This window comes from Brienomyrus brachyistius, unplaced genomic scaffold (assembly GCF_023856365.1).
Source record: "Brienomyrus brachyistius isolate T26 unplaced genomic scaffold, BBRACH_0.4 scaffold202, whole genome shotgun sequence".
Lineage (NCBI taxonomy): Eukaryota > Metazoa > Chordata > Actinopteri > Osteoglossiformes > Mormyridae > Brienomyrus > Brienomyrus brachyistius.
In genome coordinates, this window is record NW_026042477.1 from 70,804 (window position 1) to 131,751 (window position 60,948).

A 60,948-nucleotide genomic window follows, 5' to 3' on the forward strand; every position below is an offset into this window, starting at 1 on the left:
GACAAACCAGCAGCAGCCTGACCCTGACAAACCAGCAGCAGCCTGACCCTGACAAACCAGCAGCAGCCTGACAAACCAGCAGCAGCCTGACAAACCAGCAGCAGCCTGACAAACCAGCAGCAGCCTGACAAACCAGCAGCAGCCTGACACTGACAAAGCAGCCTGACACTGACAAAGCAGCCTGACACTGACAAACCAGCCTGACACTGACAAACCAGCCTGACACTGACAAACCAGCCTGACACTGACAAACCAGCAGCAGCCTGACACTGACAAACCAGCAGCAGCCTGACACTGACAAACCAGCAGCAGCCTGACCCTGACAAACCAGCAGCAGCCTGACAAACCACCAGCAGCAGCCTGACAAACCACCAGCAGCAGCCTGACAAACCACCAGCAGCAGCCTGACAAACCACCAGCAGCAGCCTGACAAACCACCAGCAGCAGCCTGACAAACCACCAGCAGCAGCCTGACAAACCACCAGCAGCAGCCTGACAAACCACCAGCAGCAGCCTGACAAACCACCAGCAGCAGCCTGACAAACCACCAGCAGCACCCTGACAAACCACCAGCAGCACCCTGACAAACCACCAGCAGCACCCTGACAAACAAGCAGCACCCTGACAAACAAGCAGCACCCTGACAAACAAGCAGCACCCTGACAAACAAGCAGCAGCCTGACAAACAAGCAGCAGCCTGACAAACAAGCAGCAGCCTGACAAACAAGCAGCAGCCTGACAAACAAGCAGCAGCCTGACAAACAAGCAGCAGCCTGACAAACCAGCAGCAGCCTGACAAACCAGCAGCAGCCTGACAAACCAGCAGCAGCCTGACAAACCAGCAGCAGCCTGACAAACCAGCAGCAGCCTGACAAACCAGCAGCAGCCTGACACTGACAAACCAGCAGCAGCCTGACACTGACAAACCAGCAGCAGCCTGACAAACCAGCAGCAGCCTGACAAACCAGCAGCACCCTGACAAACCAGCAGCACCCTGACAAACCAGCAGCACCCTGACAAACCAGCAGCACCCTGACAAACCAGCAGCACCCTGACAAACAAGCAGCACCCTGACAAACAAGCAGCAGCCTGACAAACAAGCAGCAGCCTGACAAACAAGCAGCACCCTGACAAACAAGCAGCACCCTGACAAACAAGCAGCACCCTGACAAACAAGCAGCACCCTGACAAACAAGCAGCACCCTGACAAACAAGCAGCAGCCTGACAAACCAGCAGCAGCCTGACAAACCAGCAGCAGCCTGACAAACCAGCAGCACCCTGACAAACCAGCAGCACCCTGACAAACCAGCAGCACCCTGACAAACCAGCAGCACCCTGACAAACAAGCAGCACCCTGACAAACAAGCAGCACCCTGACACTGACAAACCAGCAGCAGCCTGACACTGACAAACCAGCAGCAGCCTGACACTGACAAACCAGCAGCAGCCTGACACTGACAAACCAGCAGCAGCCTGACAAACCAGCAGCAGCCTGACAAACCAGCAGCAGCCTGACAAACCAGCAGCAGCCTGACAAACCAGCAGCAGCCTGACAAACCAGCAGCAGCCTGACAAACCAGCAGCAGCCTGACAAACCAGCAGCAGCCTGACACTGACAAAGCACCCTGACAAAGCACCCTGACAAAGCAGCAGCACCCTGACAAAGCAGCAGCACCCTGACAAAGCAGCAGCAGCCTGACAAACCAGCAGCACCCTGACAAACAAGCAGCAGCCTGACAAACAAGCAGCAGCCTGACAAACAAGCAGCAGCCTGACAAACCAGCAGCAGCCTGACAAACCAGCAGCAGCCTGACCCTGACAAACCAGCAGCAGCCTGACAAACCAGCAGCAGCCTGACAAACCAGCAGCAGCCTGACAAACCAGCAGCAGCCTGACAAACCAGCAGCAGCCTGACAAACCAGCACCCTGACACTGACAAACCAGCACCCTGACACTGACAAACCAGCACCCTGACACTGACAAACCAGCACCCTGACACTGACAAAGCAGCACCCTGACACTGACAAAGCAGCACCCTGACACTGACAAACCAGCAGCCTGACAAACCAGCAGCCTGACAAACCAGCAGCCTGACAAACCAGCAGCCTGACAAACCAGCAGCCTGACAAACCAGCAGCAGCCTGACAAACCAGCAGCAGCCTGACAAACCAGCAGCAGCCTGACAAACCAGCAGCAGCCTGACAAACCAGCAGCAGCCTGACACTGACAAACCAGCAGCAGCCTGACACTGACAAACCAGCAGCACCCTGACAAAGCAGCAGCCTGACCCTGACAAAGCAGCAGCCTGACACTGACAAAGCAGCAGCCTGACCCTGACAAAGCAGCAGCCTGACACTGACAAAGCAGCAGCCTGACACTGACAAAGCAGCAGCCTGACACTGACAAAGCAGCAGCCTGACACTGACAAAGCAGCAGCCTGACCCTGACAAAGCAGCACCCTGACAAAGCAGCACCCTGACAAAGCAGCACCCTGACAAAGCAGCACCCTGACAAAGCAGCACCCTGACAAAGCAGCAGCAGCCTGACACTGACAAAGCAGCAGCAGCCTGACACTGACAAAGCAGCAGCAGCCTGACACTGACAAACCAGCAGCAGCCTGACACTGACAAACCAGCAGCAGCCTGACACTGACAAACCAGCAGCCTGACCCTGACAAAGCAGCAGCCTGACACTGACAAAGCAGCAGCCTGACACTGACAAAGCAGCAGCCTGACACTGACAAAGCAGCAGCCTGACCCTGACAAACCAGCACCCTGACAAAGCAGCAGCCTGACCCTGACAAACCAGCACCCTGACAAAGCAGCACCCTGACAAACCAGCACCCTGACAAAGCAGCACCCTGACACTGACAAAGCAGCAGCCTGACACTGACAAAGCAGCAGCCTGACACTGACAAACCAGCAGCCTGACAAACCAGCAGCCTGACAAACCAGCAGCAGCCTGACAAACCAGCAGCACCCTGACAAACAAGCAGCAGCCTGACAAACCAGCAGCACCCTGACACTGACAAACCAGCAGCAGCCTGACAAACCAGCAGCAGCCTGACAAACCAGCAGCACCCTGACAAACCAGCAGCACCCTGACAAAGCAGCAGCCTGACACTGACAAAGCAGCCTGACACTGACAAAGCAGCCTGACACTGACAAAGCAGCCTGACAAAGCAGCCTGACAAAGCAGCCTGACACTGACAAAGCAGCCTGACACTGACAAAGCAGCAGCAGCCTGACACTGACAAACCAGCAGCACCCTGACACTGACAAACCAGCAGCAGCCTGACCCTGACAAACCAGCAGCAGCCTGACCCTGACAAACCAGCAGCAGCGTGACCCTGACAAACCAGCAGCAGCCTGACCCTGACAAACCAGCAGCAGCCTGACCCTGACAAACCAGCAGCCTGACCCTGACAAAGCAGCAGCAGCCTGACAAACCAGCAGCCTGACCCTGACAAAGCAGCAGCACCCTGACAAAGCAGCACCCTGACAAAGCAGCAGCACCCTGACAAAGCAGCACCCTGACAAAGCAGCACCCTGACAAAGCAGCAGCACCCTGACAAAGCAGCACCCTGACAAAGCAGCAGCACCCTGACAAAGCAGCACCCTGACAAACAAGCAGCACGACAAACAAGCAGCACCCTGACACTGACAAACAAGCAGCACGACAAACAAGCAGCACCCTGACACTGACAAACAAGCAGCACGACAAACAAGCAGCAGCCTGACACTGACAAAGCAGCAGCAGCCTGACACTGACAAAGCAGCAGCAGCCTGACACTGACAAAGCAGCAGCAGCCTGACACTGACAAAGCAGCAGCAGCCTGACAAAGCAGCAGCAGCCTGACAAACCAGCAGCAGCACGACAAACCAGCAGCAGCACGACAAACCAGCAGCAGCACGACAAACCAGCAGCAGCACGACAAACCAGCAGCAGCACCCTGACAAACCAGCAGCAGCCTGACCAACCAGCAGCAGCCTGACCAACCAGCAGCAGCCTGACCAACCAGCAGCAGCCTGACACTGACAAAGCAGCAGCAGCCTGACACTGACAAAGCAGCAGCAGCCTGACACTGACAAAGCAGCAGCAGCCTGACACTGACAAAGCAGCAGCAGCCTGACACTGACAAAGCAGCAGCAGCCTGACACTGACAAAGCAGCAGCAGCCTGACACTGACAAAGCAGCAGCAGCCTGACACTGACAAAGCAGCAGCAGCCTGACACTGACAAAGCAGCAGCAGCCTGACACTGACAAAGCAGCAGCAGCCTGACACTGACAAAGCAGCAGCAGCCTGACACTGACAAAGCAGCAGCAGCCTGACACTGACAAAGCAGCAGCAGCCTGACACTGACAAAGCAGCAGCAGCCTGACACTGACAAAGCAGCAGCAGCCTGACACTGACAAAGCAGCAGCAGCCTGACACTGACAAAGCAGCAGCAGCCTGACACTGACAAAGCAGCAGCAGCCTGACACTGACAAAGCAGCAGCAGCCTGACACTGACAAAGCAGCAGCAGCCTGACACTGACAAAGCAGCAGCAGCCTGACACTGACAAAGCAGCAGCAGCCTGACACTGACAAAGCAGCAGCAGCCTGACACTGACAAAGCAGCAGCAGCCTGACACTGACAAAGCAGCAGCAGCCTGACACTGACAAAGCAGCAGCAGCCTGACACTGACAAAGCAGCAGCAGCCTGACACTGACAAAGCAGCAGCAGCCTGACACTGACAAAGCAGCAGCAGCCTGACACTGACAAAGCAGCAGCAGCCTGACACTGACAAAGCAGCAGCAGCCTGACACTGACAAAGCAGCAGCAGCCTGACACTGACAAAGCAGCAGCAGCCTGACACTGACAAAGCAGCAGCAGCCTGACACTGACAAAGCAGCAGCAGCCTGACACTGACAAAGCAGCAGCAGCCTGACACTGACAAAGCAGCAGCAGCCTGACACTGACAAAGCAGCAGCAGCCTGACACTGACAAAGCAGCAGCAGCCTGACACTGACAAAGCAGCAGCAGCCTGACACTGACAAAGCAGCAGCAGCCTGACACTGACAAACCAGCAGCAGCCTGACACTGACAAACCAGCAGCAGCCTGACACTGACAAACCAGCAGCAGCCTGACACTGACAAACCAGCAGCAGCCTGACACTGACAAACCAGCAGCAGCCTGACACTGACAAACCAGCAGCAGCCTGACACTGACAAACCAGCAGCAGCCTGACACTGACAAACAAGCAGCAGCCTGACAAACAAGCAGCACCCTGACAAACAAGCAGCACCCTGACAAACAAGCAGCACCCTGACAAACAAGCAGCACCCTGACAAACAAGCAGCACCCTGACAAACCAGCAGCAGCCTGACAAACCAGCAGCAGCCTGACACTGACAAACCAGCAGCAGCCTGACACTGACAAACCAGCAGCAGCCTGACACTGACAAACCAGCAGCAGCCTGACACTGACAAACCAGCAGCAGCCTGACACTGACAAACCAGCAGCAGCCTGACACTGACAAACCAGCAGCAGCCTGACACTGACAAACCAGCAGCAGCCTGACAAACCAGCAGCAGCCTGACAAACCAGCAGCAGCCTGACAAACCAGCAGCAGCCTGACAAAGCAGCAGCAGCCTGACAAAGCAGCAGCAGCCTGACAAAGCAGCAGCAGCCTGACAAAGCAGCAGCAGCCTGACAAAGCAGCAGCAGCCTGACAAAGCAGCAGCAGCACCCTGACAAACCAGCAGCAGCCTGACAAACCAGCAGCAGCACCCTGACAAACAAGCAGCAGCACCCTGACAAACAAGCAGCACCCTGACAAACAAGCAGCACCCTGACAAACAAGCAGCACCCTGACAAACAAGCAGCACCCTGACAAACAAGCAGCACCCTGACAAACAAGCAGCACCCTGACAAACAAGCAGCACCCTGACAAACAAGCAGCACCCTGACAAACAAGCAGCACCCTGACAAACAAGCAGCACCCTGACAAACAAGCAGCACCCTGACAAACAAGCAGCACCCTGACAAACAAGCAGCACCCTGACAAACAAGCAGCACGACCCTGACAAACCAGCAGCACGACACTGACAAACCAGCAGCACGACACTGACAAACCAGCAGCACGACACTGACAAACCAGCACCCGCCTGACAAACCAGCACCCGCCTGACAAACCAGCACCCGCCTGACAAACCAGCACCCGCCTGACCCTGACAAACCAGCACCCGCCTGACCCTGACAAACCAGCACCCGCCTGACCCTGACAAACCAGCACCCGCCTGACCCTGACAAACCAGCACCAGCCTGACCCTGACAAACCAGCACCAGCCTGACCCTGACAAACCAGCACCAGCCTGACCCTGACAAACCAGCACCAGCCTGACCCTGACAAACCAGCAGCAGCCTGACCCTGACAAACCAGCAGCAGCCTGACCCTGACAAACCAGCAGCAGCCTGACCCTGACAAACCAGCAGCAGCCTGACCCTGACAAACCAGCAGCAGCCTGACCCTGACAAACCAGCAGCAGCCTGACCCTGACAAACCAGCAGCAGCCTGACCCTGACAAACCAGCAGCAGCCTGACCCTGACAAACCAGCAGCAGCCTGACCCTGACAAACCAGCAGCAGCCTGACCCTGACAAACCAGCAGCCTGACCCTGACAAACCAGCAGCAGCCTGACAAACCAGCAGCAGCCTGACAAACCAGCAGCAGCCTGACAAACCAGCAGCAGCCTGACAAACCAGCAGCAGCCTGACAAGCCAGCAGCAGCCTGACAAGCCAGCAGCAGCCTGACAAACCAGCAGCAGCCTGACAAACCAGCAGCAGCCTGACAAACCAGCAGCAGCCTGACAAACCAGCAGCAGGACCCTGACAAAGCAGCACCCTGACAAACAAGCAGCACCCTGACAAACAAGCAGCACCCTGACAAACAAGCAGCACCCTGACAAACAAGCAGCACCCTGACAAACAAGCAGCAGCCTGACAAACAAGCAGCAGCCTGACAAACAAGCAGCAGCCTGACAAACAAGCAGCAGCCTGACAAACCAGCAGCAGCCTGACAAACCAGCAGCACCCTGACAAACAAGCAGCACCCTGACAAACAAGCAGCACCCTGACAAACAAGCAGCACCCTGACAAACAAGCAGCACCCTGACAAACAAGCAGCAGCCTGACAAACCAGCAGCAGCCTGACAAACCAGCAGCAGCCTGACAAACCAGCAGCAGCCTGACAAACCAGCAGCACCCTGACAAACCAGCAGCACCCTGACAAACCAGCAGCACCCTGACAAACCAGCAGCACCCTGACAAACAAGCAGCACCCTGACAAAGCAGCAGCAGCCTGACACTGACAAAGCAGCAGCAGCCTGACACTGACAAAGCAGCAGCAGCCTGACACTGACAAACCAGCAGCAGCCTGACACTGACAAACCAGCAGCAGCCTGACAAACCAGCAGCAGCCTGACAAACCAGCAGCAGCCTGACAAACCAGCAGCAGCCTGACAAACCAGCAGCAGCCTGACACTGACAAAGCACCCTGACAAAGCAGCAGCACCCTGACAAAGCAGCAGCACCCTGACAAAGCAGCAGCACCCTGACAAAGCAGCAGCAGCCTGACAAAGCAGCAGCAGCCTGACAAACCAGCAGCACCCTGACAAACAAGCAGCAGCCTGACAAACAAGCAGCAGCCTGACAAACAAGCAGCAGCCTGACAAACCAGCAGCAGCCTGACAAACCAGCAGCAGCCTGACCCTGACAAACCAGCAGCAGCCTGACCCTGACAAACCAGCAGCAGCCTGACCCTGACAAACCAGCAGCAGCCTGACACTGACAAACCAGCAGCAGCCTGACAAACCAGCAGCAGCCTGACAAACCAGCAGCAGCCTGACAAACCAGCAGCAGCCTGACCCTGACAAAGCAGCACCCTGACACTGACAAAGCAGCACCCTGACACTGACAAAGCAGCACCCTGACACTGACAAACCAGCACCCTGACAAACCAGCAGCCTGACAAACCAGCAGCCTGACAAACCAGCAGCCTGACAAACCAGCAGCCTGACAAACCAGCAGCCTGACAAACCAGCAGCAGCCTGACAAACCAGCAGCAGCCTGACAAACCAGCAGCAGCCTGACAAACCAGCAGCAGCCTGACAAACCAGCAGCAGCCTGACACTGACAAACCAGCAGCAGCCTGACACTGACAAACCAGCAGCAGCCTGACACTGACAAACCAGCAGCACCCTGACAAACCAGCACCCTGACAAAGCAGCAGCCTGACCCTGACAAACCAGCACCCTGACAAAGCAGCAGCCTGACACTGACAAAGCAGCAGCCTGACACTGACAAAGCAGCAGCCTGACAAAGCAGCAGCCTGACAAAGCAGCAGCCTGACAAAGCAGCACCCTGACAAAGCAGCACCCTGACAAACCAGCACCCTGACAAAGCAGCAGCCTGACCCTGACAAACCAGCAGCCTGACAAACCAGCAGCCTGACAAACCAGCAGCCTGACAAACCAGCAGCCTGACAAACCAGCAGCCTGACAAACCAGCAGCCTGACAAACCAGCAGCACCCTGACAAACAAGCAGCAGCCTGACACACCAGCAGCAGCCTGACAAACCAGCAGCAGCCTGACAAACCAGCAGCACCCTGACAAAGCAGCAGCACCCTGACAAAGCAGCAGCCTGACACTGACAAAGCAGCCTGACACTGACAAAGCAGCCTGACACTGACAAAGCAGCACCCTGACACTGACAAAGCAGCACCCTGACACTGACAAAGCAGCACCCTGACACTGACAAAGCAGCAGCAGCCTGACACTGACAAAGCAGCAGCAGCCTGACAAAGCAGCAGCCTGACAAAGCAGCAGCCTGACAAAGCAGCAGCCTGACAAAGCAGCAGCAGCCTGACAAAGCAGCAGCAGCCTGACAAAGCAGCAGCAGCCTGACAAAGCAGCAGCCTGACAAAGCAGCAGCCTGACAAAGCAGCAGCCTGACAAAGCAGCAGCCTGACAAAGCAGCAGCCTGACAAAGCAGCAGCCTGACAAAGCAGCAGCCTGACAAAGCAGCAGCCTGACAAAGCAGCAGCCTGACAAAGCAGCAGCCTGACAAACCAGCAGCCTGACAAAGCAGCAGCCTGACAAACAAGCAGCACCCTGACAAACAAGCAGCACCCTGACACTGACAAACAAGCAGCACCCTGACACTGACAAACAAGCAGCACCCTGACACTGACAAACAAGCAGCACCCTGACACTGACAAACAAGCAGCACCCTGACACTGACAAACAAGCAGCACCCTGACACTGACAAACAAGCAGCACCCTGACACTGACAAACAAGCAGCACCCTGACACTGACAAACAAGCAGCACCCTGACACTGACAAACAAGCAGCAGCCTGACACTGACAAACAAGCAGCACCCTGACACTGACAAACAAGCAGCAGCCTGACCCTGACAAACCAGCAGCAGCCTGACCCTGACAAACCAGCAGCAGCCTGACCCTGACAAACCAGCAGCAGCCTGACCCTGACAAACCAGCAGCAGCCTGACCCTGACAAACCAGCAGCAGCCTGACCCTGACAAACCAGCAGCAGCCTGACACTGACAAAGCAGCAGCACCCTGACACTGACAAAGCAGCAGCAGCCTGACACTGACAAAGCAGCAGCAGCCTGACACTGACAAAGCAGCAGCAGCCTGACACTGACAAAGCAGCAGCAGCCTGACACTGACAAAGCAGCAGCAGCCTGACACTGACAAAGCAGCAGCAGCCTGACACTGACAAAGCAGCAGCAGCCTGACAAAGCAGCAGCAGCCTGACAAAGCAGCAGCAGCCTGACAAAGCAGCAGCAGCCTGACAAAGCAGCAGCAGCCTGACAAAGCAGCAGCAGCCTGACAAAGCAGCAGCAGCCTGACAAAGCAGCAGCAGCCTGACAAAGCAGCAGCAGCCTGACAAACCAGCAGCAGCCTGACAAACCAGCAGCCTGACAAAGCAGCAGCCTGACAAAGCAGCAGCCTGACAAAGCTGCACCCTGACAAAGCAGCAGCAGCCTGACACTGACAAACCAGCAGCAGCCTGACAAACCAGCAGCAGCCTGACAAACCAGCAGCAGCCTGACAAACCAGCAGCAGCCTGACACTGACAAAGCACCCTGACAAAGCAGCACCCTGACAAAGCAGCACCCTGACACTGACAAACCAGCAGCAGCCTGACACTGACAAACCAGCAGCAGCCTGACACTGACAAACCAGCAGCAGCCTGACACTGACAAACCAGCAGCAGCCTGACACTGACAAACCAGCAGCAGCCTGACACTGACAAACCAGCAGCACCCTGACAAAGCAGCAGCCTGACCCTGACAAACCAGCACCCTGACAAAGCAGCAGCCTGACCCTGACAAAGCAGCACCCTGACAAAGCAGCACCCTGACAAACCAGCACCCTGACAAACCAGCAGCAGCCTGACACTGACAAACCAGCAGCAGCCTGACACTGACAAAGCAGCAGCCTGACCCTGACAAAGCAGCAGCCTGACCCTGACAAAGCAGCAGCCTGACCCTGACAAAGCAGCAGCCTGACCCTGACAAAGCAGCAGCCTGACAAAGCAGCAGCCTGACAAAGCAGCAGCCTGACAAACCAGCAGCCCCCTGACAAACCAGCAGCCCCCTGACAAACCAGCAGCCCCCTGACAAACCAGCAGCCCCCTGACAAACCAGCAGCCCCCTGACAAACCAGCAGCCCCCTGACAAACCAGCAGCCCCCTGACAAACAAGCAGCACCCTGACAAACAAGCAGCACCCTGACAAACAAGCAGCACCCTGACAAACAAGCAGCACCCTGACAAACAAGCAGCACCCTGACAAACAAGCAGCAGCCTGACAAACAAGCAGCAGCCTGACAAACAAGCAGCAGCCTGACAAACAAGCAGCAGCCTGACAAACAAGCAGCAGCCTGACAAACAAGCAGCAGCCTGACAAACCAGCAGCACCCTGACAAAGCAGCAGCACCCTGACAAAGCAGCAGCACCCTGACAAAGCAGCAGCACCCTGACAAAGCAGCCTGACACTGACAAAGCAGCCTGACACTGACAAAGCAGCCTGACACTGACAAAGCAGCCTGACACTGACAAAGCAGCCTGACACTGACAAAGCAGCAGCAGCCTGACACTGACAAAGCAGCAGCAGCCTGACACTGACAAAGCAGCAGCAGCCTGACACTGACAAAGCAGCAGCAGCCTGACACTGACAAAGCAGCAGCAGCCTGACACTGACAAAGCAGCAGCAGCCTGACACTGACAAAGCAGCAGCAGCCTGACACTGACAAAGCAGCAGCCTGACACTGACAAAGCAGCAGCCTGACACTGACAAAGCAGCAGCCTGACCCTGACAAAGCAGCAGCCTGACCCTGACAAAGCAGCAGCCTGACCCTGACAAACCAGCAGCCTGACCCTGACAAACCAGCAGCCTGACCCTGACAAAGCAGCAGCCTGACCCTGACAAAGCAGCAGCCTGACAAAGCAGCAGCCTGACAAAGCAGCAGCCTGACAAAGCAGCAGCCTGACAAAGCAGCAGCCTGACAAAGCAGCAGCCTGACAAAGCAGCAGCCTGACAAAGCAGCAGCCTGACAAAGCAGCAGCCTGACAAACCAGCAGCCTGACAAACCAGCAGCCTGACAAACCAGCAGCCTGACAAACAAGCAGCCTGACACTGACAAACAAGCAGCAGCCTGACAAACCAGCAGCCTGACAAACCAGCAGCCTGACAAACCAGCAGCAGCCTGACAAACCAGCAGCAGCCTGACAAACCAGCAGCAGCCTGACAAACCAGCAGCAGCCTGACAAACCAGCAGCAGCCTGACACTGACAAACCAGCAGCAGCCTGACACTGACAAACCAGCAGCAGCCTGACAAACCAGCAGCACCCTGACAAACCAGCACCCTGACAAAGCAGCAGCCTGACCCTGACAAACCAGCACCCTGACAAAGCAGCAGCCTGACACTGACAAAGCAGCAGCCTGACACTGACAAAGCAGCAGCCTGACAAAGCAGCAGCCTGACAAAGCAGCAGCCTGACAAAGCAGCACCCTGACAAAGCAGCACCCTGACAAACCAGCACCCTGACAAAGCAGCAGCCTGACCCTGACAAACCAGCAGCCTGACAAACCAGCAGCCTGACAAACCAGCAGCCTGACAAACCAGCAGCCTGACAAACCAGCAGCCTGACAAACCAGCAGCCTGACAAACCAGCAGCACCCTGACAAACCAGCAGCCCCCTGACAAACAAGCAGCACCCTGACAAACAAGCAGCACCCTGACAAACAAGCAGCACCCTGACAAACAAGCAGCACCCTGACAAACAAGCAGCAGCCTGACAAACAAGCAGCAGCCTGACAAACAAGCAGCAGCCTGACAAACAAGCAGCAGCCTGACAAACAAGCAGCAGCCTGACAAACAAGCAGCAGCCTGACAAACAAGCAGCAGCCTGACAAACCAGCAGCACCCTGACAAAGCAGCAGCACCCTGACAAAGCAGCAGCACCCTGACAAAGCAGCAGCACCCTGACAAAGCAGCCTGACACTGACAAAGCAGCCTGACACTGACAAAGCAGCCTGACACTGACAAAGCAGCCTGACACTGACAAAGCAGCCTGACACTGACAAAGCAGCAGCAGCCTGACACTGACAAAGCAGCAGCAGCCTGACACTGACAAAGCAGCAGCAGCCTGACACTGACAAAGCAGCAGCAGCCTGACACTGACAAAGCAGCAGCAGCCTGACACTGACAAAGCAGCAGCAGCCTGACACTGACAAAGCAGCAGCAGCCTGACACTGACAAAGCAGCAGCCTGACACTGACAAAGCAGCAGCCTGACACTGACAAAGCAGCAGCCTGACCCTGACAAAGCAGCAGCCTGACCCTGACAAAGCAGCAGCCTGACCCTGACAAACCAGCAGCCTGACCCTGACAAAGCAGCAGCCTGACCCTGACAAAGCAGCAGCCTGACCCTGACAAAGCAGCAGCCTGACAAAGCAGCAGCCTGACAAAGCAGCAGCCTGACAAAGCAGCAGCCTGACAAAGCAGCAGCCTGACAAAGCAGCAGCCTGACAAAGCAGCAGCCTGACAAAGCAGCAGCCTGACAAACCAGCAGCCTGACAAACCAGCAGCCTGACAAACCAGCAGCCTGACAAACAAGCAGCCTGACACTGACAAACAAGCAGCACCCTGACAAACCAGCAGCCTGACACTGACAAACAAGCAGCACCCTGACACTGACAAACAAGCAGCACCCTGACAAACAAGCAGCACCCTGACAAACCAGCACCAGCCTGACAAACCAGCACCAGCCTGACAAACCAGCAGCAGCCTGACAAACCAGCAGCAGCCTGACAAACCAGCAGCAGCCTGACAAACCAGCAGCAGCCTGACAAACCAGCAGCAGCCTGACAAACCAGCAGCAGCCTGACAAACCAGCAGCAGCCTGACAAACCAGCAGCAGCCTGACAAACCAGCAGCAGCCTGACAAACCAGCAGCAGCCTGACAAACCAGCAGCAGCCTGACAAACCAGCAGCAGCCTGACAAACCAGCAGCAGCCTGACAAACAAGCAGCAGCCTGACAAACAAGCAGCACCCTGACAAACAAGCAGCACCCTGACACTGACAAACCAGCACCCTGACAAACAAGCAGCAGCCTGACACTGACAAAGCAGCACCAGCCTGACCCTGACAAACCAGCACCAGCCTGACCCTGACAAACCAGCACCAGCCTGACCCTGACAAACCAGCACCAGCCTGACCCTGACAAACCAGCACCAGCCTGACAAACCAGCAGCACCCTGACAAACCAGCAGCACCCTGACAAACCAGCAGCACCCTGACAAACCAGCAGCACCCTGACAAACCAGCAGCAGCCTGACAAACCAGCAGCAGCCTGACAAACCAGCAGCCGCCTGACAAACCAGCAGCCGCCTGACACTGACAAACCAGCAGCAGCCTGACACTGACAAACCAGCAGCAGCCTGACACTGACAAACCAGCAGCAGCCTGACAAACCAGCAGCACCCTGACAAACCAGCAGCACCCTGACAAACCAGCAGCACCCTGACAAACCAGCAGCACCCTGACAAACCAGCAGCACCCTGACAAACCAGCAGCACCCTGACAAACCAGCAGCACCCTGACAAACCAGCAGCACCCTGACAAACCAGCAGCACCCTGACAAACCAGCAGCACCCTGACAAACCAGCAGCACCCTGACAAACCAGCAGCACCCTGACAAACAAGCAGCACCCTGACAAACAAGCAGCACCCTGACAAACAAGCAGCACCCTGACAAACAAGCAGCACCCTGACAAACCAGCAGCAGCCTGACAAACCAGCAGCACCCTGACAAACCAGCAGCAGCCTGACAAACCAGCAGCAGCCTGACAAACCAGCAGCAGCCTGACAAACCAGCAGCACCCTGACAAACCAGCAGCACCCTGACAAACCAGCAGCACCCTGACAAACAAGCAGCACCCTGACAAAGCAGCAGCACCCTGACAAAGCAGCAGCAGCCTGACACTGACAAACCAGCAGCAGCCTGACACTGACAAACCAGCAGCAGCCTGACAAACCGGCAGCAGCCTGACAAACCGGCAGCAGCCTGACAAACCGGCAGCAGCCTGACAAACCGGCAGCAGCCTGACAAACCGGCAGCAGCCTGACAAACCGGCAGCAGCCTGACAAACCGGCAGCAGCCTGACACTGACAAAGCACCCTGACAAAGCAGCACCCTGACAAAGCAGCACCCTGACAAACCAGCAGCAGCCTGACAAAGCAGCAGCCTGACACTGACAAAGCAGCAGCCTGACACTGACAAACCAGCAGCCTGACACTGACAAACAAGCAGCAGCCTGACACTGACAAACAAGCAGCACCCTGACAAACCAGCACCAGCCTGACAAACCAGCACCAGCCTGACAAACCAGCACCAGCCTGACAAACCAGCACCCGCCTGACAAACAACCAGCACCCGCCTGACAAACCACCAGCACCCGCCTGACAAACCACCAGCACCCGCCTGACAAACCACCAGCACCCGCCTGACAAACCAGCAGCAGCCTGACCCTGACAAACCAGCAGCAGCCTGACCCTGACAAACCAGCAGCAGCCTGACAAACCAGCAGCAGCCTGACAAACCAGCAGCAGCCTGACAAACCAGCAGCAGCCTGACAAACCAGCAGCAGCCTGACACTGACAAAGCAGCCTGACACTGACAAAGCAGCCTGACACTGACAAAGCAGCCTGACACTGACAAAGCAGCCTGACACTGACAAAGCAGCCTGACACTGACAAAGCAGCCTGACACTGACAAAGCAGCCTGACACTGACAAAGCAGCCTGACACTGACAAAGCAGCCTGACACTGACAAAGCAGCCTGACACTGACAAAGCAGCCTGACACTGACAAAGCAGCCTGACACTGACAAAGCAGCCTGACACTGACAAAGCAGCCTGACACTGACAAAGCAGCCTGACACTGACAAAGCAGCCTGACACTGACAAAGCAGCCTGACACTGACAAAGCAGCAGCAGCCTGACACTGACAAAGCAGCAGCAGCCTGACACTGACAAAGCAGCAGCAGCCTGACACTGACAAAGCAGCAGCAGCCTGACACTGACAAAGCAGCAGCAGCCTGACACTGACAAAGCAGCAGCAGCCTGACACTGACAAAGCAGCAGCAGCCTGACACTGACAAAGCAGCAGCAGCCTGACACTGACAAAGCAGCAGCAGCCTGACACTGACAAAGCAGCAGCAGCCTGACACTGACAAAGCAGCAGCAGCCTGACACTGACAAAGCAGCAGCAGCCTGACACTGACAAAGCAGCAGCAGCCTGACACTGACAAAGCAGCAGCAGCCTGACACTGACAAAGCAGCAGCAGCCTGACACTGACAAAGCAGCAGCAGCCTGACACTGACAAAGCAGCAGCAGCCTGACACAGACAAAGCAGCAGCAGCCTGACACAGACAAAGCAGCAGCAGCCTGACACTGACAAACCACCAGCAGCCTGACACAGACAAACCACCAGCAGCCTGACCCTGACAAACCACCAGCAGCCTGACCCTGACAAACCACCAGCAGCCTGACAAACCACCAGCAGCCTGACAAACCACCAGCAGCAGCCTGACAAACCACCAGCAGCAGCCTGACAAACCACCAGCAGCAGCCTGACAAACCACCAGCAGCAGCCTGACAAACCACCAGCAGCAGCCTGACAAACCACCAGCAGCAGCCTGACAAACCACCAGCAGCAGCCTGACAAACCACCAGCAGCAGCCTGACAAACCACCAGCAGCAGCCTGACAAACCACCAGCAGCAGCCTGACAAACCACCAGCAGCAGCCTGACAAACCACCAGCAGCAGCCTGACAAACCACCAGCAGCAGCCTGACAAACCACCAGCAGCACCCTGACAAACAAGCAGCACCCTGACAAACCACCAGCAGCACCCTGACAAACCACCAGCAGCACCCTGACAAACCACCAGCAGCACCCTGACAAACAAGCAGCACCCTGACAAACAAGCAGCACCCTGACAAACAAGCAGCACCCTGACAAACAAGCAGCACCCTGACAAACAAGCAGCACCCTGACAAACAAGCAGCACCCTGACAAACCAGCAGCAGCCTGACAAACCAGCAGCAGCCTGACACTGACAAAGCAGCAGCAGCCTGACACTGACAAACCAGCAGCAGCCTGACACTGACAAACCAGCAGCAGCCTGACACTGACAAACCAGCAGCAGCCTGACACTGACAAACCAGCAGCAGCCTGACAAACAAGCAGCAGCCTGACAAACAAGCAGCAGCCTGACAAACAAGCAGCAGCCTGACAAACAAGCAGCAGCCTGACAAACAAGCAGCAGCCTGACAAACAAGCAGCAGCCTGACAAACAAGCAGCAGCCTGACAAACAAGCAGCAGCCTGACAAACAAGCAGCAGCCTGACAAACAAGCAGCAGCCTGACAAACAAGCAGCAGCCTGACAAACCAGCAGCACCCTGACAAACCAGCAGCACCCTGACAAACAAGCAGCACCCTGACAAACCAGCAGCACCCTGACAAACAAGCAGCACCCTGACAAACAAGCAGCACCCTGACAAACAAGCAGCAGCCTGACAAACCAGCAGCAGCCTGACAAACCAGCAGCAGCCTGACCCTGACAAAGCAGCACCCTGACACTGACAAAGCAGCACCCTGACACTGACAAAGCAGCACCCTGACACTGACAAACCAGCAGCCTGACAAACCAGCAGCCTGACAAACCAGCAGCCTGACAAACCAGCAGCCTGACAAACCAGCAGCAGCCTGACAAACCAGCAGCCTGACAAACCAGCAGCAGCCTGACAAACCAGCAGCAGCCTGACAAACCAGCAGCAGCCTGACAAACCAGCAGCAGCCTGACAAACCAGCAGCAGCCTGACACTGACAAACCAGCAGCAGCCTGACACTGACAAACCAGCAGCAGCCTGACACTGACAAACCAGCAGCACCCTGACAAACCAGCACCCTGACAAAGCAGCAGCCTGACCCTGACAAACCAGCACCCTGACAAAGCAGCAGCCTGACACTGACAAAGCAGCAGCCTGACACTGACAAAGCAGCAGCCTGACCCTGACAAAGCAGCAGCCTGACACTGACAAAGCAGCAGCCTGACAAAGCAGCAGCCTGACAAAGCAGCACCCTGACAAAGCAGCAGCAGCCTGACACTGACAAACCAGCAGCAGCCTGACACTGACAAACCAGCAGCCTGACACTGACAAAGCAGCAGCCTGACACTGACAAAGCAGCAGCCTGACACTGACAAAGCAGCAGCCTGACCCTGACAAACCAGCACCCTGACAAAGCAGCAGCCTGACCCTGACAAACCAGCACCCTGACAAAGCAGCACCCTGACAAAGCAGCACCCTGACAAAGCAGCACCCTGACACTGACAAAGCAGCAGCCTGACCCTGACAAACCAGCACCCTGACCCTGACAAAGCAGCACCCTGACAAAGCAGCACCCTGACAAAGCAGCACCCTGACACTGACAAAGCAGCACCCTGACACTGACAAACCAGCAGCCTGACACTGACAAACCAGCAGCAGCCTGACAAACCAGCAGCAGCCTGACAAACCAGCAGCAGCCTGACAAACCAGCAGCAGCCTGACAAACCAGCAGCAGCCTGACAAACCAGCAGCAGCCTGACAAACCAGCAGCAGCCTGACAAACCAGCAGCAGCCTGACAAACCAGCAGCAGCCTGACACTGACAAACCAGCAGCAGCCTGACACTGACAAACCAGCAGCAGCCTGACACTGACAAACCAGCAGCACCCTGACAAACCAGCACCCTGACAAAGCAGCAGCCTGACCCTGACAAACCAGCACCCTGACAAAGCAGCAGCCTGACACTGACAAAGCAGCAGCCTGACCCTGACAAAGCAGCAGCCTGACAAAGCAGCAGCCTGACAAAGCAGCACCCTGACAAAGCAGCAGCAGCCTGACACTGACAAACCAGCAGCAGCCTGACACTGACAAACCAGCAGCCTGACACTGACAAAGCAGCAGCCTGACACTGACAAAGCAGCAGCCTGACACTGACAAAGCAGCAGCCTGACACTGACAAAGCAGCAGCCTGACCCTGACAAACCAGCACCCTGACAAAGCAGCAGCCTGACCCTGACAAACCAGCACCCTGACAAAGCAGCACCCTGACAAAGCAGCACCCTGACAAAGCAGCACCCTGACACTGACAAAGCAGCAGCCTGACCCTGACAAACCAGCACCCTGACAAAGCAGCAGCCTGACCCTGACAAACCAGCAGCCTGACAAACCAGCAGCCTGACAAACCAGCAGCCTGACAAACCAGCAGCACCCTGACAAACCAGCAGCACCCTGACAAACCAGCAGCACCCTGACAAACAAGCAGCACCCTGACAAACCAGCAGCACCCTGACAAACCAGCAGCACCCTGACAAACCAGCAGCACCCTGACAAACAAGCAGCACCCTGACAAACCAGCAGCACCCTGACAAACAAGCAGCACCCTGACAAACCAGCAGCAGCCTGACAAACAAGCAGCACCCTGACACTGACAAACCAGCAGCAGCCTGACACTGACAAAGCAGCAGCAGCCTGACACTGACAAAGCAGCAGCAGCCTGACACTGACAAAGCAGCAGCAGCCTGACACTGACAAAGCAGCAGCAGCCTGACACTGACAAAGCAGCAGCAGCCTGACACTGACAAAGCAGCAGCAGCCTGACACTGACAAAGCAGCAGCAGCCTGACACTGACAAAGCAGCAGCAGCCTGACACTGACAAAGCAGCAGCAGCCTGACACTGACAAAGCAGCAGCAGCCTGACACTGACAAAGCAGCAGCAGCCTGACAAAGCAGCAGCAGCCTGACAAAGCAGCAGCAGCCTGACAAAGCAGCAGCAGCCTGACAAAGCAGCAGCAGCCTGACAAAGCAGCAGCAGCCTGACAAAGCAGCAGCAGCCTGACAAAGCAGCAGCAGCCTGACAAAGCAGCAGCAGCCTGACAAACCAGCAGCAGCCTGACAAACCAGCAGCAGCCTGACAAACCAGCAGCAGCCTGACAAACCAGCAGCACCCTGACAAACCAGCAGCACCCTGACAAACCAGCAGCACCCTGACAAACCAGCAGCACCCTGACAAACCAGCAGCACCCTGACAAAGCAGCAGCAGCCTGACACTGACAAACCAGCAGCAGCCTGACACTGACAAACCAGCAGCAGCCTGACAAACCAGCAGCAGCCTGACAAACCAGCAGCAGCCTGACAAACCAGCAGCAGCCTGACAAACCAGCAGCAGCCTGACAAACCAGCAGCAGCCTGACACTGACAAAGCACCCTGACAAAGCAGCAGCACCCTGACAAAGCAGCAGCACCCTGACAAAGCAGCAGCAGCCTGACAAACCAGCAGCACCCTGACAAACAAGCAGCAGCCTGACAAACCAGCAGCAGCCTGACACTGACAAACCAGCAGCAGCCTGACAAACCAGCAGCAGCCTGACAAACCAGCAGCAGCCTGACAAACCAGCAGCAGCCTGACCCTGACAAACCAGCAGCAGCCTGACCCTGACAAACCAGCAGCAGCCTGACACTGACAAACCAGCAGCAGCCTGACAAACCAGCAGCAGCCTGACAAACCAGCAGCACCCTGACACTGACAAAGCAGCACCCTGACACTGACAAAGCAGCACCCTGACACTGACAAAGCAGCACCCTGACACTGACAAAGCAGCACCCTGACACTGACAAAGCAGCAGCCTGACAAAGCAGCAGCCTGACAAACCAGCAGCCTGACAAACCAGCAGCCTGACAAACCAGCAGCCTGACAAACCAGCAGCCTGACAAACCAGCAGCAGCCTGACAAACCAGCAGCAGCCTGACAAACCAGCAGCAGCCTGACAAACCAGCAGCAGCCTGACAAACCAGCAGCAGCCTGACACTGACAAACCAGCAGCAGCCTGACACTGACAAACCAGCAGCAGCCTGACACTGACAAACCAGCAGCAGCCTGACACTGACAAACCAGCAGCAGCCTGACACTGACAAACCAGCAGCAGCCTGACACTGACAAACCAGCAGCAGCCTGACACTGACAAACCAGCAGCAGCCTGACACTGACAAAGCAGCAGCAGCCTGACACTGACAAAGCAGCAGCCTGACCCTGACAAACCAGCACCCTGACAAAGCAGCAGCCTGACACTGACAAAGCAGCAGCCTGACCCTGACAAAGCAGCAGCCTGACACTGACAAAGCAGCAGCCTGACAAAGCAGCAGCCTGACAAAGCAGCAGCCTGACAAAGCAGCACCCTGACAAAGCAGCACCCTGACAAAGCAGCACCCTGACAAAGCAGCACCCTGACAAAGCAGCAGCAGCCTGACACTGACAAACCAGCAGCAGCCTGACACTGACAAACCAGCAGCCTGACCCTGACAAAGCAGCAGCCTGACACTGACAAAGCAGCAGCCTGACACTGACAAAGCAGCAGCCTCACCCTGACAAAGCAGCACCCTGACAAAGCAGCAGCCTGACAAAGCAGCAGCCTGACAAAGCAGCAGCCTGACAAAGCAGCAGCCTGACAAAGCAGCAGCCTGACAAACCAGCAGCCTGACAAACCAGCAGCCTGACAAACCAGCAGCCTGACAAACCAGCAGCCTGACAAACAAGCAGCCTGACACTGACAAACAAGCAGCACCCTGACACTGACAAACAAGCAGCACCCTGACACTGACAAACAAGCAGCACCCTGACACTGACAAACAAGCAGCACCCTGACACTGACAAACAAGCAGCACCCTGACACTGACAAACAAGCAGCACCCTGACACTGACAAACAAGCAGCACCCTGACACTGACAAACAAGCAGCACCCTGACACTGACAAACAAGCAGCACCCTGACACTGACAAACAAGCAGCACCCTGACCCTGACAAACAAGCAGCACCCTGACCCTGACAAAGCAGCAGCCTGACCCTGACAAACAAAGCAGCAGCCTGACCCTGACAAACAAGCAGCAGCCTGACCCTGACAAACAAGCAGCAGCCTGACCCTGACAAACAAGCAGCAGCCTGACCAAGCAGCAGCCTGACCAAGCAGCAGCCTGACCAAGCAGCAGCCTGACCAAGCAGCACCCTGACAAACAAGCAGCACCCTGACAAACAAGCAGCACCCTGACAAAGCAGCAGCAGCCTGACACTGACAAAGCAGCAGCAGCCTGACACTGACAAAGCAGCAGCAGCCTGACACTGACAAAGCAGCAGCAGCCTGACACTGACAAAGCAGCAGCAGCCTGACACTGACAAAGCAGCAGCAGCCTGACACTGACAAAGCAGCAGCAGCCTGACACTGACAAAGCAGCAGCAGCCTGACACTGACAAAGCAGCAGCAGCCTGACACTGACAAAGCAGCAGCAGCCTGACACTGACAAAGCAGCAGCAGCCTGACACTGACAAAGCAGCAGCAGCCTGACACTGACAAAGCAGCAGCAGCCTGACACTGACAAAGCAGCAGCAGCCTGACACTGACAAAGCAGCAGCAGCCTGACACTGACAAAGCAGCAGCAGCCTGACACTGACAAAGCAGCAGCAGCCTGACACTGACAAAGCAGCAGCAGCCTGACACTGACAAAGCAGCAGCAGCCTGACACTGACAAAGCAGCAGCAGCCTGACACTGACAAAGCAGCAGCAGCCTGACACTGACAAAGCAGCAGCAGCCTGACACTGACAAAGCAGCAGCAGCCTGACACTGACAAAGCAGCAGCAGCCTGACACTGACAAAGCAGCAGCAGCCTGACACTGACAAAGCAGCAGCAGCCTGACAAAGCAGCAGCAGCCTGACAAAGCAGCAGCAGCCTGACAAAGCAGCAGCAGCCTGACAAAGCAGCAGCAGCCTGACAAAGCAGCAGCAGCCTGACAAAGCAGCAGCAGCCTGACACTGACAAAGCAGCAGCCTGACAAAGCAGCAGCCTGACAAAGCAGCAGCAGCAGCCTGACAAAGCAGCAGCAGCAGCCTGACAAAGCAGCACCCTGACAAAGCAGCACCCTGACAAAGCAGCACCCTGACAAAGCAGCAGCCTGACAAACCAGCAGCAGCCTGACACTGACAAACCAGCAGCAGCCTGACACTGACAAAGCAGCAGCCTGACACTGACAAAGCAGCAGCCTGACCCTGACAAACCAGCACCCTGACAAAGCAGCAGCCTGACCCTGACAAACCAGCACCCTGACAAAGCAGCAGCCTGACAAAGCAGCAGCCTGACCCTGACAAACCAGCACCCTGACACTGACAAAGCAGCAGCCTGACACTGACAAAGCAGCAGCCTGACACTGACAAACCAGCAGCCTGACAAACCAGCAGCACCCTGACAAAGCAGCAGCAGCCTGACAAACCAGCAGCACCCTGACAAACCAGCAGCAGCCTGACAAACCAGCAGCACCCTGACAAACCAGCAGCACCCTGACAAAGCAGCACCCTGACAAAGCAGCACCCTGACAAAGCAGCACCCTGACAAAGCAGCACCCTGACAAAGCAGCACCCTGACAAAGCAGCACCCTGACAAACCAGCAGCCTGACACTGACAAAGCAGCACCCTGACACTGACAAAGCAGCAGCCTGACCCTGACAAACCAGCACCCTGACAAACCAGCACCCTGACAAACCAGCACCCTGACAAAGCAGCAGCCTGACAAAGCAGCACCTTGACACTGACAAACCAGCAGCCTGACAAACCAGCAGCCTGACAAACCAGCAGCCTGACAAACCAGCAGCCTGACAAACCAGCAGCCTGACAAACCAGCAGCCTGACAAACCAGCAGCCCCCTGACAAACCAGCAGCCCCCTGACAAACCAGCAGCCCCCTGACAAACAAGCAGCACCCTGACAAACAAGCAGCACCCTGACAAACAAGCAGCCCCCTGACAAACAAGCAGCACCCTGACAAACAAGCAGCACCCTGACAAACAAGCAGCACCCTGACAAACAAGCAGCACCCTGACAAACAAGCAGCACCCTGACAAACAAGCAGCACCCTGACAAACAAGCAGCAGCCTGACAAACAAGCAGCAGCCTGACAAAGCAGCAGCAGCCTGACAAAGCAGCAGCACCCTGACAAAGCAGCCTGACACTGACAAAGCAGCCTGACACTGACAAAGCAGCCTGACACTGACAAAGCAGCCTGACACTGACAAAGCAGCCTGACACTGACAAAGCAGCCTGACACTGACAAAGCAGCCTGACACTGACAAAGCAGCCTGACACTGACAAAGCAGCCTGACACTGACAAAGCAGCAGCAGCCTGACACTGACAAAGCAGCAGCAGCCTGACACTGACAAAGCAGCAGCAGCCTGACACTGACAAAGCAGCAGCAGCCTGACACTGACAAAGCAGCAGCAGCCTGACAAAGCAGCAGCAGCCTGACAAAGCAGCAGCCTGACAAAGCAGCAGCAGCCTGACAAAGCAGCAGCAGCCTGACAAAGCAGCAGCAGCCTGACAAAGCAGCAGCAGCCTGACAAAGCAGCAGCCGCCTGACAAAGCAGCAGCCTGACAAAGCAGCAGCCTGACAAAGCAGCAGCCTGACAAAGCAGCAGCCTGACAAAGCAGCAGCCTGACAAAGCAGCAGCCTGACAAAGCAGCAGCCTGACAAAGCAGCAGCAGCCTGACAAAGCAGCAGCAGCCTGACAAAGCAGCAGCAGCCTGACAAAGCAGCAGCAGCCTGACAAAGCAGCAGCAGCCTGACAAAGCAGCAGCAGCCTGACACTGACAAACCAGCAGCCTGACCCTGACAAAGCAGCAGCCTGACACTGACAAAGCAGCAGCCTGACACTGACAAAGCAGCAGCCTGACACTGACAAAGCAGCAGCCTCACCCTGACAAAGCAGCAGCCTGACAAAGCAGCAGCCTGACAAACCAGCAGCCTGACAAACCAGCAGCCTGACAAACCAGCAGCCTGACAAACCAGCAGCCTGACAAACCAGCAGCCTGACAAACCAGCAGCCTGACAAACCAGCAGCCTGACAAACCAGCAGCCTGACAAACAAGCAGCACCCTGACACTGACAAACAAGCAGCACCCTGACACTGACAAACAAGCAGCACCCTGACACTGACAAACAAGCAGCACCCTGACACTGACAAACAAGCAGCACCCTGACACTGACAAACAAGCAGCACCCTGACACTGACAAACAAGCAGCACCCTGACACTGACAAACAAGCAGCACCCTGACACTGACAAACAAGCAGCACCCTGACACTGACAAACAAGCAGCACCCTGACCCTGACAAACAAGCAGCACCCTGACCCTGACAAAGCAGCAGCCTGACCCTGACAAACAAAGCAGCAGCCTGACCCTGACAAACAAGCAGCAGCCTGACCCTGACAAACAAGCAGCAGCCTGACCCTGACAAACAAGCAGCAGCCTGACCCTGACAAACAAGCAGCAGCCTGACCAAGCAGCAGCCTGACCAAGCAGCAGCCTGACCAAGCAGCACCCTGACAAACAAGCAGCACCCTGACAAACAAGCAGCACCCTGACAAACAAGCAGCACCCTGACAAAGCAGCAGCAGCCTGACACTGACAAAGCAGCAGCAGCCTGACACTGACAAAGCAGCAGCAGCCTGACACTGACAAAGCAGCAGCAGCCTGACACTGACAAAGCAGCAGCAGCCTGACACTGACAAAGCAGCAGCAGCCTGACACTGACAAAGCAGCAGCAGCCTGACACTGACAAAGCAGCAGCAGCCTGACACTGACAAAGCAGCAGCAGCCTGACACTGACAAAGCAGCAGCAGCCTGACACTGACAAAGCAGCAGCAGCCTGACACTGACAAAGCAGCAGCAGCCTGACACTGACAAAGCAGCAGCAGCCTGACACTGACAAAGCAGCAGCAGCCTGACACTGACAAAGCAGCAGCAGCCTGACACTGACAAAGCAGCAGCAGCCTGACACTGACAAAGCAGCAGCAGCCTGACACTGACAAAGCAGCAGCAGCCTGACACTGACAAAGCAGCAGCAGCCTGACACTGACAAAGCAGCAGCAGCCTGACACTGACAAAGCAGCAGCAGCCTGACACTGACAAAGCAGCAGCAGCCTGACACTGACAAAGCAGCAGCAGCCTGACACTGACAAAGCAGCAGCAGCCTGACACTGACAAAGCAGCAGCAGCCTGACAAAGCAGCAGCAGCCTGACAAAGCAGCAGCAGCCTGACAAAGCAGCAGCAGCCTGACAAAGCAGCAGCAGCCTGACAAAGCAGCAGCAGCCTGACAAAGCAGCAGCAGCCTGACACTGACAAAGCAGCAGCCTGACAAAGCAGCAGCCTGACAAAGCAGCAGCAGCAGCCTGACAAAGCAGCAGCAGCAGCCTGACAAAGCAGCACCCTGACAAAGCAGCACCCTGACAAAGCAGCACCCTGACAAAGCAGCAGCCTGACAAACCAGCAGCAGCCTGACACTGACAAACCAGCAGCAGCCTGACACTGACAAAGCAGCAGCCTGACACTGACAAAGCAGCAGCCTGACCCTGACAAACCAGCACCCTGACAAAGCAGCAGCCTGACCCTGACAAACCAGCACCCTGACAAAGCAGCAGCCTGACAAAGCAGCAGCCTGACCCTGACAAACCAGCACCCTGACACTGACAAAGCAGCAGCCTGACACTGACAAAGCAGCAGCCTGACACTGACAAACCAGCAGCCTGACAAACCAGCAGCACCCTGACAAAGCAGCAGCAGCCTGACAAACCAGCAGCACCCTGACAAACCAGCAGCAGCCTGACAAACCAGCAGCACCCTGACAAACCAGCAGCACCCTGACAAAGCAGCACCCTGACAAAGCAGCACCCTGACAAAGCAGCACCCTGACAAAGCAGCACCCTGACAAAGCAGCACCCTGACAAAGCAGCACCCTGACAAAGCAGCACCCTGACAAACCAGCAGCCTGACACTGACAAAGCAGCACCCTGACACTGACAAAGCAGCAGCCTGACCCTGACAAACCAGCACCCTGACAAACCAGCACCCTGACAAACCAGCACCCTGACAAAGCAGCAGCCTGACAAAGCAGCACCTTGACACTGACAAACCAGCAGCCTGACAAACCAGCAGCCTGACAAACCAGCAGCCTGACAAACCAGCAGCCTGACAAACCAGCAGCCTGACAAACCAGCAGCCTGACAAACCAGCAGCCTGACAAACCAGCAGCCTGACAAACCAGCAGCCCCCTGACAAACCAGCAGCCCCCTGACAAACCAGCAGCCCCCTGACAAACAAGCAGCCCCCTGACAAACAAGCAGCACCCTGACAAACCAGCAGCCCCCTGACAAACAAGCAGCACCCTGACAAACAAGCAGCACCCTGACAAACAAGCAGCACCCTGACAAACAAGCAGCACCCTGACAAACAAGCAGCACCCTGACAAACAAGCAGCACCCTGACAAACAAGCAGCAGCCTGACAAACAAGCAGCAGCCTGACAAAGCAGCAGCAGCCTGACAAAGCAGCAGCACCCTGACAAAGCAGCCTGACACTGACAAAGCAGCCTGACACTGACAAAGCAGCCTGACACTGACAAAGCAGCCTGACACTGACAAAGCAGCCTGACACTGACAAAGCAGCCTGACACTGACAAAGCAGCCTGACACTGACAAAGCAGCCTGACACTGACAAAGCAGCCTGACACTGACAAAGCAGCAGCAGCCTGACACTGACAAAGCAGCAGCAGCCTGACACTGACAAAGCAGCAGCAGCCTGACACTGACAAAGCAGCAGCAGCCTGACACTGACAAAGCAGCAGCAGCCTGACAAAGCAGCAGCAGCCTGACAAAGCAGCAGCAGCCTGACAAAGCAGCAGCAGCCTGACAAAGCAGCAGCAGCCTGACAAAGCAGCAGCAGCCTGACAAAGCAGCAGCCGCCTGACAAAGCAGCAGCCTGACAAAGCAGCAGCCTGACAAAGCAGCAGCCTGACAAAGCAGCAGCCTGACAAAGCAGCAGCCTGACAAAGCAGCAGCCTGACAAAGCAGCAGCAGCCTGACAAAGCAGCAGCAGCCTGACAAAGCAGCAGCAGCCTGACAAAGCAGCAGCAGCCTGACAAAGCAGCAGCAGCCTGACAAAGCAGCAGCAGCCTGACAAAGCAGCAGCAGCCTGACACTGACAAAGCAGCAGCAGCCTGACACTGACAAAGCAGCAGCAGCCTGACACTGACAAAGCAGCAGCAGCCTGACACTGACAAAGCAGCAGCAGCCTGACACTGACAAAGCAGCAGCAGCCTGACACTGACAAAGCAGCAGCAGCCTGACACTGACAAAGCAGCAGCAGCCTGACACTGACAAAGCAGCAGCAGCCTGACAAAGCAGCAGCAGCCTGACAAAGCAGCAGCAGCCTGACAAAGCAGCAGCAGCCTGACAAAGCAGCAGCAGCCTGACAAAGCAGCAGCAGCCTGACAAAGCAGCAGCAGCCTGACAAAGCAGCAGCAGCCTGACAAAGCAGCAGCAGCCTGACAAAGCAGCAGCAGCCTGACAAAGCAGCAGCAGCCTGACACTGACAAAGCAGCAGCAGCCTGACACTGACAAAGCAGCAGCAGCCTGACACTGACAAAGCAGCAGCAGCCTGACAAAGCAGCAGCAGCCTGACAAAGCAGCAGCAGCCTGACAAAGCAGCAGCAGCCTGACAAAGCAGCAGCAGCCTGACAAAGCAGCAGCAGCCTGACAAAGCAGCAGCAGCCTGACAAAGCAGCAGCAGCCTGACAAAGCAGCAGCAGCCTGACAAAGCAGCAGCAGCCTGACAAACCAGCAGCAGCCTGACAAACCAGCAGCAGCCTGACAAACCAGCAGCAGCCTGACAAACCAGCAGCAGCCTGACAAACCAGCAGCACCCTGACAAACCAGCAGCACCCTGACAAACCAGCAGCACCCTGACAAACCAGCAGCAGCCTGACAAAGCAGCAGCAGCCTGACAAAGCAGCAGCAGCCTGACACTGACAAAGCAGCAGCAGCCTGACACTGACAAAGCAGCAGCAGCCTGACACTGACAAAGCAGCAGCAGCCTGACACTGACAAAGCAGCAGCAGCCTGACACTGACAAAGCAGCAGCAGCCTGACACTGACAAAGCAGCAGCAGCCTGACACTGACAAAGCAGCAGCAGCCTGACACTGACAAAGCAGCAGCAGCCTGACACTGACAAAGCAGCAGCAGCCTGACACTGACAAAGCAGCAGCAGCCTGACACTGACAAAGCAGCAGCAGCCTGACACTGACAAAGCAGCAGCAGCCTGACACTGACAAAGCAGCAGCAGCCTGACACTGACAAAGCAGCAGCAGCCTGACACTGACAAAGCAGCAGCAGCCTGACACTGACAAAGCAGCAGCAGCCTGACAAAGCAGCAGCAGCCTGACAAAGCAGCAGCAGCCTGACAAAGCAGCAGCAGCCTGACAAACCAGCAGCAGCCTGACAAAGCAGCAGCAGCCTGACACTGACAAAGCAGCAGCCTGACACTGACAAAGCAGCAGCCTGACAAAGCAGCAGCCTGACAAAGCAGCAGCAGCAGCCTGACAAAGCAGCAGCAGCAGCCTGACAAAGCAGCACCCTGACAAAGCAGCACCCTGACAAAGCAGCACCCTGACAAAGCAGCAGCCTGACAAACCAGCAGCAGCCTGACACTGACAAACCAGCAGCAGCCTGACACTGACAAAGCAGCAGCCTGACACTGACAAAGCAGCAGCCTGACCCTGACAAACCAGCACCCTGACAAAGCAGCAGCCTGACCCTGACAAACCAGCACCCTGACAAAGCAGCAGCCTGACAAAGCAGCAGCCTGACCCTGACAAACCAGCACCCTGACACTGACAAAGCAGCAGCCTGACACTGACAAACCAGCAGCCTGACACTGACAAACCAGCAGCCTGACAAACCAGCAGCACCCTGACAAAGCAGCAGCAGCCTGACAAACCAGCAGCACCCTGACAAACCAGCAGCACCCTGACAAACCAGCAGCACCCTGACAAAGCAGCAGCCTGACAAAGCAGCACCCTGACAAAGCAGCACCCTGACAAAGCAGCACCCTGACAAAGCAGCACCCTGACAAAGCAGCACCCTGACAAAGCAGCAGCCTGACAAACCAGCAGCAGCCTGACAAACCAGCAGCAGCCTGACACTGACAAAGCAGCACCCTGACACTGACAAAGCAGCACCCTGACACTGACAAAGCAGCACCCTGACACTGACAAAGCAGCAGCCTGACCCTGACAAACCAGCACCCTGACAAAGCAGCACCCTGACAAACCAGCAGCCTGACAAACCAGCAGCCTGACAAACCAGCAGCCTGACAAACCAGCAGCCTGACAAACCAGCAGCCTGACAAACCAGCAGCCTGACAAACCAGCAGCCTGACAAACCAGCAGCCCCCTGACAAACCAGCAGCCCCCTGACAAACCAGCAGCCCCCTGACAAACAAGCAGCACCCTGACAAACCAGCAGCACCCTGACAAACAAGCAGCACCCTGACAAACAAGCAGCACCCTGACAAACAAGCAGCAGCCTGACAAACAAGCAGCAGCCTGACAAACAAGCAGCAGCCTGACAAACAAGCAGCAGCCTGACAAACAAGCAGCAGCCTGACAAAGCAGCAGCACCCTGACAAAGCAGCCGCACCCTGACAAAGCAGCCTGACACTGACAAAGCAGCCTGACACTGACAAAGCAGCCTGACACTGACAAAGCAGCCTGACACTGACAAAGCAGCCTGACACTGACAAAGCAGCCTGACACTGACAAAGCAGCCTGACACTGACAAAGCAGCAGCAGCCTGACACTGACAAAGCAGCAGCAGCCTGACAAAGCAGCAGCAGCCTGACAAAGCAGCAGCAGCCTGACAAAGCAGCAGCAGCCTGACAAAGCAGCAGCAGCCTGACAAAGCAGCAGCAGCCTGACAAAGCAGCAGCAGCCTGACAAAGCAGCAGCAGCCTGACAAAGCAGCAGCAGCCTGACAAAGCAGCAGCAGCCTGACAAAGCAGCAGCAGCCTGACAAAGCAGCAGCAGCCTGACAAAGCAGCAGCAGCCTGACAAAGCAGCAGCAGCCTGACAAAGCAGCAGCAGCCTGACAAAGCAGCAGCCTGACAAAGCAGCAGCCTGACAAAGCAGCAGCCTGACAAAGCAGCAGCCTGACAAAGCAGCAGCAGCCTGACAAAGCAGCAGCAGCCTGACAAAGCAGCAGCAGCCTGACAAAGCAGCAGCAGCCTGACAAAGCAGCAGCAGCCTGACAAAGCAGCAGCAGCCTGACAAAGCAGCAGCACGACACTGACAAAGCAGCAGCACGACACTGACAAAGCAGCAGCACGACACTGACAAACCAGCAGCAGCACGACACTGACAAACCAGCAGCAGCACGACACTGACAAACCAGCAGCAGCACGACACTGACAAACCAGCAGCAGCACGACACTGACAAACCAGCAGCAGCACGACACTGACAAACCAGCAGCAGCCTGACCCTGACAAAGCAGCAGCCTGACCCTGACAAAGCAGCAGCACGACACTGACAAACCAGCACTGACAAACCAGCAGAGCAGCCTACCAAACCAGCAGCAGCCCTGACAAACCAGCAGCAGCCTGACAAACCAGCAGCAGCCTGACAAACCAGCAGCAGCCTGACAAACCAGCAGCAGCCTGACAAACCAGCAGCAGCCTGACAAACCAGCAGCAGCCTGACAAACCAGCAGCAGCCTGACAAACCAGCAGCAGCCTGACAAACCAGCAGCAGCCTGACAAACCAGCAGCAGCCTGACAAACCAGCAGCAGCCTGACAAACCAGCAGCAGCCTGACAAACCAGCAGCAGCCTGACAAACCCAGCAGCAGCCTGACAAACCAGCAGCAGCCTGACAAACCAGCAGCAGCCTGACAAACCAGCAGCAGCCTGACAAACCAGCAGCAGCCTGACAAACCAGCAGCAGCAGAACCAGCAGGCCTGACAAACCAGCAGCAGCCTGACAAACCAGCAGCAGCCTGACAAACCAGCAGCAGCCTGACAAACCAGCAGCAGCCTGACAAACCAGCAGCAGCCTGACAAACCAGCAGCAGCCTGACAAACCAGCAGCAGCCTGACAAACCAGCAGCAGCCTGACAAACCAGCAGCAGCCTGACAAACCCAGCAGCAGCCTGACAAACCAGCAGCAGCCTGACAAACCAGCAGCAGCCTGACAAACCAGCAGCAGGCCTGACAAACCAGCAGCAGCCTGACAAACCCAGCAGCCTGACAAACCAGCAGCCTGACAAACCAGCCAAACCAGCAGCCTGACAAACCAGCAGCCTGACAAACCACCAGCCTGACAAACCAGCAGCCTGACAAACCACCAGCCTGACAAACCAGCACCCTGACAAACCAGCACCCTGACCCTGACCTGATGTGTGTCTTACATATAAGGTTCAGAATTACCTGTTTTAGTTTCCATTCATACCTTTATGAATTAAGATTTTCTGAGTGGAAATGTTAAAATCATATAACAATATTTAACAGTGGAATGAATGCATAAGCAATTAAGGAACTGTTAGTTAAATCCACATGAAGCAACATAACGTCTTTAGTAGTAAAATGTGATGTATCTAGGAGTGACAATATGTTTCCAAACATTTGTATGTGCTGTGGTTTGCTGACACTAAATAATGTTAGGGGAAACAAAAAAAACGACCTATTGACAGTTACAGGGTAGTGTGATTCTTGTAATAAACTTAGTTTTACCAAAGTCCTGTGTTAGTATTCAGTACAACATACACTGCATACATCCATCTTGCTTTCAGTGAGGGAAGATTTTTCTTTAAAAAAAAAAAAAAAATTTGTTCCTTGGTAAAGTTGGTTTGTCTCACAGGTACCGAATTTGTATAATTAAAATAAGATAAGATATTGACATAATATATTTTTGGTTTTATAAACAACTGACAGGAAAAACAAAAACCTGAGATATTACCATATCCAGTGGTAAACAATAATCAGTCCCAAAAGGGCTTTCCTATATTTTGCATTTGTGTCAAACGTCCACATTATCAGAAGTACTCAGGAGTCCAGACGGTCTCCAGCAGCACTGGCATACAGCTCTCAGCTCACAGACGCCACCTGGCGAGTGAACGTGGCAGAACCCTGTCTGTGCTGGAGCCGGACTGCCCGTGGCATCAGCCTAGAACCTGCTCTGCTGATGCTTGCCGCTGGTTCCGGGGATCGGAATGAGCATCTCGTCAGGAAGCCTCAGCTCTGTCCGTTTGTCTTGGGAAGCGGGGTGGAGGCGGGGGCGGGGCGGGGGGCGTATGGCATGGCACCAATCCGCGTCGCCTCATTTGAGAGATTTTTGGTCGAACAGCTGCAGGTCCAGGCGCACCCACACCTCGCCTGTCGGCACCTCGTGCAGCAGCAGGCGCCTTGTCGCTGCTCCCTTGTTTTCCAGCTCCTTCTTGATGGTGGCCACAGGAACTTCAGTGCGGCCCAGGAAGTCTAACAATGATACAAGCAGCCATGATGAAAGCGGCCACCATCAAACGCTAGTAATAGAACACAGGCCATTGTGGCACAATGAAAGAAATTAGCAATAGGGGGGGGAAAGAAATAAACGGTCAAACACAAAAGAAATTATCTAGTAGAAGGGTTGCAGTGAGACTGCAGAATATACCAGGGCATAAAGTAGAGAACGTAGTTCATCTGTATGTGTTCTTGGGCTGTAGGAGTAACCCGTACAAATACAAAGAGAATGTTCAAACTCACACACACAGAACCAGGGGGAGGATATGGAACCAGAACCCTGAAGCATGAAACCACAGTGATACCCCATGGAGAAACTTAAAATGACGTGTAATAAATAAATAAATTAAAAATAAATTAAAAGTTAAATTAAAAAAAAAAAAAACAAGACGAAACTTCAAATATGACACCCAAATTTTTCTAAGGGAAATTTAACATCAGCACATTTAACATCAGAACTGTTCCCAAGACGAATTTCAGGAAGTGTCAACGTGTAAAAAGAGGAGAAATAAACATCTGAAGAAAGGACTAACCATCGGGAGAGAACTGGTCCCTCTTGAAGATGGTGACACATAGAACATCCTGGTACAGGTCCTTAATGAAGAACTGACAGTTGAAGTTCCACTTGGGGTTGATTGTGTCATTTATTGTCCGGGAGGTGAAACACTGTGCCCCCATGGTCACCTCGCAATATGGATTACTCTTTCCTGGAGGGTGTAGGCCATCAAAAAAAAACCATTAAACCCAACCATCAAGCCATACATGAGGTACAAGGCATTAGGGGGTTAGCGGCTGGAGTTTCGGGAGATAGGACTTGACCTTTGACCCTCACCATTGGGCTTGCAGGGCTTGAGCTCTGTGGCCTCCAAAATAGTGACCAGCAGGCGGCCAATGCCACTGGTTTTCAGGGAACGAGCTGGAAATGCATACAGCAAGTGATGCATGAGTCGAAAGACCAAGGAACAATAAATAAGATTCATAATAAAGAAGTTAAGATGCAAGGAACTCCCAAGGAATTGGCAGAAATAAGATACAGCAACTGGAAAAAAAAACTGTAGTTAATGGGGCACTGCAGTCTATGATAGGGTTATCAAGGGTTCAGTAATGAAGGTCTGCATAAATAGACTGTACAGCAACCAAAAGGGAAAGTAGTAGGTTCTTAAACTGCAACGGATGTGTTCACTGGAAGGACAGGCTGTGTAAAAGAGGGAAACTCAAATTCAGGAAAAACCAGTGCTCAGCTACAAACTCAGACCAAGATTTTGTTTTTACAAACCAGTTGAGTAGCCTTTGACTGACTCTCTATGCTCAACTGGTTGGAAGAAACAAATTCTTGCTCATGGGGTTTGTAGGTTCTGGCTGTGAAACGTCCAACATGGACTAAAACATGGGGTCAGGGTTCTGAAACACTGAATAGGGTAATGAATATATACTGGTGACTTAGAGGATTTTATATTACAGATACATAAATATACACACACACACATACATATAACTAAATTAAATAGGAAAAGGACAAGCAATTTTGTAGACAGATGAATAAAACCATTACATAATCAAACTGGACTGAAGGGTTATGCTAAGACACTGAAAAGGATTAAATGCAAATAAAATAGTTCACCTTGGTAAGCTTTCTCTCGCTTCTTCTTCTCAGTCTCTATGAAATGTTCTGAAGCAGCTTTGATTTTCTGCGCCCAGGCAGTCCTGATTGATTAAATAAGAAGAAACACCTGATTTGTTACCAGAACAGGACACCGAGGGAGCCTCCTTGTGGACTGAAGCCACAGCTTCCTTGTTCAATTCTCCTTAGTCTCTTCTCTAACTCCCTTCCTTCCCCACTCATTGATGTTCTCTGTCCTGAGAGTATAAACACGGTCGATGTGGGAGATGTGGAAGATTGGCTCATCGCTAGACGGATCGGAGGGCATCTTCACCAGAACTTCATTTAGAAACACGGGCTGGTTGGATAGAAGACCCAAAATCGGGTCATAGACTCGCATTAAATTGGAAGTACACACAGTAGAGAAAGCCCGTAAAAATGGGCTAAACATACAACTAAGGAAATGGCACCTCTTTCTAGAAAGTTCTACTCCGAATTGTATGGATATGAAAAGTTCATTTAAAACGCAATGTATGATTTTGTGCCGTAAATGTAACTGTCTGGTATTGCTAGCCCCCTCCATTACTCCCCAGCATGAAAAAGAGTCTCACGTTCTTGTACATCTTGAACTGCATGTTGCACTTGGGACTGAAGAGCTTATCCGTCCCTGATGAGGTGAACTGCTTCACTGCTTGGGTGAGCAGCAGGAAGTCATTGAAGAGGAAGGTGTATAACTCCTTGTTGCTCTTAGTTTTATAGACCTTGCCGCTGTGTAGCAGCTTTCGGGGACCCAGGCAGTTGGTCAAGGAGTTGAATATCAAGTTCTGTAGGGAAATGGAACAATTGGAAGTGTCCAGTAAACTGTAGGAAAGCTGCAAAAATCCAGACCCTAACTTGTAGTAGGATTAACTCTGTAGACGACTTTGTTAGAGGCTGTGCATGTAAACAAACATTTGTTAAGAACTTCAGGAGGGAATATTGTAGATTATATAAAACCCAGGCTATAGACAAGAGCTTCGTGATATAGTTGCATTAGATGTGCTCACCTCAGTGATGCCTTCACACTGGACATGGCTCTGAATCCACTCTAACCTGTCGGAGTTCTCCTTCTCCCGGACCCCCTCGTTGACCTGCAGACAGAGCTCCTCGGCCCTGTCCAGAGCCTCCCGCAAGTGTCCATGGTCCAAGTGATTCTCTGGAGTGTTCTCGAGAATCTGGGGAGCAGGAGATTTGGAAATAGGTCTGGGACCTGCCTAAGAATGAACTCTGTCTTTGGACAAGGACTGTGGAGTTCAGGGTAGAGTGAAGTTACTGGCGGTTTGATGTTAATCAGATCCATCCATCCATCCATCCATCCATCCATAAATAAACTGGTGCAGCACGTTTTGTAACAGTTGACATCCAACATTTCACAATACCCATACTCACTGTTAGGTTGAAGAAACAGTTGTTAATCATTTCTGTATGATCAGCAATGAGTGTAAATATATATGTATACGTTATTTCTTATCTTCTAGCCACATACTCTTAGCTATTGTACTCTAAGTAGGTGGTTAACAGCTGCCTACTTAGATAAGAATCTCACTTCCCTCTCTTGCGCCCCCCATTGACTATAAATAAAGAAGCCAAGGGGAACCACCCTTTGTAACACATTCTGCTGTAGTTTGCATTGCAGAGAGTGTGGGTACCCTTGCAAGTAAAACTGTAACCTGTGTGTGTCTCGTAAATGTGGAGTTGGGGTGGAAACGCCGGGCGCTTTCCCCAACATAGAATTTGGTCCTTCGAGCCGGATCCGAGGAACCCCGAAGACGTCTCCAGTACGCCGAGAGAAGCGACACCGAAGTCTGTCGACAGCCACTCGAAGTCGGGTGCAAGAAAGACCTGTGATGTGAATTCGTCATCAGGCCGGTGGTTAGAACTGCGCTCGACGTCTGGTGATGTCTGAAGGACCTCGGTGACGGATCAGAGAGCACACTATACAGGTGAGAGATACGGCACCTAAGTGAGTAGGTGGCCAAGACATGCATGTGGTTGAGGTTAGCCGAAATTAACCGGGAGAGAAAGTAGGCGTTGTTGGAAATATATATATTGATGTATGTGGATGTGTTTTTATAGGTTTTAGATTAACCTACACGATCCACCCTAAAAGCAACAACATACTGGTGACTGAAGGATCAAGGACGGGTTTCATCCCTGAAAACTAACACCGCTGCTCTAATAGGGAGCAGTAGAAGGCCGTGTTAGTGTCCTCCTGAGGTCTCATGCCAGATACTTGCTTTTAGGATTTTTTATTTTTTGTAGTGTATCCATTAAAAGGTAACAATGGGGAAGAATCAAAGTAAACAAATGGAACTAGAGGGAGATGAGAAGTTTATGGAAGGATATAAGCCAGGATCAGGACAAATAAGTAGATGGAGGAAAAAACATGGGTTTGAAGGAAAACTCCACACTCCAGATATATATAAAAGCTCACAGACTTTTGTATAAAAGCTAAACTTAAAACTGGAGATGTTACAGACTACCAATAAGAAAGAAGGTAAAGACAGAAAAAAAGAATATGTTTTTTCTGATGCATGGTTGGAACAAAGTAAGTTAAGAGATGTACGTAGAAAACAGAGTATGCAACAATTACATGGAAGGATAGAGATAGTGTTTATGAGACGAGCAGATTATGGCAGAATAGCGCAATGTAAACAAAAAGATGGAGAGGAACCTGAGGATTTTATGGATAGAATGAGAGTTGTATTTAGAGGAAACTCAGGGATCCCATTTGATGAAGAGGCAGTAGGAGTGTACCAACAACAGCTAAAACGAGCTTTTGTCGCAGGCCTAAAGCCCGAATTGCGAAAATATCTTGACAAACATTGGGTACATCAGAATACTGGTTCAGTCCAACAAGCACTAGAATATGCCCAACACGCGCAGAGAGCGCAGAAACAGGAAAAGACAGACACAATATTCAGCGCCTCAGATGTAGTAGCGTTAGTGCAAATGAATCCTCCGGGGAGGGGAGGATTCAGAGGAAGGTCAAGAGGCCGAGGAAGGGGGAGAGGTGTTTTCAGAAACAATTACAGGAATTCGTCTCAGCAAGATAACATTTGCTGGACATGCAGGAAACCTGGACACTTAGCTAGGAATTGTAGAGTAGGGAAACAACCATATAACCCAAACTCCATTGAAAACAATGATCAATGACCCCCCTCGGAGGCCCCTGTTACCGACACCATCCGAGGCAAAACAGAGGTGATTTTAAGAAAGGAAACGGAGGTCACTTTACAAGACCTTTTAGATAAGGAAATAGATTTACAAGCAGTGTGTCAGTTATTAGCAGAAAGGCAGTGGGAAACCTTGCCAAGTCGGAAGTTAGTCATAAACGGCAAAGTATATGAATGTCTGTGTGACACTGGAGCATGTAGGACTGTCCTAACCTCCAGTCCTCCCGGAGTCACATATTCTTCATCAGTCATAAATATAAAAACGGCAGGAGGTCAGACAGACAGACATCAGTTAACAAACCCAGTTGCAGTAAAAGATAAGGAAACTGGACTTGAATGTCAAGCACAGGTGTTAATAAGCCCTTCTTGTCCTGTTAACTTGTTAGGTCGAGACCTTATGGTACAAATGGGCATTAGCGTGGTTGCCACAGCCACTGGCATGAAAGCAATCGTAAATGAGGAAGCTTATGTTGTGCAAGGAACCACAACACCACAATATTACTGGTCTCTGGACCTAGGGGGAACTGCACAGACACGAGAATTATTGCGGAAAACTAGAGAAAAGCAGTCCCCTAGACAGGCCCAGTTCATGCCTGACGATGCCTTACACGTCACTATGTGGTACAAAGACACCCTTGGACCAGATTACGTCTATGACAAAACGTTTCATGCCCTCCAAGACACTTGTATAATATATGTATGTTAACCCCACCACTGGGTTTTCAGCAGCCTCAGTCATTTTATCTAACAAGCAACAAGCTGTATTTAGAGAGAGAACACCACACGTATCTCTTTCAAAACCACCCCAGATGCAGTGGAGAGATGTAGAGATGTTCTTACGAGATTCTATGCACAGTTACAATGACTACCAACCCGTATCTGGCTCCTGTTGGAGCTATGATGAGAAACACAATGTGTGGCGGTTTCCTTTGGGATGGAGAGTTCAAACCACTCCCACCACACACTTAAAGGACCCAACCTGACAAATTTTTTCAACCCTGGAGGAGGGATCATGTCCAGATCTAGATCGCCTTCCAGAAGGGTTGTGGTCGTCCTCCCCCACTGATGTAGGGCTGGTAAAGGGATTCCCACCTTACAAAGTAACTGTGAAATCAGAACACCGTCCGGCAATACCCATTAAAACCTGAAGCAGAGAAAGGTATAGCCCCTGTAGTGCAAGACATGTTAGCATCAGGAATATTGCGAGAGGCTCCTGAAGCCACTTGCAACACTCCTATCTTTCCAGTCCAGAAGGGACATACAGGGAAATGGCGCATGGTGCAGGATTTAAGACCTGTTAATAACATAGTGCAACATGCAGCACCAGACGTGCCTAACCCACACTTATTGCTCAACTCATTGACTCCTGATAAAAGCTACTTCTCAGTAGTGGATCTTAGTAATGCATTTTTCTCAGTACCATTGCACCCTGATTCTCAACATTTATTTGGATTTACCTATAAAGGGAAAAAATATACATATACTAGACTCCCTCAGGGATTTTCTGAAAGCCCACATGTATATACCATGGCCCTTAGATACTCTATGAGTACCTGTGAAATACCATCACATAGTCAGGTATTACTATACGTGGATGATATCTTAATAGCAGCAGATTCAGAACAACATTGCAAAGAAACTACCCTAACTGTGCTTCAGCATTTATACAATACTGGACATAAAGCTTCTAAACAGAAGTTGCAGTACTGCAAAAAGACAGTTGTCTATTTAGGGCATAACCTTTCACAAAAAGGTCGCTCGCTGCTAGAGATAAGGAAACAAGCTATACAGGAAGCACCTAAACCACAGACTAAACAACAGATGCAATTATTGTAGAGAATGGTTACCAGATTATGCTTTTCTAGTTCAACCTTTGCAAAATTTAATATACGGGAAGGAGATGACTCTAAAGGACAAAATACAATGGACTGAGGACGGAGAAAATGCTTTTACAAATTTAAAAAGAATGTTGCAAACCAATGTGACCCTTGCTCTACCAGATTATCAACAACCATTCACCCTATGTGTAGATGCTAATCAAGGTTATATGAAAGCAGTATTAACACAGCCATTCGGAGCAAAAGAGAGACCGTTAGCATTCTATTCAAAACGATTAGATGCAGTAGCAGCTGGCTTTCCACAGTGTTTACAGGCCTGTGCAGCTGCTGCAGAAGCAGTAAAGGTATCAGCAGAATTGGTACTTTGTCACCCCCTCATACTTAAAGTTCCTCATTCTGTGTCTCTAATCTTGTTGCAGACACCGCTTCCATTCTTAACACATACAAGACATCTTACCTTAGTGTCACTTTTGCTCTCACAACGTAACATTGAACTTCAGCGGTGTGGCCTATTGAACCCTAGTACGCTTCTCCCTACCGCAGAGGATGGGGAGCCACATTCTTGCAAAGCAACAATAGAAGAACAAACAAAACCAAGAGCAGATATTCTGCAAACTTTTATACCAGGATCAGAAGTTGTTTATGTAGATGGCTCAGCATCAAAAAATGATATGGAAAAAAATAAAGTTGGGTATGCTGTAGTTACATCTACTGAAGTGTTAGAAGCCAATGCACTCCCTTCTACTTGTTCAGCACAAGCGGCTGAACTTTATGCTGTGATCAGGGCATGTGAACTGTTCAAGAACAAGTCACTTACTATCTACACTGATAGTCAATATGTGTTTGCAGCTGTCCATCACCATGCAAGAGTCTGGAAAAATAGAGGTTTTAGAACATCACAGGGCACATCTCTTACTCATACGAATTTGCTACTTAGATTATTAGACGTTGTGCATTTACCGACTCACTTTGCACTGTGCAAATGCAAAGCACACCAGACTGATGACTCTGCAGAAACCGCAGGAAATAGTTTTGCAGATAAAACCGCCAAAGAAGCGGCACTGAAACAACCTACCTTATCAGTGGCAGACATTCTTTTTATAGATAGCGATGTGCTATGTGATGCACAGATTCATGCTCCTAAAATAGAAGTACAAAGTTGGATCAAAAGAGGAGCAATACAACGAGAGAAAGTTTACTATATGAATGACAAGCCCATCCTACCAAAAAATTTATACAAAACAGCTGCTTTGGTGAGCCATGGAAATACTCATGTCTCAACAGGAGGGATGGTACATATCATACAACAATATTTCTATGCTATAAATTTTTCTGATTATGCAAAACAATTTTGTAGGACATGCTTAATTTGTTGTAAACACAATGCACAAGGAAACATCAGACCAAAACGTGGCCAGTTCCCCAAGTTGTACATATGGATTTTATTGAATTATCTTGGTCACAAGGAAAGAAATACTGTCTAGTTATTATAGACACCTTTTCTAAGTGGGTAGAAATATACCCTGTAAAGCATTGTGATGCAATGACCGTTGCAAAATGTTTGGTAAGCCATTATTTCCCTACCTATGGCATACCTCATATTATAAGATCAGACAATGGGACTCATTTTGTAAATCAGACTATGTCCCTTTGCTCACAAGCATTAGGTTTTACGCTTAAGAATCATTGTGCGTATCACCCCCAGAGCGCAGGCTTAGTGGAAAGGACCAACGGCACTATTAAAACAAGGCTAAAAAAGACAATGGAAGAGACAAAAAGGCCGTGGCCAGAATGTTTGTCTCTAGTAAAATTATGGATGAGAATAACTCCCACTCCTGCAGGATTAACACCTTTTGAAATAGTGTATGGTAGACCATTTCCCCTAGCAACTGAAATGAATGACATAGAAAAAGCAGACCGAGAAAATACGCTGGCTGATTGGATGCGTAAACTACTAACATCACAACAAAAACATAGCCCCAGTAGTCTGCCGGTAAATTCTGTTTCTACTCAACAGGATAACTTGCAGCCGGGAGATTGGGTCCTGGTCAAGGTCCTGTTGCGGAAAGATTGGAGCACACCTCGGTGGGACGGTCCTTATCAAGTCCTCCTCACAACACCAACAGCAGTAAAGATCGCAGAACGACCTTCCTGGATACACAAAAGTCACTGTAAACCCATCAAGCCCTTATCAGAGGCCTCAGCAACAGAGTAGCAGTGGAAGTCCGCTACAAAGGCACAGTAACCAATAGGGTGCTGTTGTCTCAACCCGGTGAAGAAAACAACTGAGCTGCACTCTATTTAGGATGGCCCTGATAGGGTGGGGATGTGGTAAAGTGACTCTAGGGGTCATTCTTGTTGTAGGACTTGTATGGTTGTCCTGGCTCTCACCAGCTCCATTACAGCACCTACGGCGATGGACCCATGATGACTTCCATCTACGCCCGTTGCCCGCTGACCACTCACATCCATTTATGCAAAACTACTGGTAACCGATATGTACATGATACTGTAACAGCGAAAAATGTGACAAATTGCTATGTTTGTTCAGTAATGCCCACTCATAGTGAAGGACCTACGGTGTATGGTAAAGCTATGAACATATCCCAAGCCAAGTGCGCTGCTTCTTTCGCAGGAATAGGATACCAGAGCCGTCTTTCCCTTATATTTTCGCTAGCAGGGGAAGATGTGAACATAACTATACCTGGGACTAATAGAATGACAGTGGTCCGAATTAAGTATCAGGAGGCTACAGGAAACTACCCAGATGACGTTGGGTTTCAAAATGGTACCTGTATACAGGATTTCTGGGTAGACTTCGCTGTTGCTAAAACTAATGTCTCACTTCCTTTTTCTGTCTTGATGGACCGAGACCCACTGACATATCAGCATGCCATTTGTTTTAAGCAAGATAATGGTACGCGATGGATAGGAGGAAACACCACGAACTGTAACCTAACATATGTAGACAGCATGTATGGATCTCCAATTTCGATGCTTCGCCCCAGTAATGGAACATATTGGGTGGACGGAGTAGCATGGTTGTGTGGACCTCGTGCATACTTTGTCTTACCACCGAACTGGTTTGGAGTGTGCGCTCTTATTTTTGTTTCAGATCACACCTTCCTGATAGCACAGGAAAGTAAAACTTTCTTCAGAAGCAGGAGAAGGCGTTCGATATCAATACAACCCCATGATAGTGTGTGGGGAACCGACGTGCCCGCTGAACATAAATTGTGGGGAACAGGCAGTAAAGTTATGCTGGCCCTGTTCCCTGGGCTAGGAATTGGAAAACTCATGCTACGCGTAGAAACTCTAAATTATAGACTAGGTCTATTTATGAATGATTCGATACTGATTAACCAAAAACAAAATGAACAATTAGACATAACCAGACAGATGGTAATCCAGAATCGTATGGCATTAGACCTACTGACAGCCGCACAAGGAGGAGTATGTGTCCTCCTGAACCAAACGTGCTGCACTTACATTCCTGACAATGTGCACTCACCCAATATGACATCTGCCTTAGACCGCCTCCGAAACTTACAAAAAGTGATGACCATGGACAGTCGACCGCAGTCCTCCTCATCCTGGTTAGACTGGTTTATTACAGGAACATGGTGGTCAATACTGATGAAAACATGCCTACCTCTTCTTTTGTTTTTCATTTTATTTTTCTGTTGTTCTGTTATACCATGTTTGAAAATGTTTATTAATCAAGCTCTTAATGCTGCTTTTCGGACACGCAGTACAATGTTTCTCTCCCTTACCCAAACTATAGAGACAGAGCCTGTTTCCAGCGATGGCGATGAAGAAGACATATAATTCATAATGACGGCCGAGCCGAAAGCACCCGTGCAGGGCTCGGACCTGAAGAAACGGAATTAAATGTTTTCCAGGATAATGACAATGTGGTCTAAATGAAGGTTGTACCTAAAGTGCTTTTGCAACTTCTACAATGTTGATGCTTCTGATCATACTGTCATGATAAACAGGAGGGACTGTTAGGTTGAAGAAACAGTTGTTAATCAATTCTGTATGATCAGCAATGAGTGTAAATATATATGTATACGTTATTTCTTATCTTCTAGCCACATACTCTTAGCTATTGTACTCTAAGTAGGTGGTTAACAGCTGCCTACTTAGATAAGAATCTCACTTCCCTCTCTTGCGCCCCCCATTGACTATAAATAAAGAAGCCAAGGGGAACCACCCTTTGTAACACATTCTGCTGTAGTTTGCATTGCAGAGAGTGTGGGTACCCTTGCAAGTAAAACTGTAACCTGTGTGTGTCTCGTAAATGTGGAGTTGGGGTGGAAACGCCGGGCGCTTTCCCCAACACTCACTCTTCTGCCTGAAGTTTTTGCATTTCATTGGTATTTAACTCCAGCAAAACAGCACATTCTTTCTTGTATTTGCTGACCATGATGATGGTCACAACCATTATCATTTGGTCCCCAAAGGAATTGACACGAACTGCATCTTTGGCAGGGCAAAGTCATACGTAGCAGCAACCCAAATTGAGCTAAATCCAAGGCAAATTGGATGAGGCTAATTCGTCATGCCTCCCACATCGCACACTGAAGGAGGGACCACGGGTGACAATGTGCAGGACTTACGTTCTTTATGATGAGTGGATAGCGGGTGATTCTCTGCATAGGCTTCAGCAGGAAGCTGGACAGTGGCATACCTTTACACCGGTGATCTGTAGCGATTTTCTGAGAGAGAGACACACACACACTTAGGAGTCAGAAACCCTAGCCTACGTCCTTATCTAAAGCACCACTCTAAATTTCAGTCTAGGTGCTTTAGAAGAGTTGAGTCCAGAGGTCTCATAGAACATAGTATTGGCCCGCAAGATATCTTTGTAATTCATTTCAGAAGAAAATAAAGAACAGTTCAACATCCATTTAACCCGCTACCGCTTTTTCACTGAGGACATTTGGACGGCTGCAATTCTCCCGCTTACCGATCGCTCTGGAACAGCCTTTAACAATGAACTATCTACCCCTCCCATTTGTTCCAGGGCTGCTGCCCACCATTCCTCACCTTGAGGAAGTCCTTGAACTCGGGTTCCTTGTCAGTCTTTTGTTGCAGCAGGGCTGCACCGTTAAGCTGGCAGCTGCAGAAGCGGATGTAGGCCTGCATGTGCGAGAGCTCCGAGGCCAGGATGTCCCCAATCATCTGCACCGGCATCTTCTCGCCACCCGTTTTCTTCCTCACCCTCAGTGCCCTGCCATTCACAAACACAATCACCAAAACCGCAAAGGCCGCCAAGTCCAGTACCAAGCAATTTCTTCGTAAAAGTTCAGGTGAGTTTCAAAAACAGAATGCTGGCCAGTGCCATTCTCAACAAACATTCCAGTTTCCATGATCTTTAAGTGCAAAAACTGTGCAGCCTGTTTTGTTATTATCCATCGACTGCATAGATAATTCCTTTTCCTGGCACTTCTCTATTTCTGGGACTTCACTCTGCCTATGACATTTGCTGTTGTGGGACACGATACTCGCAGTTCGTATTCCTAGAGCAAGGTGGCAGCATCGGATCACGTTTCATTCCCAAGAATTTCAGCTACCAAGAAGAAACAAGCTTGTGGAAAGACACACTTGTGAAGTTTGGTGTTGGACATAATCAGGTCCTTCCAGTTGACGAAGATCATGGCCATTTCAACATCTGTCAGGCGTCCCGACTCAGACATGGGCTTGTAAAACACCTGGAGAAAAAAAAATGAGAGACGGGCAAAGTTGGAAAGGGTTAGTAAAGGTTAAGAGGGATAACAAAATGTTAGGGAAAATAAGTTAAACATGTTCTGGCACAAAAACCTACACTCAAAGCCCTATACATGAGATCCATGACAAGAATATAAAAACTCAAAACTGCAAATGCTTAAAGCAGACTGAAGTGCAAAGACCTCACGGGGGCCCCACTGCAGATCATACCTCCAGGACCAGCTGAAGGTCAGCCATGTATCGCTCCTCCGTCTCAATGAGCTCGTGGATGTAACCCTGTCGCTTCCTCTCCTGCGGACTCATGGTGTCCAGGCTGGTCAGGTCAGCACACCCTGCAGGGTCGGGGATGACGGGGGTGGGGGTGGGAGTGGGGGGGGGGGGCAGCCGCGGTCAGCAGCTGTCTTGCGTGGCCCCAAACATGTGGCTAAACCACTGGCTTGAGAAGCCGCTACCCGGAGCTGTCGCTAAGTCACTGCGCGAGAACAACCCTCCCGTCCGTCTTACCTTTTGCTGAAAATTCAGATGCGCGCAGACGCTGAAACTCCATTGGGTAACTTTCAATACGCCTTTTTGCATGAGCCTCATCCCCAAGCCTTAAAAACCGCAGCCAGGTTTCCTCTCTCGAACCCATTTTGCCTGGGACTGTAACCATCCTAGTGCTTAGCTTCTTGAATAACCTGGTCCTGGATATATATATATATTAGACGCTAATAACCAAACCTCACACCATCCTTGTGTAAGACAATGACTTGCCAAAAAAAAGCAGGTGCTTTTTAAGCAAATCCTTTATTTTCACGATAAATGTACATATGTATAATTTGAGGCACATTTTCAAAGTAACACAGCTTGGGAACTTTAACACAGACAAACTGACTTGACTACTGCCAATGCACTGTGGGTAAATTCCCAGTGGGGCCAAATGAAACCTCAAACTGCATAGACTGTTTAACAATTAATGCAAGGGATTCATTCAAAATGCATCTCTCTTGCCAGCAGCATAAACAGATTGCAAATTTGCATAAACAGAGCAAACCTTTAATTGCTTGCAAAATGTTTTCCAAGTAGAGGATATTTTTCAGCTGTTAAATACCTTATTCAGACATTTCTATGCCTTACTGCAAGTAATCACACATATTGTAGACTGAGCACACAATATCACAGTCATCCATTTTTTTTTCATTAAACTGCACTTTCATATAAAATAAAATAAGTCAATACAACTAAGAGTAAAATCTGGGCAAACCAGGTTACATTCAAAATGCTTGTAGTTTTACTACAAAGTGCCGCAGCAGTGATGATTTCTTGAACACTGAGGCACAGAGAGTTTCACCCTGATGTGAGAGCAAAAGACCACACTTTATAAACCACCAAATCTGCCATTTTTATCCTTAACCGAGTAATACGATTCTTTAGCATTTGTTCCAAGGACATTGTCAACACATGAATTTACCTCTGGCTAATAGTTACACTGGCATGGACCAAATAGTCAGCAGGCACCATGCAGAAGGATAATCTTCAGAGTCTAAACCTTAGTGACCAAAAAAAGAATTAGCCCATCTAACATCTGAATTTTATCAATAACCAAATAATCAATGGTATCTAACTGCAAGGCAGATTTTCATTTTAAGTTGCATGAAAAAGCAAAGTGTGAGGCTCAGTGGGCTAAAGCCTCGTTTTTCGCCCAGCCTCAGTACATCTGCGGGTCCTTCAGCAAGGCCCTTAACCCCCAGCTCCCTGGATGCTGCTATGGGTGGCTACCCTTTGCGGCCAGCTTGCTGTCACTTACAGAAAGCAAACTGGGGGTGGCGTAAAGAGAATTTCCCCATAGGGCTCAATAAAGTATCAATTATTATTAAATAAAGACATGTATCTTAGTTATAACTAGTTTTTAAACTTGTTAGAACCCAGAAACCGCAAAACATGTACTGTTAAACACCAGCAGGCCTTGTTTCGTTAAAGGTTATGCATATAATTACCTGAATTAACCACTCCATCTTGGTGGGGGGGGGGGGGGCATTTACATTGACGTTACCTCCCTAAGGTCACTTAAAGCAAAAAAAAATATATTCTAAAACATTTCCAGTATTATGGCAGATCAGCTGAAAACTCACAGCATCCTGGTCCAAACCCCCTCAGGCGGGAAAGCGGCAGACACTGCACCGGGGCACTAACAGGGCAAACCAAAGTCCACCAAAGCCCGCCGCGAGTGTTCGGAAAAAACAGCAAACAGTGAAGCAAGGACCCAGAACTTTGACCCTCGAATGGCTCACCGACCCCCACATAGGGAAAAGATGAAGGCTGCAACCAGTGTATGACTGCCTGCTTGAATACCCTTCCACTCCATACATTATAACAAATAACACCCTCAAAATACACAACTACATGTAAGGCAACAAAGGTTTCCCCTTAGTCTAGGTATGTATGACGAATATTCTACACACTATACCCATAGGCAAAACACAGTACTTAAAGAAGTACGTAAACAGCCAGTAATCGTTGAAGCTCATGTGTCGCCGTAGGCAAGCTACACCACCAGGGCCCCCTGTCTGCGACAAAGTGATATTGGCTGGCTAAGGCAGCGCCTCACCAAAAGATGGCACCCCAGGTGGCTGCCTATGTCACCTAATGGGTTGACCAGCACTGAGCACAGTACTATAGCTAAAGCCATGGGATTTCGTAGAGGGAGAGGATTAGGGTTAGGGTTAGGGTTAGGGTTAGCAGGGTTAGGGTTAGGGTTAGGGTTAGGGTTAGGTTTGCACTCATGGGGTTGGCAAAAAAAACCTACCAATGGAAAGCATGTGTCTGTGTACATGTGAATTCATACTGTGAACACATGCACACACACTTATGCAATTACCCAACGGTACGTAGCCCATAACTGAACTACAAGCTAAGCGTAAACGCACCGTTGCCTGCACAGATTATCCCAGATTTTCCATCTGCGCAGTAACATTCAGATATAACTGTCAGTGAGAGACGTTTTAACAAACAAACAAAAAAAAGTTAGGATACTCAATTGCACTTAGGGTAAAAAGCCATTTTTGAAAGAAAAATATGTTTTAAATAGTTAATGACTATGACTCTACATACCTTCACGCTCTCCCAAAAAGCTGTTTAAATGATATGCTTTATACTTTAAATATGGCATCAGCATCTATCACTGGCATTGTAATTGCTTTGCATCATAAGCAAGAACAATTTTAAAGACTAAAAACATGAATATAAAAATTACAGAGGGGGGCACTTGCTGTTGGACTGGTAGGTGTGTGGGACCTGCTTCAACACATGAGGAAAAAAATTTAAATAATAATAATAATAATAATATTAAAGCAGAAGTAAAAGAAAGTGAATTTGATGAGAAGGCAGGCCCTATCCAGCGAGGAAGCATTGACTGATATGGAGCACCTAAAGGGTATCTGAACAGCTCTGAGAAGCTGTGGAGGAAGAGGCAACGATGCCGTCCTACAAGAACAACACAGATAGAGGGAAAGATGGAGGGAAAGGTGGGGGGGAAAGAAGGGAAAGATGGCAGGAGAAGAGTGTAAGGAGGGTGGACGGATGGATGGAAGGAGAGGAGTGCTTCTCTGAAGCACAACTCTGAGAAGAAACCCAGTCCTAATAGGCGGATGGCAGAAGAGAGAGTATGCACGCCATGATGTGGAAACTCATCGACCCTCTCATCATGGTTTTTTATGAAGACATTTGCCAATACCAGGTAGTATCTTTCAAACTGCCCTACTTCACATCACCAGGCCTCCCATGAGGTCACCAATGAATCATTTCTTATCTGTGTTTAGGTTTCCCCTGCAGCACACAGCTACTGCAAACTCTCTCGATTCATCTTTGGACACAAACCATTTCTGTTCAGAAAGTCAGACCCAAGCAGGAAGCCAAACCGTAGCCTTGGTAGAGCTGCAGTCAGCAGGAGAACAGCCCTTTGAGAGACCCATACAATGCAGGTGGGCACTGTAACGTGGGTCAACTTTTACCCGAAGGTCACTTTCCACCTTAGATTTTGGAACTACCGCTCTCTCATTTATTGCCAACAGCATGAAACACTAGGCTGCAAACTTTGTATCTTAAGACATTTGCAACTATCAACAAGACAAACAAATATTACTTGGGGGGGGAAAAAAATTAAACTTACATTGTTGACTGGGATCGGACTCCGTGGTCATCTTGACGTAATTGGTGGGGAACAAGCCGACGACGCCATTCAGCTCCCCTTTCCACCAATCAGCATCGTCCTTGTTCAGCACATTGATCAGTTGACTTTTGGAGAAGCTCATCTCATCCTCGTTGCCCGCCTTGTAGTCGTACATGGTGATGACCTGGCAAACTGAAGGAACAGCCAACATGTAGGAAAGGCTGTTACGGAAGATGCAGACGGAGATCATCGCAGATCTTGGCATGTGATGCTGTTGATCTTACTTGGAACTGGAGCTGGTGTGGACTTCCCACTGGTGGGGCCCAAGAGCTTGACGTGGGAGGCGGGGAACCATCCGTTCTGGCGTTTTTTACCCCTAGCCTGGACAGATACAAGACAAGAGGTTCCTCATCAGGACATACATGCCAACCTAATTTAGGACAAATGCATCTGACCTGAGAGAGACCCGCAACTCAACTTCAATGCCTCCTCCCAAAAACAGCCCAGGATTAGACCTCATTATGGGCGGCCTCCACATTTGATTAACGTCACTATCATGACAACACGGGTCCACAGACCTGCAGAACCCCTTGCCACCACCCAGATGGGTTCTTGCCCTGGATGAGGATAAGCTGTCCCGGGGCCAGGCTCAGCTGCTCCGCTCCGGTGGCCGTGTACGCAGTCGTCACTTGGGCAACCTCTGTCATACACATTCACAAATGAATGCGAACGCAAACAAGCACACGTGTTCAAGGTAGATAGAGCTTCGCAACAGTCGGCACTCGCAAAGACTATTGAACACAGCTGTGTTTCATCTGTATACAGGACACAGCCTAGCTGCAGATGCACCAGCATCAACGGAAAGGCAAAGATAAAGGTGTGTGGTGGCTGCCAGTGAATTTCTTGGCTCTTTACTGAGTGGTGACTGTGGGATCCCGCATCCTTACCTGGCTTTTTGCCGACTCCACCTGACTTTCCAGTGGTGCTATATGTCTGTAGACAGACACAGAGTAGCAAAAGTTAGCCTGTCATGATTTATTATTTATAGACAATAAACTCTGCAGTTTAAGTATCTCTGAGAAAAGTCGTTCATGACAATTTACTTCAGATTCCTTTGGCGTTACGTAGTTGGAGGGGAAGACTCCACTCCTGTCTCCGATGTACCCTTTCCACCAGTCCCCTTCTCTTTCCGTCACAACGACGGTGTCTCCTTCGTTGAAAGTGAGGTCTCCTGACTCTGGGCTTTCATAGGTATATAAGGCTACATACTCTGATTGGATGAGAGACAGAATGGCCAAATGATTTTTAACTGCCACAAAACCTGCCTTCTGATTAGACAGAAAATCAACGGTCAACAGCCAGTGACAAAATCCGGCTTTCTCCTTTTCGACAATGGCCTCTCACACCAGACCCTGTTTCAAGGTTACTTCTGACATGCTAGCAGCAATACCATTAATATCAAGATGATTAAAAGGTACGCAAGAGAAGTCAAGATGACAATATGCTAGATTACAGATGGCCAAACAAAGTGAAGAGTAGTGACTGGCTAAAATGGAATGTTGGGTATCAAAGAAAGACACAATGTATGCAAAATGCGCTTCTGCTTAGCTTAATTTAACTTCTTTTCATTCAAATTCTTCCCTGGAAAAGAAACTTACCTTCTTGTAGAGTATTGTCAGGGTTATTGAACTCATCCACAGAAGAATATAGGGGTCTGGCAAAATAAAGTGAAAAAAAATGGATCGGCGATTCTGCTCATACGCATTTTTCAATAGAAAAAGAAAAAAATCCCTTACAAATTGATCTCGCTTATCTCAACCAATAATATAAGCACAAAAACATCACAATAGCATTCATAAGTGTTGAGTCAATCAGTCAAACCAAATTTACCATACTAAATCTAGCACATTTTCTCAAACATGTCACAAAGAAAAGGCAGGGATTATTTAAAATCACTCCTAGATGCCTGCCCCGAAAAATGCAAATCAAATACCACTTCAGTAATAAATACGTAGAAATATGGAATTAGAATAAGGAAATGGCTCAGTAAATGACCACCAGTCTCCAGGTAGCTGACAGGCTTTGGTCTGAGCAGAACCAGAACCCTTCTGGAACCTCCCGAGGAACCGCCAAGAGTGTCACTTACTCATTCCGGCTCAGCCCTGCACCCCATTCAGCTCCCCCAGCCACCAGTTTTCCTGCTGCTCCAGCACCGTGATGATGTCATCCTTGGAGAAGTTCAGGTGGTTGTCCGTCTTGGCCGTCCAGGAGCACAGCGCTTGCACCTGGAGGCCACTTGCCACCTGACAACGCAGAAAACATGTCTGTCAGCCGGGACACCACTCAGGAAACAAGATCTGATCTAGACGTACTTGAAACTACCTTAAAAATCCCCCCAAAAATGGACATTTTGATAAATGTTAACATGAAAGTTTACCAACTTATGAATATACCTAGAAAGTTAACACTCTCGTGCATACATGGTACATCTCAGTGTATTGTTATATATGTGCAAACACATGCACAAATATGACCAAAAAAACAACATATATACAAACTACACTATTAGCAAACATAGTTGACTTGTTTATGGCGATAAAATCATGCATTTGTGTTGGGGGCCCCTTGCTGGCCACAAAGTCACCACCTTGTGGAGGGGCCCCAAAGTGGCTTTTTAAATGGGTCCCCAGAAACAGCAAACCTGCTTCTGATTGTTATATATAAATAAAGAAAAAGCATAGTACAGAACAAAATACTGCAGTAACGTGCAAGACAGTCGCAGAAGCAGTTGAAGGCTTCTGAACAGACATGGTTCAGATGCAGCCATGCAAACAGGCCACAGACTCACTGGCACATAAATACGCATAGGCATGCAGTGGAAATACAGAAAAAGAACACGACCGATCGGGTGGGGCCAGTTCTGAATTCTCACTCGAGACAGTTACGGTATTCTTCAGGTAGGGGGCGCTCCCAGGATAACTACCTGTCCATACTCCATAGAGGCAGAGCCTGGAGGGTGGGTGGGAGTGAAGGCAGAGTTCTGCCCTGCCCCCCCAGGAGTGCTCTGTCCTGCTGGGAAGGTACTGGAATTAGCCTCCGCCTTGCTGAAGTAGGGACAGACCAGGAGAAAACGGTCAGTGAGACCCACATAAGCATTCAGATATGACACAGGACCAGTTTAGATGCTGGACACCAAGGGGCAACATTACCTTGCAGAGACTGAGGTAGATGCAGTTGTGGGCATCAGAGCCTGCTTCGTGCTGGCCGCAGATTCCGGTTGGCTGTGCTTCTCGACGTAGCTCTCAGGGAACCAGCCCATCTTGCCCTGGTAGCTGCCATACAGCCAGCCCTGCTCGCCTTCCGTCTTCTCGTCCACCTGCGGACTCAAGGCGATTGGTTAAGGGCTACCACATGACACACATGGGCGTACTATCCAAAACCAGGTCACGACTGGCCAGAAAACACCCTAAAACATATGAAAGGAGAAATGTGCCATTAATAAATTAAATATGTCTACATGTTTATTTATTTTGTCACAGGGGCACTTGTACCCCTCTGTCCTCCCCCCCCCAAAAAACTGCTCCTTGTTGCACTTTATGGTGAACAAAAGGATTCTAGATCTAACTGTAAAACACCCGAAAAGGATTCAGAAAAAAAGAGCTAATCAGGCACCAGGGCAATGATTCAGCACATTTAATTTATGGTACAAACAGATTAACATATGGGGGTGCACTCTGTATACCTCAATCAAGCTGTCCGTGTCAAAGGTGAGCTCGTCCGCGTTCCGTGCTGTGAAGGGGTACAGGGCTCTGTAGGTTGTCAGGGAGGCCGATTTCCTGTGCGTTGACTTGACGGGTCTCAAATTCCCTGCAACGACAGTGAGTCAGTCACCTCCTTGTGTGACTGTTCTTCAGAACGCTGTGTCACTAATGACGCACTGCAGCTATTGAACCAGCACACGACACCTCGGGTCTGCTGATGGGACACTTGCATTTGGAGGCTGATGAAGAAACTGTACAAACCCCACCGCTAATGGTAGCTTTACGTGTCTGAGATTGTGATTTGTCACTGCGTTTCCACACCTCCCGAAGGGGGCTGCATCGAGGCCATAATCCTTACCTTTTCGCTCCTCTAGGCCCCTGATCAGGGCCGACAGCTTCTCATGAATGTCTGTCTTGCCTAAATTGTGCTGCTGCTGCTGCTTTTGCTGCCGGGCCTCTTCCTCCCGCTGTCTGGCCACGGCCTCCTCCTCCTGTTGCTTTCTCCTCCTGTCCTCCTCTCGCCGTCTCTCCTCTTCCTGTCTCTTCTTCTCCTCTTCCAGCCTCCTCCGCTCCTCCTCCTGTCTCCTCCGCTCCTCTTCCTGTCTCCTCTGCTCCTCTTCCTGTCTCCTCCGCTCCTCTGCATCCCTGACAGCAGCTATCTGAGCCCGCTGACGTCTTCTCTCCTCCTCCTCCCTCTCCAGCTCCTGCTCCTCCTCCTTCTTCCTTCTGTTCTCTTCCTCTTGCCTCCTTCTCTCTTCCTCCTGCCTCCTCCTCTCTTCCTCAAATCTCTTTTTCTCTTCTTCCAGTCTTTTCCTCTCCAGCTCTAGCTTCCTTCTCTCTGCCTCCACCTTTCTCCGCTCCTCCTCTTGCCGCCTCCTCTCCTCTTCCTTCTGCCTCCTCTCCTCCTCCGCCCTTTTATGTTCCTCTCGCCGCCTCTCCTCCTCTATCCTCTTCTCCTCCTCCCTCTTCTGGGCTTCCTCCTGCCTCCTCCTCTCCAGCGGCCCGGCGGTTCCGCTCAGCCTGCTCCTGAGCGGCGCGCAGTTTGGCCCGGAGTTCACGCTCACGTTCTTCCTCCTCCTTCAGCTTGGCCTCCCGCTCCTCCTGGATCCTCCTCCGCCGCTCCTCCTCCTCCCGCTCCAACTTCACACGCCACTGCCGCTCTTTCTCCAGCTTGGCTTGCCTGTGAATGACATGATGCATCACATTGAAGCTGAATTTGGCCCAGCACCACATCATGGCCCTTCAATCACGTGATGCAGCTATATTTTCTTTAAACAAACCATCAAGGTCACGTCATCCATTCAAATTTAATGCTTTAACTGAACTTTGTCACACTGGGTCTGTAATTGACATTAAAATTGCTCTTAGCCATCTGACATGTTCTGACATTATGTAGGTGATGTGTTGACCCACTTAAAAATAGAAAAACAAACAAAAAATAAGTAAAAGGGAGCTCTGGATCCCCAAGGACCAGCTTGGGAAGCACAGTGTTAAAGTGATATTAAAAAGCGATTTAGGACAGGTCAGTCACCATTGCAGGGAAACCAAACCTGGCACCATGACAGCCAACAGAAATGCAAAAACGACAACAGAGCATGCAGGCCTTGCAGGAGGCCTAGCTCACCTGACCGCCTCCTCCTCCTCTCTCTTCCTCCTCTCCAACTCCAGTTCTCGCCTCCGCTGCAGGTCACATAGCTTGTCGGCCTTGACCTGCCGCAGTCTGTCCAGGACCTGCTGCTGCTTGGTCTGGCTTTCCCGGAGCTCCTGTGGGAAGGGACCGGGCCCGCACCACCATTAGCGCAGAGCACCAAGCCACACCGCCAACCACCACTCGCTATACAAGGTACAGACACCAGATCCAATTCAGAACACACGGGATTCTGGGCCATAGATTATGGATGTTTTGAGGCTTCACTTCTCCACTTTATTCTATTTACAAATGCTACTGGCCCCTGTACAGCACACTGGGCTAACTAGAGGCAAGCCACAACATTGATGCCTTTCTACCACCAGTAATGCCTCCTCACCTTGATGTCCACGTTGTACTGGTCCATCTCCGACAGTTTTGCCACGGTATCCTTCTCCAGCACATCCAGCTGCTCCTTGAGTTTCCGACAGACGATGTCCTTCTCAGTCACGCCCCTCTTTACGGAGGAAAGTGTCGGACCTGTATACAGAAACACTACCTCTAAGCAAGACCCTTCACCTGCAATTGCTTCATCCTGGGACTGACAATCTACATCTAAGCCCTGCAAGGAAGTCCTCCAACTTGCAGGGAAAACTGCAAGGGGGTTGGTGGCAGGGTTGGCACTCCAGCCACCGGAAAAAAATGTACACTGTTCCATTCCATTCGGACTAGTGTGATGCTGAGGTGTCACCCGCTGCACGACTACACTCAGGTTCTCATCCCTGAGGTGGTTCGTGTGGAGGGTGCAGCAACGCGCTGTATCAGCAGGGGGCCCTTACATTAACAACCCTAAGTGCACCTCGAGGTTATATGGTAAGTATTTTCTTGTTGACATGTGAGAGGGAGGGCTGTGACAGATAACCTGGCCCCCACAATCCCCCACTCCACCCAAACCCTACAGAGCCGAGATGAGTTGGTAGCCGACTTGTGCCCAGAACTTCTGGAAACTCCTGTACTGCTGGAAAAGCCTTCCAGGGGGGGTTACATCTGAAAGCTGGCTGAAAGAACGCCAAGATTCTGCATTGCTGTCATCGAAGCAAAACTGTCGACTGCCTCCAAGCCTTTTACTCTAAGGTGAATAATGTAGCTAAAATATAAAGATGTATTACAAGTGGGTGCATCCAAACTTTTGTCTGGTAGTGTACACCTACATTTTAGAAGCACAAGAAGCATGTACCACCCATGTGCCACCATGACATTTAAGTACTTCAAGAATGACTGCAGGGGGGGGGGGCGCCAGGTAACGCAGGGAGAAGCAGGGAGATCAGACTCACCAGACCTACTGTTCAGCCCCATGTTGCATAGGATCTCCTTGCATCTCTGCTGCTCCACAATCAGCTGAGAATGTTTCCTCTGCCCCTCCTGCACAAAAACAGGCCAAACTCCCTCAGAAAGCTGGAGAATCCTGAAATAAACCCTCCCTGGAAACTTCACCCTATCTATCTATTGCTTTTATAGTAAATTCCCCCCCAAAAAAACTGCACATTCTCCAGGAAAGGTGTGAAGAACAGTCTCTCCCTTGGTTGCCAAAATCTGAAGACTGCTAATCAGACAGGAGTGGCACAGCTGTTGTATAACGCACAGCAGACATAACGCCAGATCACATGGAAAAAGAACCGTGTTGAATCTATTTATCAGTGTTGCAGCTGGTGCTCGTCCCATAGCTGCTGGGATCTTGGACGGCAGCGGAGGAAGGCCGCAGACCTCAAGCTGCCGCTGCAGGGCGTTGACCTCCAGCAGGCAGCTGTCCTGCTTCTGACTGATCAGTTCCAGCTCTCCCTTCTGGATGCTCCTCTTGCTCTGGACGTCCCTGAGTCGGTCAGAGATCTGCTTGTGCTTGTCTCTCTGAAATTAAACAGTGGTCTTATGAGTCCTGAGGGCGGGAATATTGTCGCTGTGGACACAAGCATGTGTACCATTGACATCTGAAAGGAAAACGTGCGTCTCTGATAGTGCGATTTCAACAGCTGGCTGTTCCTCGTTCCTGAAGGGGAATGCAGTCGGTCGGGGCAAACAGGTGCAGGACGGCCTGGTCCTCACCACAGCCTCCAGCTCCAGCTCCAAGCTCCTCTTCTTGGCCTTAAGCTTGATGATGTCCTCTTGTTCTTGGTTCCTCTGATTCAGCAGCTCCTGTCGCCTCCTCCACTCCCACTCCATCTTCCTCTGACGCTCCAGCTCCTGCTTAGCAGCCTGCAGGGACACACACATGATCACGACCAAACACACACACACACACACACACACACACACACACACACACACGCGCTAATCACAGGTCGCACACGTTCACACACAAGCTAAACCAATAACCAAATACATGCTGTCAAACCTTCCCAGCCATTCAGAGATGTACATAAACGGAGTTTCACCAGTAAACTAGTTTAATTAGTTATAATGCTGTATTTGCCCAACACAGGGTTACAATAATGAAGTTTTATTAACTTCCAGCCAATTATCACAGGGGGGCCTGGAGTCTATCCAGGACAGCACAGGGCACCAGGCTGGGGGGGTACACCCTGGACGGGATGTCAGCCCATCGCAGGGCACAAAACATGCACTTACACTAGAACCTCGCACTGCAGAGAATTTAAAGGCACCAGACCACCTAAGGGCATGTTTTTGGAGGAAGGCCACACAACACTGGGAGAACATGGAAACTCTCAAAGAGTGGAGGTGGGATTCCAACCCCCAGCTCTGAAAGGTATGAGGCAACAGTGCTGGTGAATCGCCAACAACATTAATTTGCTAAACCCAAATGTGATTGGCTGGGACTGGACCAATGACCAAAGAGCGACTGCCTAACCCCAAGTACAATGCTAGCATTCCATACTAGAAAGACTGACCTCCTTGCGTTCCAGCTCCTTTAAGCGCTCTTCCTCCTTCTGCCATTCCAGCTCGCGTTGCCTCTCCAGCCGCCGCTCCTGCTCCTGTTGCCGCCTCCTCTCCTGCTCCCGCGCCTCCTGCTCACGCCGCTCCTGCTCCTCCCGGGCCTTCTGGGCCCGCCTCTCTTGCTCGCGCCGCTCCTGCTCCTGTAAGACCTGCCGCCGCCTCTCCAGCTCAGCGTTTCCCCGCTGGAAGTTCTCCTTTAGCTTGTCCTCGAACGAAACTGCAAGGAGGGCCATGCACACGCACACGTGGTAACCATGGCAATAGGGGCAGTGACCTTTGACCTCCTGCAATTCAATGTGAATCAGGTGATTCTTTGTAAAGATACTAAGAACGGCACATCACTAATACACACTTGTGTCACCAAAAACATTCACTAGCTGAAGGTGCCTGTCTTTGTGTGTGTGTGTGTGTGTGTGTGTAAATCCGTCTGTCCGTTCTACTAATGCTACCATTACTCTTTGTCTTCTGGGGTGGTTCAACTTGAATTTCTTCAGGGACGATGGTGCGATTCAAAGGAAGCAATTCCCCCTGCTTCCCCGTTCTGCAAAATACAACATGCCTCCGTGTAGGTAGAAGGTGCTAGAACCTGAGACTCTGAGTCAGGCTACACAGGAACAACCACCATACAGCTTCCCGTGCTCACTCATCAGGAGTCCCTTAGCTGGGCTCAGTCGAAGTATCTCAGTGTATGGGGACACTCTCCCTTTCTGTAACAAAGCCTCCTAGCCTGTGATTCCAGATGGGTCAATGTCCAGCCTGACACAGCATATTCAACCCCCCCGCCTTTCCCCATTCATTACATATAACTATGGAAAAAAGTTAGAGACCATAGCACCAATTTTTGTTTCACTCAGTTCTCCTTTATGGGTATGGATCTGTGAATAATGTTTTTTTTTCTTTTGCAAACTGCAGCCTGGTTCTTTCCTGCTTCTCATTAATGAAGGGCTTCTTCCTTGCTTTATGGGACTTCAGCCCTGCTTCTATGAGCCTGTTATGAACTGTCCTAGCAGTGCACCTCACACCTGCACTTAACGTTTCCACCAAGTACAGGTCACTTGAGGTCATGATTCATGAGGCACTGTCGGATAAGTGAACGGGCATCTCAAGCATTGGGAAGTCGTTTCCACCCTTTACCTGGCTGCTTTCTGGCCTTTCTCAGTGTCTCCCGTTTCACCATATTCTTGTACACTTGCGTACTTAGAACCTGGAAGCAACCTGACGCTCAGCGTACCTTTCTGCCAGCAAAACCAGCTTTAAACAAGCAGATTTTTTTTCCAGTATAGAGTGGTCTCAATTTTTTTCCAGAGCTCTATTTACTGCTCTGCCGGGTTCACCGATTGGCCACCGGCGGCGGCTGTCTACCTGACGGAGGGGGGCACCAGGTCCCCGGGAAGCGTGAGGGGCAGCGGCTGTCCGGCCTTCGCCATGTCCACCAGGTGCATAGCCAGGATGAACTCCTCCCCTGTCAGCTGGCCGTCCTTGTCCACATCTGCCAGGTTCCTTGGGAGAACATGTGGGAAGGTCAGTAATCGAACCGGGTGCACAGATGGCGAAGACCAGCATAACTTCACCCAGACCATGAGGGGTCCAATTTAAAAACCAAACTAACCTACAAAAAAATGACAACTTACCCTGAGTTTTGTCCAACTGTAGGCTAATGCAAGTGTTCCAAGCATGTTTAAGGTATGCTAGGCTAGGCTATGAAGTTTGTTAGGTGAGCTGTAATAATAAAATGTATTCTCACCTAACAATATATTTTTTAGCAGTATTTTGAGAGACAGACATATAAAAAACAAAATGCCTTTAAATTTTTTTATTTTTTTTTAAAGCAGTGATTATTGCAGCACATTAAAAACCTGCGACACGCTTCCTATTAGTTGATTATCAGTAGGATCCCATGAGTCACAACTCAGAAGTACAGACCTCCTGCCTCGAGCCGTCGCACCAGCTGCCTGACGCGTGCTAACAGGAACAGACCACTTAAGAAAAGCAACCAGCCCTGGAAATATCATGATGGCTTCTGAAATCAGCGCAGGGTCAATTGGAGCAATTAGAGGTTGTTCAGGGGACCAGCAGAGAAATCACTGCCAATCCGGGGACTTGAACTGTCGACCTTGCGGTTACAGACATATGGTCCTCACCTGTGGAGCCACACACTGCCCGCATAGAGTGGATGCTGAAAGGATTGAGCTACGTAATTTAAGAGGGGCAAATAAACCAAGCGCACCACTGCGGCCGTGAAGAATTCAGTGGACACTCACCAAACAGTGGCTAGCTGAGTCTGAGTGAGCTGGGATGAGGCCAGAACGTTCCTGACCTGCACACCTGCAAGGTAGAAAAATGGCGAGGGGAATATGAGCTTCAAGCTGAACGACCTGAAAACTGTGGGGGGGGGAGGGGGGGTTCCCACCAAGAAACCACCATTAACGTACAAAATGTTTCATAATCTAGCTCCCGTCGAACACAGCCTGCAATGTCACTTGTGAGCTGTGACTCATTTAATTACTGGAGTAATTAAATCAACAGCCGGAGCCCTGAGCCTTTTACCAGTGATGCAAAAGTCTGTAATTAATGTGAACTGCTTTCCTATTATTACGAACATGCCTGACGAATCCCTGAACAAGCTTATTACAAATAACATGCTGTGTTTAATTGTCATTAAAAGGTGCTAACTGGGTTCGCTGGGGAACCTGTCAAGTGCAGAGGTGGCATCTGAATAATCTACTCCTTACACATCTCTGTGAATTACTTACTGTTATGACTGCAACACCCACATTCAGATCATTAAAGGAAAAGCGTTTATGGCTGTTTAATGTCGTCGACACTAGAAACAAAGTTCCTCAGATCAGAGTTGAGTAGAATCAGGTGATGAAACTAGCGTCAAAATAGGCACTGTATAAAAAAGCTACAAGCATTTTAATTATTTCAAAAGTTAGCATGCTAGCCTGTTAGCATGTAAAATGCCTTGGCATGCTCAGATCAGGCTGAAAGGTTTGATCTAGGCGTATAGCAACACCCAGATTCAG

The 60,948-nt window shown here is 51.2% G+C and overlaps 1 protein-coding gene across 1 annotated transcript; it reads right to left on the reverse strand.

Moving 5' to 3' along the window:
* Positions 1 to 32,838: 32,838 nt before the first annotated feature.
* LOC125728211 (intersectin-2-like) lies at positions 32,839 to 60,282 on the reverse strand. The gene is made up of 32 exons (XM_049005252.1): positions 60,184 to 60,282; positions 59,285 to 59,422; positions 58,372 to 58,463; positions 57,877 to 58,139; positions 57,074 to 57,211; positions 56,738 to 56,878; positions 56,357 to 56,395; positions 56,185 to 56,251; positions 55,374 to 55,513; positions 54,971 to 55,110; positions 54,367 to 54,526; positions 53,705 to 54,245; positions 53,328 to 53,452; positions 52,795 to 52,961; positions 52,569 to 52,689; positions 51,754 to 51,888; positions 50,689 to 50,913; positions 50,533 to 50,578; positions 50,164 to 50,285; positions 49,870 to 49,966; positions 49,586 to 49,777; positions 45,649 to 45,770; positions 45,316 to 45,422; positions 44,758 to 44,941; positions 44,328 to 44,426; positions 35,699 to 35,866; positions 35,264 to 35,476; positions 34,892 to 35,010; positions 34,674 to 34,756; positions 33,885 to 33,968; positions 33,586 to 33,759; positions 32,839 to 33,028 (listed from the first exon to the last, which is right to left on the reverse strand). Exons 2-32 carry the CDS (start codon positions 59,362 to 59,364, stop codon positions 32,871 to 32,873), a joined length of 4,542 nt encoding a protein of 1,513 aa, XP_048861209.1. The 5' UTR covers positions 59,365 to 59,422; positions 60,184 to 60,282; the 3' UTR covers positions 32,839 to 32,870.
* Between the last annotated feature and the right edge of the window lie 666 nt (positions 60,283 to 60,948).

What these genes read in the sequence shown, in the direction of transcription:
- LOC125728211 (XM_049005252.1), bottom strand. Translation starts at nt 59,364, where the DNA reads ATGCACCTGGTGGACATGGCGAAGGCCGGACAGCCGCTGCCCCTCACG. An exon ending in AGTTCAAGGACTTCCTCAAG is followed by an intron (nt 44,427 to 44,757) that starts GTGAGGAATGGT and finishes TCTCTCTCTCAG; the next exon opens with AAAATCGCTACAGATCACCG. An exon ending in GCGAGAGAAAGCTTACCAAG is followed by an intron (nt 33,969 to 34,673) that starts GTGAACTATTTT and finishes ATGCATTTCCAG; the next exon opens with CTCGTTCCCTGAAAACCAGT.